Raw genomic sequence first — 71,449 nt, 5'->3', positions numbered from 1 at the left:
TCTATGCAATTGGTCCAGTCACTATCAGAGTATGCCCTAATTGTAACTCAAATTCTACAATTAGGAATAACCTTTGACCAAGAGCATCTTTTAAGTATTTAAGAACTCTGAATCCAGTATCTAAATGTTCCTAAGTAGGCCTATCAATAAATTAAGACAACACATGTATACTATAGGCAACATCTGGCCTAGTGAGAGTGATATATATTAGCTTTCCCACTAGTTGCCTATAAATAGTAGGATCAGAGAGAACATTTTCCTTATAGTGCTTTAATTTTTATTTTTATTAGTATTGAGCATGGCTTCGCACCCAACATCCCATATTCCTCCAAATTTCTAGAATGAATTTCCATTGTGACACAACAATGCCTTTAATAGATCTAACAATTTTCAAGCCCAAGAAATAGTGAAGAGGTCCTAAGTCCTTCATTTTGAAATGTGAGCTCAAGCAGGTTTTAAATTGCTTAATCAATCTTTTGTTACTACTGCTTACTATAATATCATCTACATACATCAAAACAACAATGAACTCTCCTTTTATGTGCTTAGTGAAGAGTGAATAATCATTTTTGAACTGTACAAAACCTTCCTACAAAAGACTTGTGGTAAACTTGATGTTCCATTACCTTGAGGCTTGCTTCAAGCCATATAAAAATTTATGCAACTTGTAGACTAGTTTAGACTTGTCCTTATACTCTCCTTGAATGTCATAGCCTAACAGAATCTCCATATAGACCTCTTCATTTAACTCTCCATCAAGAAAAGTATTGTTGATATCTAGTTGGGATAGATGCCAACCATGAATAGCTGCTAGTGCTAGAACAACTCTAACAGTGGTGTGTTTAGCTACTAGAATGAATGTTTCCTACAAATCAAACCTAGTCTCTGAGTGTAGCCTTTTGCAATCAGTCTAGCTTTATACTTTTCCACAATATCATCAGAGTGAAATTTGACTTTATACACCCACTTGTAACCCACAGGCTTGGCTCTAGTAGGAAGGGTGGTAATGGTCCAGGTTTTATTGGCTTCTAATACATCAATCTCTTATTGCATAACATATCTCCAATGATCAAATTTGACTACTTGAGTGTAAGTAGATGGCTCAAAGGCAGAAGAAACATTAAGGATAAAACTTCTATAAGAGGGAGATAGCCTATTATAGGACACAAATTGTTGAATAGGATATGCAGTATAGAGAATAGTGGGAGGACAAGGTTTTTTTAGAGTGACATGATAATCATGAAGATACATGGAAAATCTTGATATCCGAATCAGAATTCATTTCTTCCTGTGTATGAACATGATCTGTATGATAAGCAAAAGCTGCAGGCTGAGAGTCAGTTTGAAGAAAAGAATATCAAGATTAGGAATAGCAAGTAACACTAAATCAAGGATATTAGAGTTCCTGAGAGGCATAGCAACTTGTGAAGGCTCTTGAAAGGGAAAGATTTGCTTAAAGAACATGACATCTCTGGAAATAACAATGACTTTAGCATTCAAGTCATAAAGTTTATAGCCTTTGACACCTATAGGATAACCAATAAAGATGCATTTTCTAGATCTAGATGCAAACTTAGTTCTGTGAAAAATAAGGTTTGAAGCATAACAAAGACGACTAAAAGACTCGAGATGACTATAAGATGGAGACTTATGGAATAAACCTTCAAAAGGTGTTTTCTTTGCAAATTGAGGAACAAGAATTCTGTTAATTAGATAACTGGCAGTGAGAACTGCAAAACCTCAGAACTGAACAGACAGGTGAGCATGAAATAAAAGAGCCCAAGCAACATTAAGAAGATGGTGGTATTTTTTTTTTCAACCACACTATTATGCTAAGGTGTGTATGCAAAACTAATTTGGTGAATGATACCATTTATAGCAAAAAAAAAAAAGTAACAGAAATTTAGTGCCATTATCTGTCCTAATGTGTTTGATAGATGCCTGAAAATGAGTCTTAACATATTGATGGAATTGAGGGACAAGAAAAACAACTTCAGATTTTGTTTTCATAAGAAAAGTCCATATATATCTAGATGCATCATCTACTATTCTAAGAAAGTAGTGGTTTTTATTGATATGTGTATGAAAATATGGTCCCCACACATCCATGTGTACTAAATCAAAAAAATTTAGATTGTCATGAGTACGATTAAGAAAAGAAGATCTTCTTTGTTTTGTTCTAATACCATATCACAAAGTAAAGAAGAAAGAAAACTAAAAGAGAAAATAGAGAATTTCATATCTTAATTCCTCAATTACAAGACTTTATATACAAGAATTAGAGACTAGTTCAACTTAGTAACTTGTTTAACTAAGTGAGTTACAACTCAGTAACGAACTAACAGTCTAATTGATTCTTTCTCAACTTTGTTTATCTTGACAGTTATGATTATTGTTTATATCCATATAATTTTGATCGCTCTAATATTGTTTATATCCATATAATCTTTGAAAATGTATGAGAAAAAAATATAAATTAACACCTAAATTAATTGAAAAGGTAGATTAAACCCATAATCTTTTATTTAAAGTTTTTGTTTTCAACTAAACACATGCTGTAATTTTTCATTTTGTATCAATAGAAATAAATTATTAAGTGAAAAAAAAGTTTTTATTAGTTTTAAAAATATAAATTGAAGGGTTTAAAAAATAAAAGATAATTTTGGAATATGTAGTGTATAAGTCAAAATAAAAGATCAAGAATATATAATATAATTTTGTTTTAGATAATTCATTGGATAGTGCATGTATTAAGTTAAAAAGGAAAATAAAAACTATCATATGATTAAAATAAAAGTGTGATTTTCTAATATAATAACTCTAAAACATTACATTTTGATGTTAATTAAATATGGTTATTTATTATAAATTTAAACTATTAATAATATAAAAATATATATATTAATTATATTTTTATATTTTTTTAAAAAAATTACTATTAATTCTGTTATTTAGTAAAATTAATTATTTAATTCTTTTATTTTTAAAATATATTAAATATTCATTTTTTAAATCATTAACTATTTAATTTCCCTTATTATTCATAGAAATTAAATAGTTATTATTTTAAATTAAAATATTCGCCAAGCATATCCTATTTACGTTAATTAAATGTTTTACAGGCCAATTATAAATTAGTGGAAGCATCAATTAAGCAATCCCAACTTTGATTAGTTAAAAAAAAACCATGATTCTTCTCTTTTTTTTTTAATTAGTTTCTAAATGTTGTTTATATAAATTATTAGTGGTGATGGGATTTTGGTATCATTAATTAATTATATTTAATCATTCATTAGCAGCACAATTGGTTTATTTAATTAATTAATCATTCATTAGCAGCACAATTGGTTTATTTAATTAATCTTTTAATATCATGGAAATGTGGTCCTTAACTCTCTCAAACTTTGTTGAGGTATTTTCAATGATGATGGAGGAGGTAATACACTTTTAAAAAAAAACTGGTAAAATTTATTGTTGAATTTTATATCGATAGTTCTCTCTTATATGAATGATAGATATTTGTGAGTTAAATTTTATTTAAATTTAATATTTATCGATTAAAATATAAAAAAGTATTTTTTAAAATAAATTATTAATTATTTGCTGAACATATAAAACACAACGATGAAGCAGAGTAGAGACTAACATTTCCACATAGAAATGCTTTTCTTTACCACGCATACATCGGCTACATATTCTCTACATAAACAAACCTCTCAAACGACACCGTTGTAGCAAAAACCACACTATAACTATTTAAGAGTACGAGAAAAAAACCAACGAGGATTTCAACCCTAACTGCTAGGCGGTATCCCATGCACGTTTCTGAACTGAACAGAAGAGAAGTGATACTAATTAGCTTAGGCTGAAGCCAAATGGCTCGGAGGTGACCCTTCTTGCAGCGTCCGGTGAAGAGGATGGGATGGCGACGCCGGCATCGGAGGTGGTGGAGGTGATATTGATGTTCTTCCATAGTCTGTCACCATGGATATGTAATTATTGCACGGTTGATCACTTTGTCCTTGGGCGCATGGAAAAGCAATATTCTCGAGCTGGCCGATTGGTGTTGCAGGCTTTGGAGGTGGCGGAGGATGATGGTACGGTCGCACATAACCGTCGGTTAATTGGTGGCTTGATGGTGATAATATCGGAGTAGGTGGTGGAGTCAGGTGCCTCTCATAAGTAGCTAATATTGTTGCTTTGAGGAGAGAGCAATCTGTTGCTAATAATTTTCAGAGAATATTTAGATAAATAAAATCGAAAATTCATGAGGTTATGTAAATTAATTACCTTGTAGAATTCTTGCATGAGCAGCTGTTGTTAGAAGTGTAATAAAAGCAAGAGTAGAAGCCAGGAAGAGAGTAGGAGGAGGCATCATCATCATCATCATTGGAGGATTAATGAATTGTCATTTATGAAATTAAAGCACTGGAGGTATCTGCTATTTATAGACACCATTATGAAGTTGCTTTGCATTAGGTAAATGGGACATCACTCCCTTCTCTTTTTCGAATTGATTCCTTAAAACTTCTCTTTTTCATCCATTTTTAAATTGAGAACATTATTAGATACAACGATTCGATATGGAACTATGAAATATTATCCAACCAAATAAACCACATGATTTAGATCATAAAGACAATTGCCACCCTTGAATCTAAAAAATCGAAGATCAACGGGAGACTCTGATTCTACATAAGAATTTTTTAAAATAAATTGTGAGTTGTCACAATAAAATAAGGCACGTGGTAAGATTTGATAAGCTGATAAGCAATCCCACCCATAGAAAAAAAGACTCGGACGACTGACTCCTAATTAAAACTCGGACGACCATTATGTTTGGTATCAAAAGAAAATATCTAGTCTCATAATAGTTCAACTTCAGGTCAGACTCGCTTTCTCAAACGTTAGAGAGAATTTCCATAAGAAAATTACCGCCAAGCAGCTACAATCCAACAGATCTCTTTTACGCCTACAATCACGGAATTTCCGACCAATCAGCCGGTGAAGATCCCTTACTAATAGACCAGCCACATCATTATTGAATTATCAAAAAATACTATATTTACCTCCACTTTCTTACCGTATAAAAGGAAAACTATCACAGAAGCAAATATATACTATTCTCTCACACCAAACACTAAAACTCTAAGTAATTTCCTATTCCTACATTGTTTTTCAGTTTACTGACTTGAATGTCAGAGTGGCTGCCGTAGACGCTAACCATCTCACTTTCTTCTTTTTGTAGATCTACCCAATCACAGTACTACTTCGATCGGATCACATCATAATTTTACTTTCTGCAATAATTAAAATTAAAAATAATAAATTTATTTCCTTTATTAAATATACTCTTCACTTATATTTAGTATTAGAAATACTAAAATTAATAATAAAAATTTCACAGTGATATTAATTTCATTATCATAAAAATTAATATATAACAATTACTGATGATAAATAAAAAGATATAACAAAATAAAAATTATGAATATTAATAAAAAAATTATTTTTAACATCAATATTCATTATTCTTAACAAATATTTTTACCAATAACTATAATTTTTATTACAAATATTTGTATTTAATTTTATAGTAGCAATTTATAAAAGTAAATTTTAAATTTCTAGACTTCATTTATTTACCAAAAATAATTTATATTTCCATATGTAGAAAAATTTTTCAAATAAAAATATCTTCTTATAAATTATTTATTTTTTCGTTGTTTAGTTTTAATTTAAAAAATAAAATAGATCAATAAATTTATATATAATAAAAATTAAATAATAAAAAATAAGTTATTTTATTAAAAATATTTTTTATAGATAATATTTTTTTAAATATAAATTATTTTCTATAAATAGATGAATAATTAATAATAAAAATATATTTTTTTATTAATTTTAATATTTGTTGTAATATTATTGAAAATTAATTAAATAAGTTATTGCTATACTAATTAAATTTTTTAAATGGAGATTAAATAAGGGTATATATTAATAGGGTTATATATATTATTTGATAATAATAATAATAAACCTTATCTTTATGAAAGGTAGAGATATGTAAAAGAAGTGATGAGTGGGTTTAACAGTTGTGTAACAATAATTGTACCGACCTTCATTGCCATGATTAATATCTCCACTATCACTAAAGAAGAGGCTTTTCATTTTAAAACTACAATACAAAGTGGATTATTAACTCTGAAATATTTTTATTTTTTTTCGTAAACAGTAAAATCATTTAATTCACAAATTTCATGTGTTTTTTTATAATTCAGACGAAATATATATAAAAATTGAATTTAACTTGTAAATTAAATAATAATAAATAAAAAAATTTTCTATTTAATTTTTAGATATTACCGATATTAAATTAGCCATTCGATTTTAAAAAATTTATTAAAACGTCTTTTTTATTTTTCTTATTAATAAAATAGTCATCTATTCTATTTTTATTTATTTTTATTTTTTAAATGATGAGGATAAATTATTTTATTAAAAAAATAAAAATATTTTAATAAATTTTTTAAAATATAAAAATTAATTTATTAATAATAGTAATATTCATATACTAAATAAGAGATTTTATTAAATGTAAAATTAAATTTATTAAGTGTGTTATTTACTTATTTTTTCTCAATATTAATAAAATAATCCATTTAGTTTATTTTTGTTTTTCTCCTCTTTATTTTTTCTATTTTTTTTATTTAATTTATTTTTGTTCTTCTCCTTTTTATTTTTTTCTATTTTTTTCTATTTTCTTTTAAAGAAAAGAAATTATTTTATTAATAAAAAATATATTTTAATAAATTTTTAAAAATACAGAAATTAATTTATACTATTGTGTCAAATAAAATATAAATAAAAAGTAGCAAATAGGAAAACATATGTGAAAAGCTAAATGGAAAACCTAACAAGAAGTGGTGGAACAAAGAAACAAAGCGAAGAGCACTACAACTCTACATACTAATTACTCTTTATTAGTGGGCTGATATCACCTCCCACTACTTCTTGAATCATAAAATGCAATCATCAACTTTTTTTTTTTAAGTTTGAAAAGCAGCAGACGCAAGCAAATCCCACAATTTCAATGTGCTAAATGTGTTCGATGAAAGTCCTCTTCGTATATTCACATAATAGCCGTGGTCGGTTTTGAATGGGAATATGCAAATGTGGAATTCTTACACTAAAAATCGGCCGAATGACTGAAAAAATATGTAAGTGGAAGTGCATCATAAATTATTCATTGTCTTAAAATGGTGGATTGAATTTAATATCAAATCCATGAGTCCTATATTTCATTTTCTTCTCAGATCTATGAGTTCTATATTTCATTTTCTTCTCAGGTACTGGAGAGAAAACATGGATTCCATTATATTTAAAAATAAAAAACAAAAAAATAATGATAAACTCTAGCTCTTGAGTATCCTTATACTGGAGAATGGATGTCTCCTCCCCAACGTAGGATGGAGTTATAGATATTTTTTTGTTTTTTTTTTCTTTTGATCACACTCTACTTGAACAATGATTGCATGTGTTCCTATAGTTATTCTCGGGCTTTTTACAAAACAAGATTTAAAATAAAAAATATTTCTTAAATTCTTATTCGTGGAAAAAATTTTTTCGAATCAGTAGAGAGCCGTTGACTCAAAAATAAATTTTTTTTTAAATAAAAAAATTCTACTGCACTTTTAAAGTGCGGTAGAATTTTTAATATTTTTTTTATATCTCTACCGCACTTCAAAAGTGCGGTAGAGGAGGGTCTCTGCCAGGTGCAGGAATCCCTGGCAGAGATGGCAGAGATGAGTCTTATCTTTCTGACCCAAAAAAAATATTTTTTAAATAAAAAAATTCTACCGCACTTTTGAAGTGCGGTAGAATTTTTAATATATTTTTTTATTTCTCTACCGCACTTCAAAAGTGCGATAGAGAAAGGTCTCTGCCAGGTGCAAGAATCTTTGCACTCGGTAGAGAAGGCAGAGATGAGTCTTGCCTCTGCCCCATCAGCAGAGAGGACAAAGACAAGACCCGTCTCTGCCCCATCAGCAGAGAGGGCAGAGACAAGACCATCTCTGCCCTGTCAATAGGAGGTAGGCTTTACAAGTGCGGTAGAATCTCTAGTGCAAAGATTCCTGCATCTGGTAGAGAGACGCTCGTCTACTGCGTCCCATCCTTTTTTCTACACGCTTCCCTACCATTATTTGTTCTCTCCATACTTCCCCGCCCTTCTCAATTTTCTCTCAGATTTCTCTCAATATTTTTCTCAAATTTCTCTCAATATTTCTTCTCAACCCATTTCAACCAAATTCTCTCAATATTTCTCTTCCCAACCCATCTTAACAAAAAATTTCTCACTTTTCTCTCCACTATCAAACCCTTTCAAATTAATCTACATTTTCTATCTTCCTAACCCTATCAATTAAATTTTTTCACCTTTAAATATTTCTCTCAAACTCTCTAAAATTAATCTGCTATATTTATTTCATATTAGTGGTGGAGTTGAAATTTTAAACTAAAAATGTATGTTTTTATATTAATTTTTTAAATGAAATTTAGAAAAAAAAATTATTAATTAAAAAATTTGTACTTTGTAGTTTTCTCTATTCCCGATATAGTATTTGTAGACGCGTGAAATTTGTGGTCGACTTTTATACAAGTAAGTCCTTAGATATTATTTATAAAAGTATGGTATATTTTATTTTATTTTAATTAATTAGTAAGATATTTATGTTGTTGAAAAAATTGTAGTTTGTATATAATTAGTAGTAAAAAATGAATAGTTGTGTTTATTTAAAATTATAAAAAGTAATATAAGAAAATGGAAAAATAATTTCTGATTTATAATAATGTGATAAATAAAAAAGAAATGTATGAAAAAATAGGGTGTTGGGACAAAAAATTATTGGGATAAATAATTAATAAAAGTAGAAAAAATCTATAAATATAAATGTTGTGAATATTTTGTGCAGGGAAAGTATTAGGAAATTAGAAAAAATTATTTAGTTAAATTTATTTTATTAAAAAAATAAATGAAATAAAGAGTGATGAAATAAATTTATAATAAATCTGAAAATTTAGTTATTTAAAACATTTAATATATATAGGTTGTTGTGATCAAAATTATAGGGATTAAGGTAGTATTAAAGTAGGAAAAATTTATAAATGTAAATGTTGTTGTGAATGTTTTGAGGAGGGAAAATATTAGGAAAAAATTATTTAGTTAAATTTATTTTATTTAAAAATAAATGAAATAAAAAGTGGTGAAATAAATTTATAATTTAATCTGAAAATGTAGTTATTTAAGAAATTTAATAGTTATAGGGTGTTTGGAAAAAAAAAATGTAGGAATAAAATAGGAAAAATTTATAAATGTAAATTTTGTTGTGAATTTTGTGTGTAAGGAAAATATTTGAAAATGGAGAAAAAATTATTTAGTTAGATATATTATATTTAAAATTTTAAAGTAATGTTTTGTGGGAAAATAAATTTATATTATTTATAATAAATCTGAAAATTTAGTTATTTAAAAAATTTAATACATATAGATTGTTGTGATCAAAATTGTAGGGATTAATGTAGCATTAAAGTAGGAAAAATATATAAATGTAAATGTTGTTGTGAATTTTTTGAGGAGGCAAAATATTAGAAAATTAAGAAAAAATTATTTAGTTAAATTTATTTTATTTAAAAAATAAATGAAATAAAAAGTAGTGAAATAAATTTATAATATTCATAATTAATCTGAAAATGTAGTTATTTAAGAAATTTAATATTTATAGGGTGTTCGAACAAAAATATGTAGGGTAAAATAGGAAAAATTTATAAATATAAATTTTGTTGTGAATTTTTTGTGTAGGGAAAATATTTGGAAATGGAGAAAAAATTATTTAGTTAGATATATTATATTTAAAATTTTAAAGTAATGTTTTTTGGGGAAATAAATTTATATTATTTATAATAAATCTGAAAATTTAGTTGTTTAAAAATTTAATATACATAGATTGTTGTGACAACAAATTATAGGATTAAAATAGTATAATAATAGAAAAAAATTATAAATATAAAAGTTGTTGTGAATATTTTGGAGATGAAAAATATTAGGAAATGAGAAAAAAGTATTAAGTTAAATTTATTTTATTTAAAATTGTAAAGTAATGTTTTATGGAAAATAAATTTATATTATTCATAATAAATCTGAAATTTTAATTATTTAAAAAATTTAATATATATAGGTTGTTGTGATCAAAATTGTAGGGATTAAGGTAGTATTAAAGTTGAAAAAATTTATAAATGTAAATGTTGTGAATTTTTTGTGTAGGAAAAATATTAGGAAATTAGAAAAAAATTATTTAGCTAAATTTATTTTATTAAAATAATAAATGAAATAAAGAATGGTACAATAAATTTATAATAAATATCAAATTTTAGTTATTTAAAAAATTTAATACATATAGGTTGTTGTGACCAAAATTGTAGGGATTACGGTAGTATTAAAGTAGAAAAAATTTATAAATGTAAATATTGTTGTGAATTTTTTGAGGAGGAAAAATATTAGAAAATTAGGAAAATATTATTTAGTTAAATTTATTTTATTTAAAAAATAAATGAAATAAAAAGTGGTGAAATAAATTTATAATTTAATCTGAAAATGTAGTTATTTAAAAAATTTAATATTTATGGGGTGTTTAGACAAAAAAAATGTAGGAATAAAATAGGAAAAATTTATATATGTAAATTTTGTTGTGAATTTTTTGTGTAGGGAAAATTTTTGGAAATGGAGAAATTTAAATTTTTCGTAATAAATCTGAAAATTTAGTTATTTAAAAAATTTAATATATTGTGATTAAAATTGAAAATATTAGGAAATGAAAATTTTTTTATATAGCAAACATGGATGGTGTTACGATACATATGTATTTAGCTTCTAATTTTTTGTTATTTGAAATTTATTAAATTATTATTGTTTAATAGGTGAATTAGAAAAAAATATGACTACTCCGCGTCATGGTATAATGTACTGGGCCAGTCACATAGTTAATATTGATATTGGATATGATTATGTTGGTGGATAGTCTAGAATATTTCGTATCGAAAATAAATTAAATTATGAGGAATTAGTGATTAAAATAGTTTGTGTCATTAAATTATCAACGCATGAAGATATGATAACAAAGATTATTTTTAGACAATCGATGTTGGAAAATAGTATTATTAAATATGGATTAGCACAACTAAGTGATGACGAATATGTGGACATGATGTTTGACTATGTATCAACAATCAGGCCAGTAGATTCAATTGTATTATACGTAGATATTTTATCTCGTCATCATAGAACAGAAAATGGAGGAGTTGGCCCTTCAACTAGTTGTCCAATCGTTATGGAGGGTGAAGGTGAAGAAAATATTCAGGATGATAATTGTCCGGTTGTAAGCATAGAAACGTGTAATGAATAAGAGCACAATGCACAGGATATTGGCTAGGGTGAAAACGATGGGTGAAAACGATGATGATACTAATTTTCTTGATGATTTAGATACATATGGAGATAATCCTTAGATTGATGAGGAAGACGATATTCGAGGTGTTCAATTAAATTATGGAGATGATCATGATATAAATTCTTTAATGCATTTTAATAGCAGATATGAAAATCCTATTAGACCATTGATATTTCCACCTCCGTACTCTGAAATTGACTCTGATGTAATGAGAGTTGATCCTTATGCAAAAGATCCATTGAATTTGTTCTGGGATAAGTCGAAAGAATTCTCTATAGGAATGATATTCAGATCTCGAGAGGCTGTCATCGCTGCTGCGAAAGAGTATCATATGTTGCGACATCACCAATTTTGTTATGATGAAACTAAGAGTAGGACTTATTCGATCAAGTGTAAAGATAAATTATCTGGTTGTCAATGGCACCTTCGTGCATCTCGCAAAGAAAATGCTGATGTTTGGAAGATAACAAGATATCACGGTTCGCACACATGTAGAAACGCAGGTGTTAGTAAAGATCATGGTCACCTTGATTCTAGAATTATCTGTGCATTTATCTTACCCATGATCGAACAACAGCCAGATATAAAAATTGCCACTCTTCAGGTTGAGATTAAAGATAAGGTTGGATATGAACCGTCCTATAAGAAAACATGGATGGAAAACAATTTACAATTGAAAAGATTTTTGGTGGATGGGAGGAATCATATGGGAGATTGTGTAAGTTCATGCATGCTATTGTGAATTACAATCCCGATACAGTTGTCGCAATTGAAGATGATCTGCACCTGATTGAAGGTCGTTTGGATGGGAACGTTAGAGTGTTTGATAGAATGTTTTGGGCATTTTAACAATCAATTGAAGGATTCAGGTTTTGTAGGCCAGTCATCTTTGTTGACAGAACTTTTTTATATGGAAAGTATAGTGGCTGTATTCTTTGTGCAACCGGGATTGATGGAAATAATATGATTTTTTCATTAGCATTTGCATTAATTGATGAGGATAGTGACAATTGGGGATGGTTCTTCGATTATATGTTACCGACAGAGAAGAATTATGTGTCGTATCTGACAGACACATTGGGATTAAAAAGGCAATGCAAAAGGATTGATGGCAGCCCCCATCAACCAACCATCGATATTGCATTCGACATATATTAAACAATTACAATAAGAAATTTAAGAAAACTGATATGAAGGAAGCTTTGCGCAAGGCAGGTCAGTGATTCAATTTCAATTTATGACAAGTCATTCGTTTATGTGTCCTTAATTAGTGTTCAATATATAAACATTCAGTACTTATATTTTTACCTTTCAGCTAATCAGAACCAAAAGGCAAAATTTTATGATACCATGAATAAGATACGAATCCTATGTTCACACGCCATAGCAGTTTGTTTGTCGAAATCCATTCATTATGATCAATATGTTGATACATACTACACATTGGAACGCACTCTTAAATGTTATGGCAGTATGTTCAATCCATTGGGTCATTTTGATTACTGGCCAGAACCTGACGGTAAACCTCTAATTCCTGATATGCAAAGAATTAGAAAAAAAAGTCGACCAAGAAGTAGCAAAATTCAAAACGGGATGGACTGAAGGGCATCAAAAGTTTATTTAACTTCTAAAAATCATTGTACTACATGTGGAAAGTCTGGTCACAACAAACAAACATGTGTCGTCAGGCGTTGTTAAACTGATTTTTGTGACTGTAATTTGATAATTTCTCTATATTAGACGGATTAATTAAGCACTGCAAATTGAAATACATATTATGTTTAAGAGTGTTGATGATAATGATTTTGAAAATATTTGCAACCTTGATGACCTCCATGTTGTTAGTGATCAAAATAGATAACATAGGCATAGTACAATTTCTTATTATTTTAACTTATATTACCCAAAATTATATCATTGTAGGGACAATGTCCGCTTTGATATATATGCCAAGTGACATTTTTAGAATGACAGGACGTTGGGCACTAGACGATAATTTCATATATCCGTTAGATCATAATCAGCATAATTCTGATAAAGTTTACAATATTATGAAATCTGAATGGTCATATAAGGTGGCTCAGTCAACAGCTTTACGTGAGGAGGCTAGTTCACTAAATATTAAAGTACCAAGAAAAACAGCAATTCATATGTCAATCGATAATATTAATCAGCTCCGAAATGCATTATATCATATACGAGAGGAAAATAATCGTATTAAAATACGATTAAATAGGTGGTATTTTACATTCAGAGCTGAAGATTTTAAGGCAAATGGTGATATTAATCAATATCGAATTTTTTATAATTTAAGCAATGCGCCAGAGTACCAATCCAATGTGCCACTGTCGGATGATAATTGTAACAATTAAAAAGAATATTAGAATGGTTTATAAAATGTTAAAGTGGAAAAAGATATTAGGTACATTAATGCTTATGATCCTTATGCGTACATTTTCTTTTGTTAAGCAGGAAAACATTATTGATTATAATACATTCATAATACATTCACTTTAGATAACATAGTAATACAAGAAACATACATTCCGTATATTAGATTTATAACACATTCAATTGTAGATAATATAAGAATACAATTATTTGCCACCACAAATATTAAACTGTGATACTACATAACATAAGGTAATAGTTACTCTTCATCAGACATTTCTTCATCAGATGTATAATTTGGATTATTCATTATATTTCTTATCTCAGCTTCTGTGAGCTCACGATCCACCGCAGTTGCTTGTTTTTTTGCCAATTTATACATGTAAAACCTGTAATGACGAAGCAACAATCTATTGTTTTCTTTTCGAATGATACAAAGACTCTCTTCATATGCCCTTATATTATTCCTTGCCATGTTAAGAGAATGATGTTTTATAATAGGAGCACCCAATGACTGCAAATCACCAACAAGTTTGTTTGATTCATCAAACCTGAAACTCCACTCTTTTCTCAAACCAGCATAATATTCTCTACAATCACCATGCTTCTCTTTCTTATAGTAGTCATTGAAATTTGGAAGTAACGACACTCGACCCTCTCTATTGAATGATGAACTTCCAGCCATTCTTTTATGATCACACAATGATGCAAAATTTTCGTATTTATATACAATATGGATCACAAGCATTACATGTCACATGTACTGCACTATTATAATAATGACATTGTACTATTATTTTGCATGTGACTTCTCTAATTAATACTACAAAATTATGACATGTACTATTATCTTGTATGTGACTTTTCTGATACATATTATAAAATTATAACATGTACTATTACTTTGCATGTGACTTTTCTAATACATACTATAAAATTATGACATGTACTATTACGTTGCATGTGACTTCTCTGATACATACTACAAAATTATGAGATGTACTATTACATTGCATGTGACTTTTCTGATACATACTACATCTTGGAACATGTACTATTACCTTGCATGTGACTTTTCTTATACATACTACAAATTTACGACATGCAAAATGACATTGCAAGTGACTAGTTATGAAACATAATACCAAAAATATGATATGTACATCGGCATTGCTTGTGTATATTCTTACACATAATAATTCTCTGAATGTGACTCTAAATGTACAAATTACTTACATGATATTATGCAACTATCGTATATGGAAGTATCTGATAAAATTGCATGTTACTCGTACTTATGTTTTTAATAAAAATTATTATCAATTTATGACATTTTTGTTCATATTTTATTTCACAGATATGACGGACAAACAAAATTATCGTGATTACACGAGTCTGGGCCCTCTTGATCAGTCTTTATTGACACAACAGCAGTCTCATAGATCACAGTCGATTTGGAATGAGAAAATTGAAAATGAGCCACTACATTGTAGGCGATATGCAAGTGTTTTGAAGCAGGATTTCTACCCCCGTATTGAGGCCTATCTCAAAATTTCTGGATTTTATGGTTGTAATACCCGGCTGGAGTCCGGTATCGGAATTCTACTTTCCGGTGGAGTCCGGGATGTCGGAAGTCTCTAGAAGGGTTAGAGTTATGTTTTTCTAAAATGTTTTGATATGTTCATAGTTTTAACGCATAAGGAAATGAGTTTTTGAATGAAATGAACCAAGGCAGAAAAGCCAGGTTCGGCCGCCAAAGTTGAGGTTCGGCCGCCGAACATGCATGGCTTTCGGTTTCACGTGTGGCCGCCGAAGGTGGTCTGGCCAGCCACCTATAAATGGCCCTCAGTCGGTTGAACGGATAAACATCACCGTTTCTGTCACGTTCTGAGGTGAGACCCTGTCCTTTGTGAGTATTCTTTCATGTTTTCATTCAATCTTGCACAGATTTGATTAGTTTTGATGGTATTTTGAAGGTTTTAAGCTAAAAACTTAAAGTTGTGAAGTTTGGAGAGTTTGAAGGAGAGTTGCTCCAAAACTCCACGTTAGGATCGTTCATCTTCTTGGTTTCAAGAGGTAAGTGAAGATCCTGAGTTTGTTTTTATGTTTTCTGACGGTTTTATGTGGTTTTGGGGGAGAGTTGCATGAATAGGGTTATTTGTGAGGTTTTGATGATTTTGTGAGTAAAGCTTGTTTCTGTGTTGTATGTGTTGTGTGTTTGGGGTTTTTAGGTAGTTTTTGACCCCTGTGAGCATATACTTGAGTGTATGCAAGTTGAGGAAGTGAGGTAGGTGAGTTTGGAGGAGTTTTGAGCATTTGGCGAGAGGCAGGGCAAGTTTCTGCCCTGCTGATGAACTCAGGTTCGGCAGCCGAAAGAACATTCGGCCGCCGAACCTCTGAGGTGGTGTGAGGAGGTGGCTTCGGCTGCCCAAGCTTGCCCCCGAGCTTTTGGACTTTCGGCTCTGGAGGGAAGTTCGGCCGCCGAAGGTGCCGCCGAAGGTCAGAGACTTTCGTCTCTGGAGTGCCTTTTGGCCTCTGAAGCTTGCCCCCGAAAGGGTTCGGCTGCCGAAAGTAGAGATTCGGCCGCCGAAGGTGCTTGAGTTTCGTCTCTGAAAGGACTTTCGGCCGCCGAACCTGCCGCCGAAAGTGTCCTGTCCAGCTTTCCTTTGCATGCTTTGCATGGATAGTAGAGTGAGTTGAAAGGGATTCTTGGGGAGGTTATTAGAGTTGTTCTTGAGTTAGTTTGGTCCCTCATTTGAATCCATCTGTATAGGTACAGACCAGAGGAACCAGAGAGAGCAGCAGTGAGTCCTGCTCCAGAGTTTGTCAGAGCCTGCAGAGTTAGTCCAGTTAGCCAGAGGTGAGTGGAACTCAACTTAAAGCTTTTAATTGAGAAATAAACTGCTTTTAGCATACTTCATGCATCATGAGTATACAGTAGGTTGTTTGCATTAGCATTCACGAATATGTTGCATTGCATAGTTATTTGTTGATGTGGGTGAATGCTGAATGATCCAATAGTCTCTGAGAGAAGTCCAGGAGCCTTTGACTACGCCCTGGCAGGTATATAGTAAAGTCCAGGAGCCTTTGACTACGCCCTGGCAATGGTAAGTACAGAGGTGTTATATACACATATACATATATGACAGGAAGACCAGGTGCTCGATTCTACGCCCTGGCACGGCAGAGTTATCGGGACTATGTGGTGACAGGTTTACCCTTGATGTGGTTTATCTGTGATATGATGCATTCCATAAGATCATGTGTTAATGAATTGTTTACTGTTCTACTCACTGGGCTATAGAGCTCATCCCACTCCCTTAACCCCAGTTTTGCAGGTTCAGTGTTCAGTGTTCAGTGTACAGTGTACAGTGTGCAGGGACAGTCCAGCAGAGGTCAGAAAGAGAAAAGAGTTGTGTAATAGAATGTAGTGGACATGTAAATGTAAAGAGATGTAACAGTTGTGTATAAAGTTAGAGTTGTGCTTGACTTAGCTGTTATTGTATTGTATAGCTTTTGTATACATGGTTTGTTTATAGAACTGTTTACAGAGTATGTGAAAAATCAGGCTTAACAGGGATGAATGACCCATCTAGAGCAAGCTCTAGTCAGGGGTACAGAGTACGGAGTACAGAGTACAGAGATAGTGCATGCACAGGTTAAGCCTTGATTCAGAGTAAAGAATTTTTATTTTCACAGAAAATGTATGACCATGTATGAGAGTTTACAGGTACACAGAGAGTATAGCAGGCTTGCTACGGGTTCTGGCGGCCTTAAGCCGATCTGAATCTTAGCGCCGGTGACGGTCCATTTTGGGGTCGTTACAGATTGGTATCAGAGCCCTAGGTTCACATGGTCGGACCTATAGAGAGAGTGTCGGGCTCATAGAGGCTAGAGATGGTCAAGCACAATAGGAAATCATGTCTACTAGGATAGGGTCTTGAGTCCTATCTGGTTACTGGTATGATATGCCATGAGTTTTGCATGTGCCTTATTGATATGTGATGTGTATGTGCTAAAGTGCTATCTTTTGTGTTGTTTTCCAGAGAGGAAAGATGAGAGGAACTCGTCGATCAGCTCGATTGACTGGAGTCCCACCAGATAGTGAGAGACCAACTGCTCGTCCTCCTGCATTGCCAAGGGCAAGGTCTCAGAGATCTAGCAGAGAAGGTACGTCAATAGACCCGAGACGGTCTGTAGACGAGAGCAGAAGAGGTACAGCTAGGGGAGAAAGATCAGAGGAAAGGAGGGAGGCTATGGAGATTGACCAGTCTAGAGATGACAACATGGGTATAGGCAGATTTGAGGAAGGTATGGGAGAGTCGCAGGGAGGCGCTCAGGCCTCAGGTTTTGGTTATCCAGCCTTTCTGCAGGACCCAGAGTATCCGATGGGAGGTATGTCGGAGTACTCTAGTTTTGTCCCATATCCTCCTTACATGCCATATATGCCTTATCCTCCTTATTACCCACCATATCCGATGTATCCCCCTTCCCCTACCCATCCAAGTGCAGCACACCCAGAGCCAAATGACCCAGTACCACCACCAGAACCAGTAGCCCCTGTTGTTGCCAGACAGCAACCTAGCTCATCTGGAGGTAAAGTGCAAATGACGGAGTACTTGAAATTGGATGCTCCTAAATATAACACGGGAGATGATCCATTTGAATACCTCAGATCAGTTAGGATGATAACCAGTGAGTTGGGAGCTGATGATAGTAGGGCCATTGAGATGGCGGGGTTTACACTTAAATGTAAGAAGGCCAGAGAATGGTTCAAGAATTATGTGGAACCCAGGGTGGACAGTATGTCGTGGGGAGAGTTCGCCAATGAGTTTGCAGGGTGGGCTTTTCCTGACAGTTCTAGGGAGATGAAAGTAATAGAGTTCGAACAGTTGCGACAAACAGATGAGATGAGTGTTGATGAATTCACAGATTAGTTCCTGGATTTGCTTCAGTATGTAGGTCAAGCCTATGATACTGATCAGAAGAAGGCAAGGAGATATACTATGAGACTGCATCCCAGGTATTCCTCCTTGATTCTTCCAGCAGAAAAGGAGAGTTTCCACACGATAGTAGACGCAGCCAGGAAAATGGAAGCTAGTGCCAATATCCAGAAACAATCAAAGGCACAGGCTTTGGGTTCTAAGGCCCCCAGTTCAGGCAGCAAGAGATGGGATAGAGCAAAAGGAACAAAGAGTAAGTTCTGGAGTAAAGTCAAGTCAGGTCTGGGAATAGGTAGTGGCTCAAGCTCTGGCACAGCTCCAGTATGCAGAAGATGTGGAAGACCACATGGAGGAGCTTTTCGGTTGGGATCTACAGCTTGTTTTAGATGTGGACAGGAAGGGCATATTGCTCGGGATTGTCCTCAGGTGACTTTTACACCATCCCAACAGATGAGTTCAGGCAGTGTGGTACAGCCAGTTGTACAGCTAGCAACACCAGTCATGCCTCAGAGTAGTGGCAGAGGTAGAGGGAGAGGGGCAGCATCTACTTCAGCAGCAGGTTCCCGAGGTGGAAATCCAGTAGCCCCAGCACGGATTTTCACTGTGACACAGGAGGAGGCGAACACGTCGAACACAGTGGTGTCAGGTAATCTCATCATTGGGTGTTCAGATGTGTATGCTTTGATGGACCCCGGTGCTTCTCATTCCTTTATTGCTTCGAGAGCCATAGAGAGATTGGGTTTGATCAGTTATGAGTTAGAGTATCCTCTCTGGGTCAGTGGACCTAAATGTGACCCATCAGTGGCAGTGTCAGTCTGTCGTTTCAGTCCAGTGTTCATAGAGGGTAGATGCCTTCCAGCTGACCTTGTGGTTCTAGACTTGACAGATTTTGATGTCATTCTAGGGATGGATTGGCTATCTGCATATAGTGCTACTTTGGACTGTAGAGAGAAGATAGTTAGTCTTAGAGACCAGGATGGGTCAGAGTGTGTCTTCAGAGGAGAGGTACACCCAGAGGTTTGATTTCAGCCCTTCAGGCTCGTCGTTTGCTTCGGAGGGGTTGTCAGGGGTTTCTAGCTCATGTGAGAGAGCTAGACAGTCAGGTTAGGGAACCAGTTTCGATACCAGTAGTTCAAGAGTTTCCAGACGTGTTCCCAGACGAACTTCCAGGACTACCACCTGGTAGGGAGATAGAGTTTGAGATCGAATTGCTGCCTGATACCAGACCTATCTCTATTCCTCCCTATAGGATGGCGCCAGCAGAGTTAAAAGAATTGAAAGAACAGTTGCAGGATTTGGTAGATAAGGGTTTCATCCGCCCTAGTACCTCACCTTGGGGTGCTCCAGTGCTCTTTGTCAGAAAGAAGGATGGCTCCCTCAGACTTTGTATCGACTACAAACAGTTGAACAAGGTCACTACCAAGAATAGGTATCCTTTACCTAGGATTGATGATCTATTTGACCAGCTAGCTGGAGCAGGTTGTTTCTCGAAAATAGATCTGAGATCCGGGTATCATCAGGTGAGAGTCAGAGAGGCAGATGTACCAAAGACAGCTTTCAGGACCAGATATGGGCATTATGAGTTCTTAGTGATGCCGTTCGGATTGACGAACGCCCCTGCAGCATTCATGGATCTCATGAACAGAGTTTTCAGTGAGTTCTTAGAAGAGGGGTTACAGCTAGAGTTGTCTGGTACAGGTGCATTGATAGCACAGATGAGAGTGACACCTGTGTTTCTGGAGCAGATAGCTCAGAGACAGCACGAGGACCCAGAGTTGATGAAAATTGCCAGGATTGTTCAGTCAGGCAACAGTGCAGAGTTCAGATTTGACAGCAAAGGGATCCTCCGTTATGGGAGTCGACTTTGTGTACCAGATAGGAGCAGTGTGAAGGAAGACATTATGAGGGAAGCTCATAATGCGAGGTATAGTGTTCACCCAGGAGCCACCAAGATGTACCAGGATCTGAAAAGAGTCTATTGGTGGCCAGCCATGAAGAAGGAAGTGGCACAGTTTGTGACAGCCTGTGAGGTTTGCCAGAGGGTAAAACTAGAGCATCAGAAACCAGCCGAAATGCTTAACCCATTACCCATTCCAGAATGGAAATGGGAGAACATAGCTATGGATTTTGTCGTGGGCTTACCGGCAGCGTCCAACAGGATAGACTCTATATGGGTGATTGTGGACAGACTCACGAAATCTGCTCATTTTCTTCCAGTTCGGAGTAACTATTCTGTGGATAAGTTGGCACAGGTCTATCTGGATGAGATAGTGAGATTACATGGAGTTCCAGTGTCTATAGTCTCAGACAGAGGACCTCAGTTTACCTCCAGATTTTGGCGAAGTCTGCAGAGTGCGATGGGCACGAGATTGGATTTTAGCACTGCTTTCCACCCACAGACTGATGGACAGTCAGAGAGGACCATCTAGACCATAGAGGATATGCTTCGACTGTGTGTGTTAGACTTTGGCGGTTCTTGGAGGCAGCATCTACCTTTGGTGGAGTTTGCCTACAATAACAGCCATCATGCTAGCATAGGGATGGCTCCTTATGAAGCTTTGTATGGGAGGAAGTGCAGATCCCCTGTTTGCTGGGAAGAGATAGGAGAGAAGGCTCTTGCAGGGCCCGAGTTAGTAGAGATTACCAGTAGGGTGGTGCCCATGATCAGAGAGAGAATCAGAACAGATCAGAGTAGACAGAAAAGTTATGCAGACGTTCGCAGGAAGCAGTTAGAGTTCCAGGAGGGTAATTGGGTATTGCTAAAAGTGTCTCCAATGAAAGGAGTGGTTCGTTTTGGAAAGAAGGGTAAGTTAGCCCCACGATACATTGGACCCTTTGAGATTTTGCAGAGGATCGAAAATGTGTCGTATAAGCTGGATTTACCTGCTTCGATGGCGAGAATTCACCCGGTATTTCATGTTTCTATGCTACGACAGTTTGTGTCAGATCCGAATCAGGTTCTGAGTGCACCTGATGTGGAGGTCCTTGGAGATCTCACATATATAGAGCAGCCAGTGCGGATTCTTGACACACAGATCAGACAGCTAAGGAACAAGGAAATTCCGATGGTGAAAGTTCTGTGGAACCACCATAATCTCGAAGAATGTACTTGGGAGACGCGCGAGTCGATGCTTTAGCAGTATCCATCTTTGTTTTGAGGTTAGTTTCCTCCTTTTTCTATGTTACTTGTTTGTTTTAGGAACATTCGAGGACGAATGTTCTTAAGGGGGAGAGAATGTAATACCCGGCTAGAGTCCGGTATCGGAATTCTACTTTCCGGTGGAGTCCGGGATGTCGGAAGTCTCTAGAAGGGTTAGAGTTATGTTTTTCTAAAATGTTTTGATATGTTCATAGTTTTAACGCATAAGGAAATGAGTTTTTGAGTGAAATGAACCAAGGCAGAAAAGCCAGGTTCGGCCGCCGAAGTTGAGGTTCGGCCGCCGAACATGCATGGCTTTCGGTTTCACGTGTGGCCGCCGAAGGTGGTCTGGCCAGCCACCTATAAATGGCCCTCAGTCGGTTGAACGGATAAACATCACCGTTTCTGTCACGTTCTGAGGTGAGACCCTGTCCTTTGTGAGTATTCTTTCATGTTTTCATTCAATCTTGCACAGATTTGATTAGTTTTGATGGTATTTTGAAGGTTTTAAGCTAAAAACTTAAAGTTGTGAAGTTTGGAGAGTTTGAAGGAGAGTTGCTCCAAAACTCCACGTTAGGATCGTTCATCTTCTTGGTTTCAAGAGGTAAGTGAAGATCCTGAGTTTGTTTTTATGTTTTCTGACAGTTTTATGTGGTTTTGGGGGAGAGTTGCATGAATAGGGTTATTTGTGAGGTTTTGATGATTTTATGAGTAAAGCTTGTTTCTGTGTTGTATGTGTTGTGTGTTTGGGGTTTTTAGGTAGTTTTTGACCCCTGTGAGCATATACTTGAGTGTATGCAAGTTGAGGAAGTGAGGTAGGTGAGTTTGGAGGAGTTTTGAGCATTTGGCGAGAGGCAGGGCAAGTTTCTACCCTGCTGATGAACTCAGGTTCGGCAGCCGAAAGAACATTCGGCCGCCGAACCTCTGAGGTGGTGTAAGGAGGTGGCTTCGGCTGCCCAAGCTTGCCCCCGAGCTTTTGGACTTTCGGCTCTGGAGGGAAGTTCGGCCGCCAAAGGTCAGAGACTTTTGTCTCTGGAGTGCCTTTTGGCCTCCGAAGCTTGCCCCCGAAAGGGTTCGGCTGCCGAAAGTAGAGATTCGGCCGCCGAAGGTGCTTGAGTTTCATCTCTGGAAGGACTTTCGGCCGTCGAACCTGCCGCCGAAAGTGTCCTGTCCAGCTTTCCTTTGCATGCTTTGCATGGATAGTAGAGTGAGTTGAAAGGGATTCTTGGGGAGGTTATTAGAGTTTTTCTTGAGTTAGTTTGGTCCCTCATTTGAATCCATCTGTATAGGTACAGACCAGAGGAACCAGAGAGAGCAGCAGTGAGTCCTGCTCCAGAGTTTGTCAGAGCCTGCAGAGTCAGTCCAGTTAGCCAGAGGTGAGTGGAACTCAACTTAAAGCTTTTAATTGAGAAATAAACTGCTTTTAGCATACTTCATGCATCATGAGTATACAGTAGGTTGTTTGCATTAGCATTCACGAATATGTTGCATTGCATAGTTATTTGTTGATGTGGGTGAATGCTGAATGATCCAATAGTCTCTGAGAGAAGTCCAGGAGCCTTTGACTACGCCCTGGCAGGTATATAGTAAAGTCCAGGAGCCTTTGACTACGCCCTGGCAATGGTAAGTACAGAGGTGTTATATACACATATACATATATGACAGGAAGACCAGGTGCTCGATTCTACGCCCTGGCACGGCAGAGTTATCGGGACTATGTGGTGACAGGTTTACCCTTGATGTGGTTTATCTGTGATATGATGCATTCCATAAGATCATGTGTTAATGAATTGTTTACTGTTCTACTCACTGGGCTATAGAGCTCATCCCACTCCCTTAACCCCAGTTTTGCAGGTTCAGTGTTCAGTGTTCAGTGTTCAGTGTACAGTGTACAGTGTGCAGGGACAGTCCAGCAGAGGTCAGAAAGAGAAAAGAGTTGTGTAATAGAATGTAGTGGACATGTAAATGTAAAGAGATGTAACAGTTGTGTATAAAGTTAGAGTTGTGCTTGACTTAGCTGTTATTGTATTGTATAGCTTTTGTATACATGGTTTGTTTATAGAACTGTTTACAGAGTATGTGAAAAATCAGGCTTAACAGGGATGAATGACCCATCTAGAGCAAGCTCTAGTCAGGGGTACAGAGTACAGAGTACAGAGTACAGAGATAGTGCATGCACAGGTTAAGCCTTGATTCAGAGTAAAGAATTTTTATTTTCATAGAAAATGTATGACCATGTATGAGAGTTTACAGGTACACAGAGAGTATAGCAGGCTTGCTACGGGTTCTGGCGGCCTTAAGCCGATCTGAATCCTAGCGCCGGTGACGGTCCATTTTGGGGTCGTTACAGTGGTGCTGTCAGATTAGGCTTCTTTTCGCTGGATCATCATTTAATTACATCACTGGTTGAGAGATGGCGTCCAGAAACACACACATTTATGATGCCAGTGAGAGAGTGTACAATTACTCTCCAGGACATCGATGTTATTTTCGGCCTACCTATTGATAGAGATGCTGTTGTAGGTAATTCTATTATCAATTGGATGATGCACTGTCAAGATTATTTAGGACTCGTACCTCCCGCTAATATAATGCGGGGTAGCTCGTTGCCATTAAGTTGGTTAGTTGAAAATTTTAATGAGCTACCAGATGATGCTGATGAAGAAGTGGTCTAGAGATATGCCCGTGCTTACATTCTGTGGATCATTGGGGGTTCCTTATTTACTGATAGGAATCCTAGTAGGGTGAACCTAATGTTTCTGCCTCTAATTGCTAATTTACATAGAGCAGGCATGTATAGTTGGGGTTCAGCTTGTCTTGCCTGGTTCTATCGGGAACTTTGTCGGGCCATTGATCCGAGAGTGTCTCAATTAGGTGGAGCCTTACATATCCTGCAAATATGGGCATGGGATCGATTTATTTCAATATCACCATCTATAAATATACGAGACCCACATAATGATGCTCCACTGGGAAGTCGATTAATATTTTATGCTTATTATGACATTATTATGATTTACATGTTACACATTTATATTAAATTTTTTTTATAATAATTTCAGGTGGAGTAATGCACGACGTATCACTCAAGTCGTGACACATGACTTGATAGAAATACGCTATAAATTTGATAGAATGGGTGACCCAGAGATATTATACGAATTACGGAATGTACTTCAATTACTATAATATTTCTAATAAATATATATTTTTTCATTTCAGATGGTATGGGAGCCATATTCCGATAAACTCCTTGCATCATTGCCATTATATTGTACGCAAGAACGTATCACTCAAGTCGTGACACATGTCTTGATAGAAATACGTTATAAATTTGACAGAATGGGTGACCCAGAGATATTATACGAATTACGAAATGTACTTCAATTACTATGATATTTCTAATAAATTTCTAATAAATATATATTTTTTTCATTTCAGATGGTATGGAAGCCATATTCTGATGAACTCCTTGCATCATTGCCATTATATTGCGGGAAAATTACTTTTTAGTCCTGAGGTTTAACATAATTAATACTTCTTTCCCTCTATTTTGGCGACCCAACACTTAAGTCCCTCACTTTCTCTTCTGTCCAAATTCGTAGTCCTTCCGTCCATTTAAACCGTTTGGTCAAAGAGTCAAAGGTGAGAGATGATAATTTTTTCCAAAAATACCCTTATCTCAATGTGAAATCCCTATTTTTTTTTTATTTCATGTTTTCTCCAGTTGCAGAAAGGGTAGGAAGAAGAAGAAGAAGAAGAAGTTGCAGAAAGGGTAGGAAGAAGAAGAAGAAAAAGAAGAAGAGGCATTTGGGTTTGGGTTTAGTGAGGGTTAATTTTGTCAATTCACGTGTCCCAAACGGCTATTTTGGACGGAAGGACTACGAATTTGGACAGAAAATAAAGTGAGGAACTTAAGTGTTAGGTCGCCAAAATAGAGGGATTAGGGCTGTAAATGAGCCAAGCTATTCGTGAGCTACTCGAGACTCGACTCGATAAAAGCTCGACCGAGTTCGGCTCGTTTTTTAAACGAGCCAAGCTCGAGCTTAATTTTGAGGCTCGTCACTTAAACGAGCTGAGCTTGAGCTCCATAGTATTCGGCTCGTTAAGGCTCGCAAGCTGGCTCGTTTTTAGGCTCGCGAGCTGGCTCGTTGAGAAGGCTCGCGAGCAGGCTCGTTGAGAAGGCTCACGAGCAGGCTCGTTAAATAGGCTCGTGAGTAATATTGTTTAAATAAATTAGTGAACCAATTCGTTAAATAAATTTATGAACAAGTTCATATATTATTAAAAAAATAAAAATAATTATAAAGTTATAAAATTTAAACTATTATAAATACTTGAAAATTATAGTATTGAAAATTACAAATAATTAAGATTAATTATTATAATTAATATTCTTTAAAATTAAATTATAAAAATCTTTTGTATATAATTATTATAATAAGATTCCATAAAATTAATGTATAATCACAAATAATTAATATTAATTATTATAATAAGTATTCTTTAAAATTATAGTACTACATGATAAATTGAGTTGTAAAAATTATATACATTTTAAAATTAAAGTATAATTATAAAAAAAATTTTGTATATAATTAAGCATACAATATAAAAGATGATAATAATTATCAAAGTATATTAATAATAATTAATTAAGGTTATATGGATGTTGAAGTTGAAATTCAAGTTAACTAATTGAACAAGCATGAAGATGATTATGAAGATAATTAAATTATATTAGCTTGTTTCAACTGTTGGAAGTTGGAATCAACTTTATTCGTTTGATATTAAACTTTGTGTGTAATTTAATTTTATTATGTTGTTGAATTTATATTTATTTGTGTTATTTTAGTTATAAATTGTATTACGTAATTTTTTTATGTACACTCTCTTTTTTTTATATTATTTAAATTAATGATGATTAAAAACTGATTAAAGTGTAATTATTAATTCGAGCTCGAGCCTGAACTTGAGCTCAAACCAAACTTTTTAATTTTGAGCTCGGTCTCGAGCTTTTTTAACGAGTTTCTTAATCGAGCTTTCCGAGTTCGAGTTCGAGTTTTATTAACGAGCTTCTTAATCGAGCTTTTCGAGCTCGAGCTCGAATTAGGCTCGTTATTAAATCGAACGAGCCTTTTACGAGTCGAGCTCGAATCGAGCTCGATTATAATATTTAATTCTCGAGCCGAGCTCGAATCAAATATTAGAGCTCGAGTCGAGCTTGAGCTTCCAAACTTTTTTAATAAATGAGCTTGACCTTTACAAAGTTCGGCTCGGCTCGGCTCGATTACACCCCTAAGAGGGATAGAAGTGTTAATTACATGAAATCTCAGGGACTAAAAAGTAATTTTCCCTTATATTCCACGCAAGGACGTAACATTTGGAGAGCAGTGGTTCCCTTGATCTGCTTCCACGTGGTAGAATGACATCAACCTGACAGAGTGTTGCGCCAATTCGGAATACAACAACCAATACCACATCCACCACGGCAGCCAACTGATCTTCATAACACATCTCTATTATCATCCGACAGTAATTGGATTACAATTCATGCACGTTGGATTACCATTTGGGAAGATAGATGGCAAAGGTTGGTTGAAGTAGCACCATTAGATGGGCCACTACATTATCATTCAGAGTACCTAGAATGGTATAGATGAGTTTCTCATCGATGGATATCGCATCGTGGTGCAGCTATTGGCACTGTGGTAATACTTTATTATTCATTACATTTTCATATATTTATTTTTTTAAAACACATCAATATTTAATTATTGTTTTGCCAATAAGAGGATGGTATCGAGAATATATATTTAATTAATCGACAGTTTCCTAATCCGGGCACAGATCTTATTGAAAGACTAACAACATCAATGTTCTATGCCATGGAGGAAGAGAAACGAATAACAGAGATACCTCCACCACAGCCGGCACCTCGGGCGCAACCTATGCCAGATGACCCTGAAGAGCCTGTTGACCCTCCGAGGAGGCCTAGGCGTAGACGTAGCTCTCGCCAAGAAGCTGATGCTAATGTACATACCACTGTCCCGACAAATGTCATCATTCCGGTACCCGTTTCATTCCACACTCATCGATCATTTGGTGAGGTTGGACAGCCTTCAGCAGGACCTAGTGTTCCACAAGAAGGTGGATCACAATATACTATATGGACACATGGTAATTATATGCCACCACCTCATATAACCTCGACACAGTGGTTCTTCCAGCAGATTGGTAATCAAGATAATCCATTTCAAATGCAGACCCCGATAGATAGTACTTTTGATACTTTTGCACGACATGCTAGCTCTATTAATGCATTTTCGACTAGACATTCTGTGGATATTCCTTTGTCTAGCCTAGGAGCACAACCTTTCTCTGGTAATTTTATACAGTACACATTGGGGCAACAGTACTCCACTTTTGCATATGATGATATCTATTTATCATCGAATTACACTGCAACACAAGATCCAAGCTCGGTGGCTCCTGATCTTAATATTAATTCTGCTGCTGCTAAAGGTAAGTGTATAAGAGGCGACCGCCGGCCATATAGAACTCGACATCCACATGAAAGAAAGGGACATACATGTGGCACAGGAGGACATTTGGGACATCATTAGCATTATTTTTTTACTTTGCCATTTGTAATTATATTGCTTTATTTTTATTACATTCTATAACTTTTAATTATTTACTTATATGTAATTTTTTTTAATTTTTATGATTCATAAATATTTTATTTATTTATTTATAAATATGATTTTATAAAAATAATAAATTCTATGGATAAATATAAAATATATGTTATTATTTTCAAAATATAGATAATTATGATGTTATATTTAAATAAATATAATTATAATGTTATATTTACATATACTTTTAATTATTCAAAATAAATTCATATATGATTATGTTAAATTTTATTTATATTAAAATGATTAATATTAATATAATTTTTATAATTATATATATATTTAATATATAAATAAATAAAATTAATATAATATATATTAAACAACTCCTAATTTTACCGCATATGTAAAGTACAGTAATATGTAAAGTACGGTAATAAGAAAATTGATTGAAATATCAGAAATTGCTGAAGTTGATTGCAATCATCTCAAATTTTGAGAGATTATTCTATTTTTGAAGTATAGTAAAATTTTTTATTTTTTTAAAAATTTTTTTAAATTAAATTTATCGCAGTTTAAAAGTACGTTTAAATTCTTTTAAAATTTTTTTATTTAAAAAAATTTTTATTTTGAGATTAATAGTTTTCTAACGTGTGGTAAAGAATTAATTTACCCTAATTCGAGAAATTTTTTTCTACAAACCAAGATTTAAGAAATATTTTTTATTTTAAACTTTAATTTACAAAAAATTGATTATTTTCGGACTTTTTATAATTAGATTTACAGGATTTTTACTTGTAAAAAATTGATTTGGATTGAGATTTTAAAAACGTTCATAGCATCCGCGTTCACTTTTGATTCTCAGTCTCTTTAACCTATATAAGACGGATAAAAAGAAAAGTTTTATCCTTCCTCTCGACTAGGGGTGAGCATTCGGTCGGTTCGGTTCAAAACCGAACCGAACCGAATAAACCGAAAACCGAAATTTGAGTGTTTATGAAAACCGAACCGAACCGATTTTGGTCAGAAACCGAATCGAACCGAACCGGTCTGATTCGGTTCGGTTCGGTTCGGTTTGATCGGTTTCGATTTTTAATAATTTTTTTATTTTTTACACTTTATTTTTAATATTTTAAAATTTAATTAAAATATTTTAATTTTAATATGATTTAATTTCTATATATTATTGAAAAAACATATTATTATTACTAATCGGTTCGGTTCGATTTTTTCGGTTTTTTTCTGATCAAAACCGAACCGAACCGAAATAACCAAAATTTTTGAAATTAAAAACTGAACCGAACCGAAATATATAAAAAAACCGAACCAAATTTTCAAATCGATTCGGTTCGGTCGATTTTTTCGATTTGAACCGAATACGGCTCACCTCTACTCTCGACCGGATAAATCTTCGTATTCATTCATTTGGCATGACTCATTTTATAAAAAAAAATTAAAATAAACTTTTATAAAATTACGTATGATTTTATTTTTTTAAAATAAAATTTTATAAATTAAAATGAAATATATTCTTCTATTTTAAATAAAAAAATTGATAAAAAAATTAAATTAAATTAATTTTTTATAAAATATTTGATTCTAAATCAGAGATGATAGAAAAAAAAGCTTTTATTTTAAATACCTAAAGTACAAATGGCTTAATATTAGTATTTTTTTATTCTTAATTGCAATTAAGTTTTATTTACTTTAGGGATTAACAATTAAAATTTACTTCTCATTCATCCCCTTTCACCAAGTTGCCTTCAATTTCTTATAAGCTCCTTCCACAGTCATAATTATCCCTTATCCTCTTTCCTTTTGCATTTTTTTTTTATTTTGTAATATTTCATTTTGAACTTTTAAATAATATTCAAATCTGTATTTTTTTTAAAAAAAATGAATCAACCTCTTGGATTTTTTGCTTCATCTTTTATAAAAATCTATTATTTCCTCTTTTATAAAAGTTATTATTTCTTCACATTATAAAATTATTGGAGGTAATATTATAAAGAAATTATAAAAAAATATTATGTAATTTTATCATTTTTTATTTCAAAATTTATAATTTATTTTAAGATTTATTATTTAATTTTATATTAAAATAATGTTTTATAATATAGATTATATATTAATATAAAATTTTAAAATTATTATTATTTATTAATAATTCCGAATCATAAGATATTATTTTGATATAAAATAAAATTATAAATTTTGAAGGAAACTTGAAAAACAGAAAACTTTTTTTTTTTTTTAACTTTTCTGAATGTTTTATTATTTAGGTAAAAGTGCAATACGCAGTACAAATTTTCCTTTATCAGGAATTGGAAGTTGAATAATTATTAATTTGATCTCATCGGAAAAATATTAAAATAAATAATGATAAATTGACATACTTGTCGCTCATTGAATTCGATGAAGATCCTTTAAATCAAAATAATAAATATTTTTTCACATGAATAATTTATTTTATATTTACTGATATAATAGTATGAAAGTTTATACCGTATTTTGTCTTCAGCTCTCTTATTTTCTAAAAAATAAAATATATATCTTTTACATAATTGTGAATTTATCTACTTTTATAATTAGAAAATGTTATCATTCACACAATTAAGATGTTCTAAAGCATCTCCACCGCTGCGTCAATTTTCATTTTGGTGATGGAGATGGCCTTCCAACGCTGCGCCAAAATTCAATGGGATTTTGATGTTCGCTACAGTGTCACGCACTATTTTCTGTTTTTTTTTTAATTTATAATATAATTTAAAATTTATTTTTTTTTTATTTTTTTAAATTATAATATAATTTAAAATTTATATATATTTTCAATTAAGTTTATTTATATATATATATATATTTTCAATTAAGTTTATTTATAAAATAATTAAATATTTGAATATTGGATGGAAATATAAATATATAAATATTTAGGGTGAATATATAAAATTATATAAATTTTTTGAGTGAAATATATAAATAAAATTAAAGTAAAATAAATAATATAATATTAAAGAGAGAAGAATATAAATAAAATATTCTTTTTTGTGTTAAAATTGATGCAGAAGGTTGGAGATAATATTGCACCATTTTAGTGCAAAGCATCAAAATAATGTAAAAAATGGTGTATAGGGTTGGAGATGGTCTAAGTTTTTATAAACTTATTTGGCGTTGGAAAGCAAAAATATTTCGGATATTATTTCATCAGTATTAAATATATCGATAATCGAAATTTTAATATTTATAAAAATTAAATTAAATTAATTTTAATTAAAAATTAAATTAAATTAAATCAATTTGATTCGATTTTATCGATTTAAATTTTTAATAAAATTTTTATATTTTATAGTTTATTTTTAATATTTTAAAATTTAATTAAAATATTTTAACTTTAATCGTAATTTAATCTATTTATATTATTAAAAATAATATATTATTATCACCAATCGATTCAATTAAATGTTTTAATTTTTTTTCTGATACAAAACTGAATCAAATTAAAATAATTAAAATTTTTAAAATTAAAAATCAAATTAAAATAAAATTAATAAAAAATCCAACTGAATATTTTTCTAACTCTAAACTCTAAATCTTTCCCTTTTGTCCCTAATTAAGATAAAATATAAATTTAATAAATTTAAAATCAATATAATTATACTAAATTAAAATTAATTTTAGTAAAAATATAATTTTATTTATTAAAATTTTATTTAATTAGACTAATTGAAAAATTAACTTCTTAAATTTTCTTTAAAAAACAAGAGATGATAAACGTAATAATATATTAAAAAAAAATTTATATTTAATATACTTTCATTTAAAAATTAAAATTTTAGAGAGCAACAGTTCTATTTATTCTTAAATTCTTTAGGAGAGTGAGTAATTAACCACCAACGAGAGATGACCAACGAGAGATGAGACCAATTAACCACCATTACGTGTTGAGTTCTTAGATTGTGCAAGACCAACAGACGTGTTGAGTTCTTAGATTGTGCAAGACCAACAGACTTAGAGTTTTTAGATCGTGTCTCCACTCTTTGCAAGAATTTCTCCTGTCTGCAAATTGTGAAAGCTTCGTTACTATAATTATGTAATAATTATTTTTCCTCTGCTCATTCATTAAATCTTTCCCCCAGTACTTTTATTCACCTTCCAAACTGACATAAAATATTATGGTCTAATGCGAAAGATCTATTTCCATTTAGACAAAACAACAAGAAAAGAGAAAATTGGCACATCATAGCCCTTGATCCTTCTACAATCCCTGCACATCAATGGTAACATAGCAATCAATGAACAAAATCCAGATTAATTCTAATTTTTCAAGCTAGTGCTTCTTTTTTTCACCCAACTGAATTTATCTAATATACAATAATAAAAGAAGCAAATTGCACACTTTTTTTGTTATCCTCAATAATAATACTCATTTGGTGCCTTTGAATTCACTAAAAAGATTTACAAAATCATCAACTGGGGCTACTTTTCATGCCCTCTCTAAGTTCATTTCCGCGGACTAGAGACTATCCACCTATATCACTGCATCTAGAGATATTTTCTTGCAAGTGCCCGAACTTTAGTGTCAAAATGTGATGACGTTATGCGAGAACCAGGCAAGTTGAGGGGATTAAGAAGAATCTGCAGAATTTTGAATACAAGCTAGCATATGTAAGTCAAGAATCAACATCCTCATGAAGAAGGAATAGAAGATCATTCAATAGAAAAATTGTTAGTCGAGTACTAAAGGTGATTCAAGAAGTTAGAAAACAAAATCAATAAGAAGTGCATCTAGGAACAAAATGGCAGAGTAACTTCTCAGAATGTTTACAGATTAAGTACACAAGACACAAGCCCGCAGGCAGGGACAGTCATTATCAGGAAATAAAAGTTTAAGAGTGAAAAATATTTGATTTGAAGTTAATTTTTGGAAGTTGAGATGACTTAAATTTGAGCTGAATCCAGAAACACACAAATAAAAGATAATGGCATTTCCTGGTTGCGGATTATTTTCTTGATTTATCAGATACTATATAAGAAAACATCAAGCATTTGCAGAAACTGATGCTGGCTAAGCACATGTATGCATGCAAACGGATTGGAGTCAAATATGCCAATCACACTTCTTTATTTCACCACATAGAAGATATCATCAAAAGGAGGGGTGGGGGAGCGGCGGGGAAGTATCACACTAACAAGATGAAGGGACTGTCTTTGTGCCATTTAAATATTCCAGCTTATCACTTGTTAGATTGGCTATTATACCAGAGAGTCAATATATTTACTAATTACCCGAAAGAAAATAATAAATTACATGTAATTTATTTATTTAGGGGAAGGGGGTGGGAAGGGAAAGGAAGTAATTTACCTTTATGTATAGCTCATGAACCTCCTGAAAAAAGGTCTTGATCCCATCATCATTGTGAGGATTATGAAGTAGCATAAATCGTGTATGTATGAGAAGTCAAAGAAAATATCAAAATAGGCCTATTATGTCGACAGAAAATGCTATGCCAATCACAGCAATGCTTTAACAGATATGAACAAGGAAATTTTGACAATATGAGAAATCATATGATCCCATTGTCAAGCTATCTGATGAAAGCCTTATGTTGACAGTGGCACTACCACAACAACAACAACAACAACAAAAAAGACCTAATCCCAAAAAGTACCACTACCACAGCAAAGAGAAAATGCAATCATGCTTCAGTTAAAACTTCTATATTAAAAGTAAAAATAATAATAATGTGGAAGAACACATAATTTATGTCAATTTACAATTTCTCATGCTCCACACAGTTTCACCCCACCACAGCACGCATAAAGCAGAAAATTGCAGGACCATACAACTGACTATAATAGGATAAAGTAAAAACAATGTACCAGCCTCAATAATTCACAATATGCTAACTAGTGAACATGCCATTATGGAGAAAAGCTGCCTGTGCACAGTGTTGAGAGTAGATAACCAAATGACAGCCACCATATGAATAGCTAATTAATGGTCAATGATCCAGAACTCTCAGCTTAGTTCATCACCAACAATATGCAACAGTGCCCAATTCTCCTACTGAGAATTTTGGTTTAAGGTCACACTTACTTACCTTGAAACCAAGAAGCATTTTAAGCACCCAAAGATATGGAGACAATTTTATTTGCCGGCAAATCTCATTTCTTATGTCATGATAAATTACATGTTTTGTCAACAGAAAAGAAATAAGAACATCTAGGTTAATTTGAGTGTTCTACAACTCACTAAAAAACAAAGGATATGACCAGCTGTAACATAAACTGATACCACCAGATCATTGAACTTGTCAATTGCTTTCAAGAACCTGTGACAAAGATGCAATCAAGAAAATTAATGGGGGGCCTGTCACAATAATCAAGAAAAGGAAAAAAAACAAGGGAAAAAGCAGAGAAATGGAGTAATAATGTGAAGGATTAACATATATAAGCTTACATGGCACTAGTGGTCCATGCCAGGTCCTGAACAATATCCAGAGCTGCATGTAATATAAATTGATGCAGCTGAGCAGCATCTTCTCTCTGTCACCATACGATGCGAAGTAAGGGTTAATGCAACCAGCTTATTCATGAACCATCAAAGCATGAGTAGATGTAAAAAAGTAAAAGGAAGTGGAAGCCAACAACCAAAGTGGAAGGGGAATGCAAAAGCAGAAGCTGGCAAAGACAATCACCTCCACACATATAATCAACTTGACTACAACAATGCAAAAATAAAAATTTCTTTTTCATTTCCTTTTACTGGTATTCTGCTGTAAATGCTCTTTACATTATATAGGAAAAGAACAGCATACATTAATTTTAGCACCATGTTTGCAAGCTTAAGCTTATGCAGCCTCCAAGGATTAGATCAATAATGTATTAAAAATAAAATACTGGAGTGTTGGTGCAACAATTATTTCAAATCTGTATAATACTATATTCAAGTTTATTTCCAAACACAAACCAAACATACAAACTTCCTAACGTCCCTACTGAACCAGCCCAATATGCCTCATCCCCGGATTTCCAAGTTTCAGATTGGAAGTAGAACTGTACTTATATTACACTTAAGTGGGAACTATGTTAAGAAATTATATTGCTTGGGCTTCCTCCATTATCATCCTATTTAATCTACATTAGCAATCATAATGAAAAGCAAAGAGATCTCTAACATTTCCCCCCTAAAAAAAAAATCCATAAACCACCTAGAAAATTCGAATTTTCAATCAAACAAGCAATATGTAGCAGAAAGTAGAAGATATAAGAAAAGAGATAGTACTTTTGCAGCAGATCCAACTTCAGCTTCATATATAGGGATATCATTCCTGCTCACTATGATAAAACAGGCTGTGGTTGCCATCTCCGAACTGTCTCAAGAAAAACAATCTGAAATTCCAATAAACGAATCGCGAAAATAAAGATTAATGCATTTTAGGCAAAACCCACCTTGTAAATTGTTTTGAAAGATGCTTCGTTGCTCGCCTGGTCTGTGCCTTCGAACGATGATCAAGATCTTTCAGCTTCCTTACTCGATTGTTTTGCCGAATATTTATTTGCATTGGGCCTGGGCTGGAGGATTCTGAAGCCTGAATGTTAAAGGCCCAAATTGAGAACCCAGTAGCGTCCCAATTTCGACGCCGCCTTAACACGATGACCGGAGAAGAGGGAAATGAAACCTAGCTAGTAGGCAGAAACTGAGCAAGAAAGTGAAGGAAAGTAGTAGACTTGTTAGGGGGAAAAAATGGGAAGCGAGGCAAAGAGCAGTGGCATCAGTGGAGGAGGAGGCGGAAGCGGAAGCGGAGGATTCAGGTCGAAAATTGATAATTTCTTGTACAGTGGAGACAAGAAGCATGTCTTGGCTGGTATCGCCATCATCAGTGTGGTTTTTGGCGTCCCCTGGTACCTCATGAACCGAGGTTCATTTCTCTGCTTTGATACTATTCTTTTAAGTCTCTTGGATTATATATATATACAGCATGTTGGGAATTGATTATGAATTGTGCATAAGTGGCCAAAGGTTTGAACTTTAATTTGGCTTTTATTTTTTTCATTTTCCATGTTGAATCAATATGAAGATGTTCTTTGGTGAATTTACTGGTGATAGGGAATGGTAGAAGGAACTGGGATGCATCAAGAGAAATTAAGAGGGAGAAATGAATAGGAAAGAAAAGAAAAGAATAGTTTATTGTTTGGATAGGTTTACAATCTAAAAGAGATATTAAAGAATTGTCATACAAGTACTATTAACTTCTCCCTATTTCTCTCCATTTCCGAAATTGTTGGGGAGAAAAGTTTTTTGGGTTCACTTTATTGGATTGAGAAATGCAATTTCTCTTCCTTTCTCCTCTTTTCTCTCTTCTATTTGTTGTCCAGACATGAGAATTTAAAGACTTTTTTCTTCTCTCCAATTCTCTCAATCCAAACAAAGCATTAATGAAATTACTGATTTTTAGCTTCTCTTATCATGGAGTAGAGGATCCTATGTTTTGTTCTTTAAGATTTAATAGGGAGTAGATTGCTTCTGTGCATTGATTTCAGGGAGAAAGAACTTAAAAAGGGGAGATACTTTCCATTTGCATGGTCTGAAGCCAATCATTATCGAGAAAACACCAATTGGTCAAGCTCTTCATTATTTATAGACATTTTTGAAAGTGATTGGAAATCCTTTTTCTGCTTTGATAAGTTTCTGACAAATGGGATATTTTGTGTGAGAGTATTAAATGAGGCATCGATCCTTTTTTGCCCATAATATACTGAAAGTGAATATGGATTCACTAAAAGGATTGAAAGGACATGCTGTAGCAGTTTTAGATACTCAGGTGAAATCAAGCTTCAAAAAAGTGCTATATGGCATATTTCCTTGATAAATTACCAAATTTCCGTAGTTCAAATAGAAGACGCCATTGTTAAGCATAAATACTGTTTAGAGTGTGTCACCGAGTGAGTTATGTATTTTATTACTTCATAATATCATTAGCTTGGACTCAGGATTGCTGTTGTTGAAGGTTAACCTAGCCATTAATGTCTAAATTTGGTTCCATATTTCTGTCATTTCATGCAAGATATTGTTATGGTGAGGTTCTGTGCCATGTTTTTTAATGGCTGCATAACTAAGTTTTCAAGTAGCATTAGTGATAAAGTGATGCATCATTGATCAGCCAAATTCCCTGTAATAATGTTTTCATCAAAATATTCTGAGTTTTCACCATTTGATGACGTCGTCAATATGCTGTTTTGCCTAATTTTTTTTTCTTTCGTCCTTCCTCCAATTTTCTGTCAACTAATTTTCATTAGATAATTCAATTTGTTTGTTGAGAAAAGAAATGGTAATTTGCTAGCATGAGTATCATTTCTGCCATATCTTCTTGGATTATGAGGAAATTATTAGATTGTATATTGCAATAGTTGCATGTATGAAATACTTCAGAGTTTTTACTCTAGCATAAAAAGAATAGATAAACTACACCCAGGGTTAATGTTTTTCTCCTGCTGAATAGTGATGTTCGACTAGCAGCCACATAAATCTATCCATTGAATTGATGGAAGACAAATACTGAACTTGCAAATCTTTAACTCTCAGTTAATGGTTTTAGCATCTCGTGTGTAGGAAACATTGTTTGCTGGATTGCAGGTTGCATTTTCCTCTTTATATGCTAATCTTTGAGATTGTTGTTGCAATTGTACTGTTACTTTTTCTCCGCTTGGCATCTATACTGGTCTGAATATCAAACCTTTTGATCCTTGGGTTTAGCATATGATGTCAATTCACCATGTTTTATATCTGTGTGCACGTGCATAATCGAGCAAGCACATCTGACAATTTTCCCACTTTATAGGAACAAAACATCGGTCCCACCAAGATTACTTGGAAAAGGCTGATAAAGCACGGAGTGACAGACTTTCCTCAGGTTCTGCTTCTGCACGATGAGCTTTGTGCACTCTTGAAGGGATTGGTGTCCAGTGATAATTTGAGCTGAAGGTATAATGGCCCTTTGTTATTAAGCACGCTTTCATCCGCCTTTGATTTCCCAAAACTAGTTTGCAGCTCCTATCAGGATGATTTTCTTTCTTATGTTGTTGAGATGAGCATATGATTAACGGTTGAAAAATTGAAATTTTCGGTGCTATACATTTGCTAAATGGAAATAAGTATGGGTTATGCTTTGAGATAAGTTGACATGATTAGATCACAATGTTCTACAAAGTAGCATTCTTGCGTTTGTCTATATGCCAGCTTTGTGTTTAGGAAATTAACTAGTTTGTCTTTGATAATGCTGAGATCTGCCCCACTGTCCAAATGAGGACACACAGATGTTTGGTTTGCTGGGTTGATCATCGAGTCATTGGGTCCTGTAAGATACTCCTCGGTGGAGATCTTCTGTGCTCAAGTCAAATCTGGAAACTCAGTGGAGGTAAGGAAAGTAAAACAGAAGAGAGAAGAGAATAGTGTTTTCGAGTTCTCTATGTGACGGAGAGAGGCCCCTCTTTTTTTAGAGTTAGTTCGATATATAAATATATTTGAATAAAGTCAATGTCCCTATTGCCGTGTCCTTCTGATGGGGCATGATGCTTTTGTACAGGTGTGTCAGGCAATATATTAATAATAGGCTATAGGACAATAAATGTTGAGTTGGCCAGTTCATACCTTCTATATGCGTGTTTATGATTCCTGTGTTGTACCAAAGAGGCGACTAACTCATAGGAGATCGACATTTTTATCCTGATTTCATTAGGTCGTATTGGGCTTGTCCGATCTATATAGAAATGAGCTCATTTTGATTACTGAGATCGGCCACATCGGCGTTTAAAGTCTTGTTGTAGTACGAGTTTTTGAGGAGGTTGGTTTGTCCGTCCTCTCCGGTTTTTGAGGAAGTCGGTCTGTCCATTTCAGGTTTTGGTAAATTTAGGAGGGTTGTTGGTCTGATTCTTTGTACTCAATAGTTTGGATTTATTACTGTCGGGTTTGACTAGATGGAAAGCCTTTCGATTCATGTACATACATGTCACGATCTTAGAGGGTCTTATTTTTTAGACATTATTAGTCTTTCAAAATCACTCAATTAAAACATTCTTGTAGTTTGTAAACTTTAACTATTCTGTTCTTTAGTAAAAAAAAAAAAAAAAAAAAAAAACAGTTGTAAAGTCTAACTATTTTGTTCTTTATTAAAAAAACAGTTAGTCAATACAAAATTTGTATACATAAATTAAAGCGGTTTCTTTAACAAAATGATTAAAATTTTTTATTTTTACAAAATATAAAAATATTTTAATATAGTAATTTGAAATGGGGAGGGATTAGTGATTTTTTTTTTTTTTAGAAAAAAAATCTAAAATCCTGGTAGTAAGTTCTCCTTTGAATTAAATGAACTATGAATATAAAATCCTTTTTCTAGTGAATTTTAGAAAATTCTCCTGTTTAGAGTCATAATTTAAAGATATGGAGTCAGATTGAATTATAGGTTTCACATTTGAAACAGATCTAAAATTGAATTCAATTGCAATTATTTTTTGAAATATCTTCCATATAATTAGTTTACTTGGAAGGAAATATATATATTCCTTTTAAAAAATAAATTTGAGTGGAGATGAAGACAGAGAAAGATGCCGAGGAGAGAAAGAAAGATGAAGATGACTTGGATTTGCTTGTTACCTTGAAACTGAATTGAAGATGTGAAATATAAATTAAATTCAAGGAGAATATTTTTGTATATTTTCTGAAATGCAGAGCATTCAGAAATTTTTAATTAAAAAAAATTAAATTATTTTAAAGAAAACAATTTTTTTATTTAAAAGAGGGAGTTATTTTCTATATAAAAAAAGTTATTTTATGCTCTTTAAGAATTTTATTAGTATTTTTTATATATAAAATTATTAGTATATTTTATTTTTTAAATTAAAATTAAATAATAAAAAATAAATTATTTTATTATAAAAATATTTATTATAAAAAATATTTTATACGAACAAACAGATATTTTATTACAAAAAGAATTTTAGTATCTTTTTACAGGTTACACCTCTTTTGCATGGTGGAATTATTCTTTTATACATTTCACAAATTTTAAAAATTATAATGTAAAATTTTGTTAAAAATAGCATTCATAATCAAACTATATTTTTATAATTTGTTAAAAAAATTAATTTTTATTTAATTTTTATAATTTAATTTATATATTTATACTAAAATTATATTTTAAAACTGAAACATGGCGTCTTTAATTTAGGCCGCAAAATGAACTAAGCCGTAGTGAGTTTTGAAAATTTTAAATTTAATTCATCAAATTTTATTTAAACACCGGTCAAATGTTAATGATTTATTTAGCAAATGAGTTAAAACTAGTTGAACTTTTAATTAAATTTTTATTAAATTTAATTTTAAATAATTTATAAATAATTTAATTTATTTATAATTATAATAAATTTTAATTTAATAATTATATATATAAATAAACTTACAAATTTGAAAGGAAAAAAATTCTTAAATTTTAACAAGGTAAATATATATAGATTTTAAGAGTATAATCAAACTAAGTAGAACTGAATTTGAAAGATTTAAACTTGACTAGTGAAAATTTATATGAACTCAAAAGTTATTGTATAATAATGAGCTCATCTACTTCTAGTCTATTTAATAAATTTATTTACAAATCTACTTAACGCGTTTGCGAGAGTATTATAATAATTAAGTTTAATTTATTTATTAAATAAATTTAAAAATTAAATTTGAATTTAATTTATTTAAAAAATAATTGAGTGTGAATAAAAAAATTGAGTGTAATAAATACTTGAGTCCAATCAAACTATTGTCGAGTAAGCCACAATTTATTCGAATAGCTCCAAATAAATCAGTTCATTTACACCTCTATGCCTTCATTTCTTCAATTTGCTTTAATCCAATTTAATGAAAATTTTTTTATGTTCTTAAAAAAAGTAAAGAATCTAATTTTGATTCAAAAATTAGACCGAATGGTCAAAATTAATCTAATCTTGAACAAGTCAAAGTCCAACTAAAACGCCAAATCAACGAGTCTTGGCTTTCATTTTTTTTCTTGTACTGTAAATCTAAAATTTGCAATTTGTTCCATACCCATCTCGCCCCGAACTCGAGCAATTTTTCTCAACTCCGTCCGCTCCGATGGACACTAATCCAAATGGAGCCTTTGAAAACACGCCCTGACAAAGAGCCATGTTCCATTACTATATTTTTTTCATTTCATATGGAATACAGAAGTAATTAATAGAAGCAGCTTGTTAAGCATAATCTTGACATCTACTTGCATTTTCCTAATAAATCTACAGCGGCATAAGTCTTCTGTACTTGAAGAACCATACAAATGCACAAAAAATGGTGATTCCAGTTATTCCAGTAATAATGAGAACCCACTTAAATGCTCCTGGGTCATCAAACATTGGTATAGCAAAATTCATACCAAAAATGCCAGCTACCACCCCAAATATGGCAACAACAAAGGTTGCTGTTGTGAGTAGAAGCTCAAATTGGATGAGTTGGTTTCGGACATTATCCTGCAATCAAAATTTTTCATCCAAATCATACAAAATTGCTTGAATGGTTATTTTAAAGATACCCATAGGTGTGTATGATCTTCTGAAATTCTGTTACTGGTATGGTACTTCGTACATTTACTAGAATAAATTGAGATGGATTGTATTAAGGATACAGGAGGGAGTGGAAGAGGGATGTGTTACCAGCTGAATATTGATGAAATCCTCTGTGTCATCAATGTACTCCTTCAACTGAAAAAAGCAATATCAGATATATGAATTGCTCCCATCCTACATAATAAATGATAAATTGGAGCTAAATGTAATAACTGCTGTTTTTACCGATGTCAACTTGTTCAGGGTGCTATCAATGACAACAAAATATGCCTCCAGCAACATCTCTAACTGCTCTATACTCTCTGTAGCACTTTCTGAACTCCTCATGCTCTCGTGCCGGCTCCTTGCAATGCTCAAGCTTTTCTCAAGCCTCCGGGACTCGGGTGGCGAAGAAACAGGAGAAACTGGAGCAGAAGCATATAGCCCACCATCATTTGATCTAAATCCCAACAAAGACTGATCACAATAGAATGATGACTGCCTTTTCTTTTCAGTAAGGTACATTTCAGCCATATCTCCATCATCATCCATGAGCTGCTCTATCTCGTCCCTAACCTAGATAATACATATTCAAAGGAGTAAGAATGGGGGAAAAGGTATTACTGAAAGTCATTTGCAGATAAAATAAAGGAAAAAGAAAAAAGCAGAACATCATACCTTCTGAACTCTCCGGGTCAAGACAACAAGTCTACTTTTCAATCGGCGCGCACGTTCCAAGTTTAATGTACTGATCTTTGATGTCAGTTCATCTAGTAATGGGTATGCTTCAATTTCTAATTCTGCTGCCTTTGGAAGTAAAAGAAGTTCAGTCACTACTTGCTCAAGTAAAGAAATTTGACCACAACAAAAGAGACGGAACAAACAGTATGATAGGTTAATATAGCTCAGCGCTTGCCATAATTGATAATCCAGCAATTACAAATGAAACAAGAAAATTGTTCAAATACCCTACAGAAGTATATTTGTCTAGAGCAAACAACAATCCAATGGATCAGTACGAAAACAATATCTAAACGCATAAAGCTTTTCCCCTGACACTCTGTTCAGTGGAGCAATTTCAATAAACTAGTACAATATGAAAATTGCAGCACGATTGAAGACAAGCTTCATTCAATCAATTACTGCTGAAGACCTGAAATTGACAGACATAAACTGGAAACAAAACATGTGCAACTTACCTCCCGTACAGAAGGCAAGGGAATTTTAAGTTGGATAATATCAACATCACAAGGGAAACATAAGAGTATCTAAATATGTTGCTGGTTCATTTTCCCTCTAGCACAAAGATAATTGGAGCAACAAGTCAAAAAGTCATTGAGGAAGTACAATCAATCAATAATCCAAATCATGATATATTTAACTAGAGCGTTGGTTGCTTATACTAGAATGCTTCATTTGTATTTGTGCTGTTTATGGTACAAAGTCAAACTAATTAAGACACTGCCTTTCCGTAGATGAGTTAATATCAACCTTGGAAAAACTGGTTATAAGGACATCATTGATCTTTTTAATACTTTCACTAGGACAGTCAAAGTTGTATGCATTTCTTATATTAAGACCTTCTACATCTTCACTGACTAGGTTTGAGTTAGGTTCTAGTAAAACTCTTTCACTCCAACTATGCAAATTTATTAAATTCTATCTTATATAATTTCATGTGATTCGTATACTGTAATGAAAATCGTTTATGTTCTAGTAGTACAAATTTTTGTAAATACAGTAATTTATTAGAATATATCAAACAAAAGTTTAGTGTGGATATTACAATTAGTAGCAAAAAGATTTAAATAGATATTAAAATTATACATTAAAAAAATTATATTAGCAATCAAATAATCAGCAATAGCAGCAAACAAGTAAGGAGGGGCATACAGGGTGGTTGCTGGAATGCAATTTTCTGAAAAGGTTTGTCAACTATATGGAACTCGGACAAATGGCTAGGCTCCATAAATAACAAGCAAGGAAAAAAATTGTTTCTACAGAGTTGGAGTAGTAGAGAAGTGCTAAACTCGGAAAATATACCGTAATATACAAACATGCAGCCACACCTGAAATGTTCATATTGCCTGAGCATCAATGAGAATTTAAAACAACAGAAGGAATCAAGACAAACCTCCTAGCATTTTGAAATTATATGCAACATGCCTAAGCCCTAATTCAATTACAATATGGTTGGATGGACCTCAAGACTCGAGCAAACAAAACATAAACTTGTAGCAAAATGCATGTTTCACAAGGCAGCACCATTCAGATTAAGCATACTATATATTTAAATTGACTTTTATGCACCTGAGAATCAAGGAAAGTACAAGCAGCTTCCAAAGCAACTTCAAGAGCCCTAAATTCAAAGGGCAAATAATCAGGGGATGGGTTTGCAAATACATTGTCAAAATTCTTACTTCTCCTTCTATTCAATTCAGGACCTTCTGACTGCCAAACCTCACCTACTCCAGGTGCTTGCAACCGCCTTTGTAGCTCCACCACATATTGCAATACATAGCTGTCAAGGGAATTTAGTAGCAGAACCTCATCAGCTGTAATAATACATCGAATCTGTTCTAAATTTACAACTATGGCCCTCTCTCTACCAAGAATTGTTGAAGGGTAAACAAACAGAGGATCAAGCAAACGTAGATCACGAGCAGGTAGATCACAACGACGCATCATAGAGAACTTGTCAACCTCAATAACCTGTGAGTTCCCAAATGAATCAACACGAATCCAAGACCGCACCCCTTGGCCACGCTTCTTCAAACCCAAAACATCAACAGCTTGAAAAGGTTGGCGTCCAGAGGCAGATGCTCTATAAGAAGCATCTCTTAGATTCACAGCAGACGCAGGTTTTGGTGGGAGCAGGCGTTCTTTGAGATCCGCCATCAATAACAAGAATCTCTAATTGCTGATACACACAATGCAGATTATACTATGAGCATAAACATTAATATATAAATGATGCAAATGGATTCATCTACTGAGACGCTCTCATGAAAAATTTGCATGCCATTCAACTTATCTAACTCAGCATTATAACACTAGACTGGCAAAAAGCAGTGCTTAACTGAACAAGAAACATGATTTCCCAATTTCCCAGATTCAAATACGATAAATTGAGCCCCAAATTCGCAGATTAACGATTTAAAAGAGCGAGAGGAAGAAATTACCTCCAATTCCGATGAATAAATCAGGATGGATCCTTCCGATAAGCAACAGCAGCAGAGGGGAATCGAATAACAGCCGTCAACTTCTTTGGCTGATTTAGCAAAAAGTGAAGCAATCACAATCCAAAGATTGGGGAAAAGGAATTAAGAGGGAAAAAGAAAAAAGAAAATCCTAGATTTGAGAGCGGATCAGAGAGAGCACCTGTACGAGAAAGAGGAGCGGCGTTGAGAAAATTTCAAGTGATGCTGAATCAAATGCTCATGATTATTTTTGGAAAACAATATTGAAATTAATTTTTTAATATACATATATATGAAAAAAGAGAGGACGAGAAGAAGCATGTGATTGTGATGTTAGTGCCCTTGTCTGTTTTGATTTATTAATTTATTTTTAATTTTTAATAGTATAATTTAATATTTTATCTTTATATCTTTAAAATTACATTAAAAGAATTGTTAGTGATAAAATTATTAATCATATTATAATTTACGAAAAAATAAATTTAAAAATATTTATAATTTGATTTTTTTTACTTACATATATGATGGGATTTATTATTTAAATAATTTATAAATTTAATGTATTTTCAAATAATTTACAAAAATACAACAAAAAGAGTTTTGAATAATTAATTTTTATAAGATATAAAATTTTAGTTGTTGAAATTATAAAAAAGTTTAGATAAAATTAATGATTAAAAAAATTAACTTTCTTTTTAATTTATGCATAAAAATAAAATTATTTATAATTTTGTAAAAAAATTTTTTATAAATCATTCATGCCAAAGAATTAGAAATATTATTTAAAAATAAATAATAAATAATAAATTATTATTATTAATTATTATTTGCATCAAAAATTTATTTATATTTAAATGTTATAATTTTTATTTCTAATAATTAATTTTTAGAGAAAAACTTATTAGTTTCTAATTATTATATCATTTGTTGTTAATTAATTTTTAAGACAAAATGCTTATTAGTCTCTGAATATTATATTATTTATTTTTAATAATAAACTTTTTAAGGTAAAAATATATTAATTTATAAAATAATATATATAATATTTAATTATTTAGACAGATTTTTACTTAATAAATTATATTTTCTTAAAAATATAAATTTATTAAAATTTTATATATTTAATTAAAATTAAATATTTCATTTTAGACATTCTAGACTGAAAAAAAGCTAAAAATTTACATCTGTATGCATTTTAGACATTTTAATATAATTTTTAAAATTAAGTAATTAATTAATAAATTTATCTACACAATATAATTTAATTTATTTGAACTTTGTCGAGTTTTCAGACCAAAAAAAAAAAATCATGACGCGGTGATGAAAGGAAAAGGCTGCTGTGCAAGTTACTCTTGGACAAGGCCTACAGTAAAACAAACAAGCCCCAGAAACGTAGTACTTCCCAGTTCCCACATCGATAAAGAACAAGGGCAAAACACAGGAGAACCGATATACATTAGAGGCCGAAACCTATTGCTCAAGCCACGGAGCCGTGCGGTGAGCACAGAGCGAACTATTCTTTCGCCTTTTACTAAAGAATACCGTGTGCTTGCCGTCGAAAACGGCATACGCTAATTTTTTAAGGGCTAACGAATAATCGGTGGCCCATAACCGTAATTGAAAAAGTTGTGTTTCGTATTTTAAACTGAGGTTGCCCAATACATAATTAGAAGCTCTTTTTAACAATTTTTGGGAAAATCATTTTGTTCTGTAATGAATTATATTTTAATAATTTTATTATTTTTGAAAAAATTATTTTGTTCTTTAATGATATTAAATTCTCAAAATTATTAATTTTTTTTTTAAAAAAAGAGACAATTAAGTAAATATAAATGGCCAAATCCCGCATGATAGATTAATAGTAATTGGCCCTACTATACAAAGAGACAACCTTTTCTTTTAAATAAGGTTGCTCAAATTAATATGTGCAAGTTTGTGGGGCCGGATTTAACTAGTAATTAATTTACATGATAATATCTCATTTACAATTTCATGTTTCAAATGTAAGGGTTAATATGGGATGTGTAGTCCCTGATTCCAGCCCCTTCCCATCCCATCCACTCTTCCCACATGTCCCAATCTGGATCGTCCATTCCTCTCATTGGCTCATCTATTCCTTCATCATATGGCTCATGTGATGCGTACATTTGTGATCCATTCGCTTCCCCTCTTAAATTACTCAGCACAATCTGCATATTTAAATTTAAAAAAGATAATATTAATTTTTGCCTCAGTTTGCTAAAAAAGCATTTTCAGTAAAATATTTTAAAATTTAAAAAAAATAATCAACTAAAAATATTTTATTGATAAAAAATATTTTATTTATAATTCTCTATATAAATTTATTAATATATTTATTTTAAAATATATTTTTCACAATAAAATATTTTTCAATTGCAGGTAAAAGCTTTTGCAGAAACTGAGAGAGAGATGAATACATACATCATAGGCTTCATTAATCCTAGTGAACTGCACATTGCAATTGCTTTCTCTGCATACATCGGGATGATACTGAAAAACCCAAAATAAAAAAAAATTATTTAATTAATTAATTAAAAAATCCAATCAGTAAAGGGGAAAAAAAAAACCCTAAAGAGAAATTGAAGAATATTTATATGTACCTGCAAAGCAAGCTGCCTGAAAGCTTTCTTGACCTCAGATTCAGAGGCACCAGGCTGGATCCTGAGAGTCTTATAGGGATCCATCACAGAAGATGAAGATGAAGAAACACGGAAAGATCTGGTTCTTTCTCTCCCCATATGATTATTCTTTTTTCTTCTGTTCTTGATCTGAAACCAAGCAGATGAAGATCCAACACAACCATTGCCTCCAATCATTCCAACAGAAGCACTAGCCATATTTTCAAATCAATCAACGAAAAATACCCAGAAAATTTTTCTTGCAAAAGATTTTAACGAGAAACAAACACCCCAAAAAACGGAAACAGGGGGCGGAGAATGGATGGTTTTGGCCCTTGAGAAGCTGAAAAGTTTCAATAATTTAAGAGAAATTTTCAAAAAAGTAAAAAAGGAGAAGGATTGAGGTGACTGATAAAATGGGGAGATGGGTAATGGGGAATATTTATAGAGAAGAAATTCAATACAGCCATTGATGGGGTCCTTATCCACAAGGTCCGTATTCTTTGATGGTTGTGACGTGTAAATTGCAGAAATTTCAGCAGAATAATGGAAGAAAATTTCTGTGCTTATCCTGAAACCACTTGTGTTTTGCCTTTTTTTTTAACGGTGGTTTATTAAATTAGTGGGTTTATTTTGGGAATATTCCCCGTCACTGTAAATATTTTGTGGTTTTGCAAATTGCTCTATAGAATAAGTAAAATAATTCTTCTGTCTTATAATTTTTATTTATTTTATTTTTTATATATATTAAAAAATTATTTTTATTAATTTTTTAATTATATTATTTTAAAAATATTAAATTTTATTAAATATTAAAAATATTTTAAAAATATAATAAAATTAAAAAAAGATAAAAATTAATTTATATATTACGATAATGTAAAAATTAATTGAGCCGCTTAAAAATGAATGTTAAATCCAAATCGGACTAAAAAAATAATATATATACATAGTTAATAAAATAAGAAACCAGGAAGGATTGAACAAAGTCAGAAAAAAAAAGAAGGGGGCAAAGCTATAAGAGCTGAAATAGAAGGGGCAAATTGCAAAAACGATGAAATAGAAGGGCATAGAAAATATGGGTGACGTGTAATGTAGACAGGTGGGCAATTTTAGAGGGTACGATAAAGAAAAATAGCAGGAGGAAATAATGGATAAGAAACGTCAGCAAAAAGGCTCGCAAATTAAGGCAAAAGTGAAAAGAGACAGACAGAGAAGTAGATAACGCCACCGTTACTCCGTTAGATAGGGTCTCTGTTTTTCCGTTCTACAAGAAAAAAAAGAAGCGGGATAAGGAAATTTTCCTCAAGCTTACACGCGGAGAACATGCAAAATTCGAGGAGATGTGTCCTGGTATATAGGAGATAATTGGCTGCATGAAGAGTGAAGATATGTGGAGGGTCTCAAAATAAGATCGAAGAATTATTAGAAAATTATTATTATAAAATTAATTTTTAAAAAATACATAAAATTATTTTATTTTATTATTATTTTTTAACAATGCAAGTCTATTGCAGGACAAAAAAGAATTATACTTCTACCAAGAACCGAAAACAAAACATTCCAACAACTCATATTCACGAAAAATAATTTAATAACTCAAAACCCACAATGATAATTTAGAAAGCAGAACTCACAATCCACATTCAATCCAAGTTGATTGACCAGTACCATCATAAATCAACGGATTCACTAATACACCATCTAAATTGATAAAAAAAATAAAATAAAATAAATACAGTTGAAAAAAAAATGATAATTGATGTTCCGCTATTCAGAAAAATAGGATTTTGTAATAGTTGAATAAACTTGCGTGTCTCTTTCTTTATGCTCTTTTCCTTTATTCACTAGTCACGTGTAATGGCCTTTCTACTATAGGACTACCTTTCCTGTTGCACTGGTCCGTACGTACGGATACTACAGAGACTCTTTCCATGTCAGGCGGCCATTTAATTTCTCTCAGCACGCAAATGGGCGGGGCTGCGAAGTGATTGGGTCTGTTGTCTTTCCTCTTGTCAGATCACATAGCCGAATTTCAACTTTCCTGGTTTGGCCTTGTGACGGTTTGGTATCAGAGCCACCCTGGATCAGACAAATTGTGCGGAGCTAGTGGGCCTGCGAGGAAAGGGCTACCCGTGAAAAGACGAGGTGGAGCCGCCCGAGGTACTAGCGAACCACAATACCTAAGGGTCCAGTCCTGGTTAGCAATTGTAATCGATTCAGTTGCGACGAGGACGTCGCAAAAATTTAGTGGGTCCGAGTGTGACGGTCAGCTGCTTTCAGCTACCTGCTTGCGGATTTGCGGCGCAAATCCGTCCCACATCGGTATAATAGTTAGCACAGAACTACTAAACAATTTGGGTTAATCATTTTGGGCCAAGTGAAAAGTGGGTCTAAAAGTTATTTGGGCCAGTTCGGGCCCGGCTGTTTCAGGTCTTTTTGACACCCTGGCCTGTTGCTTGTACTGGAATCTGGGCAGTTAATCAGGCCTGTCGAAGGGCGCTTCGTACTTAAGACCTGTTTCGAGGTCTGTTCTTTTTCTATGAGTCTCGACCCAGTTTAGAGGAGTGCAAAACCCGACGGTTATCCATAATAATTCTAATATAACAATGGAACAAATGGCACAACCACAAGCGCATGCATGCAATTATATCAAGATCAGAAAAGTTTATGACCCAACAAGCTAAACTCTTGACTGGTCATCGGCTTAGGAATGTAACCCATTAGACATATTAGTGCAATTACACGGTGTAACGCCATATAGATACAAAGAACTTTCATAGAGCCAAAAAGATATAGCGACCTAATCTTTATCACCAACAAACATTATGGATCTTCAGAAGAAAAGTAAAGAAAGAAAACAAAATGAAAACCCATATCAACTACCCATCTGTGGTGAGGAATAACATTTAGCCGTGTGTAATGCTCTTAGTGATATACTATTGTGACTGCTATTTAACTGTGCATTAAATTTGAATAAACTGAATTTATCTTAAAGGTTAGTTCAATGGGAGGAGTGCATTATCCTATTTGAAATTGATGTGGGATTCAATACTTTCTTATTTAGGACTACATTGGGACGTGACACATGTATGAGAGACTTTGATACCATATAAATTTAACAGGTCTAACTCACTCAAAAATTAATTTAGTGGGAGAAGTGTCTAAAATTTTTATAAGAGACACATTACTTTTATCCTAAATCGAAGTATTAAACAGTGCACATTATCTCTATACTAAACCGATGTGAAATTCAACATCGTGTCTTTTCAATTTTAATATAATGTAGAAATTTCATCTTCGAGACTTATTATTTTACTATTAGTATTTATATAGAATACAAGAATCATTGACTTTGTTGTTAAAGTTAAGGGTAAGGGTAAAAATAAATTGTTTGTATTTTTTTTTTATGTATTTATTAAAAGGGTATCACATCAAACATTTTGATATTTTTTCTGGTATAATTTATTTTGTTTTAAAATTTTTTTTAAGAGAAGTGATTAGTTGACTATCAATATGGACCGGATCCGGTTGGCAAACTTATGTAATTTTTAAGTTATGTCTAGTCGATAATAATATATAATTATTATTTTACTGTGAAATAAAATAAATATTTTGTGTATGAATTTTCATTTTTAGCTAATTATTATAGAATGTATTATTGTGAAGAACATACGCCCAATAAATGTAAAAAGAAAAGAGAAAAAATTCCTTGTAAAATAAATATTGAAGAGTAACTTATTAAATTTAAACAAATAGTGAATCAGATATGACTTAATTAATTCGTATTCTCAGAGGGTATGAAGTTTTATATTTGAATAATTTATTTTTTTGACCTGAAATATATATATTATATATAATTGCATTACATATAATATATAGAGGTCAATGCTGAAAACTCTCAGAATTGGAAAAATGAAATATACGGTAATTTTTCTTTAATTTTTTTTTTTTGTCTAAGTGAAGGTATCTAATTTTATAGAGTTTTGTTTCTGCGATAAAATAATAATTGGTAAATATCTATATTTATATATTAAAATTGAAACAAGAAAAAAGTTCAAGATTTCTTTTATATTCAGAATTCTATTTTTCTATTTTTTAAAAAAATTGAATTTTTAAAACTTATTTTTTACTATTATTTTTTCTACTTTTTTTATTTATATAAGTCTTTTCTAAATTAATTTTATAATTTTCTATATACACTATTTTTTATTACTTTTATAATTTATTAGTTAGAATTTTTATCCATGACTTCAAATTGAAAAAGGAAAAAATTTTAAATCTATTTATTCTCTTCTTATTTATTTATATAAATTATTTTATTTTTAAAATAAAAATTTGAGAATTAAAAGTTTAATTTGAGGAGTAGAATATGAGATTTCATAAATTTATTCAGATCTATTTATCATTAAGTTAAATTTATGAATACGTAATTTTAATTTTTTATATAGGTCATTTTTTTATTAAATTAAAAATTTTAATTATTTATTAAAATTTTTAAAATATTAATTTAATATAATTTTACAAGTAATCGCGTATAGTGCAGGAATTCGACTAATTTTATATCCGTGACTAATTAAATGGATAGAAAGAAAAAGTAGATAAAGATGAAAAGAAAGGAAAGCATGAAATAGAACAAAATTGTCTTCTTCACGGACAGGGATTTGTGGCAGAGACAGGTTCAATCAACAATGCGATGACTCATTATTTTCTAATATTTATTATTTATTTATAAAGAATATAATGACTCATTAAGTACACTGGCTTATCCAATTTAGGTATAGATTCTTTTTTTTGGAATATCTATAGATATTTAAACATGATAAATATCATGTTGTAATAATGCCCAGGACGTATATCTATATTTGGTTTATTTTTTAGTTGTAAAAACCGTTATTAAGTGATCTTTGAAAATAGAGAAATTTAATTAAATTAATAGGTTATACAACCGAATGTAATATTTTGTTTTTTTTTAATTATGAAGTTTAAACTCACATTCCGCAAAATTTTTACACTTTAATAGAAAATTTATACTTAAATATTTTTTCAGAAAAAAACCTCCACTTCAAATACTGCTGAAAACTATTTTGTAATTTTAGTGTATTTACTAATAGAGCTTATTAAATTAAATTTACTTTTGTTTAGGAATTTCAACTATATGCACTGAAGATTTGTCGAGTTGTACACGAGAATCACCCTTACAAGTGAAAAGGGAGACAATTCAAAGGCAAAAATTGGATAAGCGTAAAGTTTCGCAACTGTAAATTACAATATTCTAGGAAAATATGATCCAGTCACATAGTATGATTTGAAAACTGTATATACTAATGCATCATAGCGTGAAAAGGCTGTGAATTAACACGTCTATTTATAACTACGAAATATTCCAATGTTCCAAACACAAATCAAAATCCGAACAACGGGTTGTATTACGGCCACTTAACGTGTTGAATCCCATATAAGCTTCATCACCATGTTACTTCAACGGTTATATCAGCATGGTTATTTCAGTTTTTCCACGATAAAAACATGGGTAGTTAGCATATAACACTTCCGTCTATCCAAATCTCAAAGTCGTGGAATTGCTGAATAAGGACTCTGTCAATAAGCTTAAAATTCTAAAGAAACCAACAAATATACATGTATAGAAACTCGAATTGCGTGGATAGCTGGGGCCAAAAAAATAAAACTCATCATTTACAATCATAAGAACTGGCTTCCTAATTGTTCAAGTCTTGCGTGAACTTGAAGAAAAAAAAAAATACCACTAAGTAGGTATATTTGGACTCCTGTTACTCATTCTTTGATTTCCTTTGAACCTTCACCGATCTTCACTGCAGTTGTGTTAGACTCAGATCGTTGAGCTGAAGCGAGTGACTGCTGCCCTAGAGATGGATTGATCGGTTTCTTGAACTGCACTATGATCATGGTCATGTTGTCACATCCCTCGCCACCAACAGCAGGTGCCAAACATCTGTCAAAAACTTTCTCACAGATTGCTGAAAGCTTACTTTCCTGCACGAAGTATGATAGGAAAACCGTTAATTATAGTAATTCATGTATACAAGATTCTAGCGAGTCTTTACACAACCTTACATTGTTTAACTGCTCCCTCACATAATCCACTAGCTGTTGGCTTGACATGCAATCCCTAGTGCACAAGAGAATTTATTTTAGTGATAAGAACACCAAAATAATAAAATAACTTATCACCAAACTGCTTTTCTCAAAAATTTTAAAATCATGCTTTTCCCAAGATGCCTTGTTCGGCCCTCAACCATAATGCCAAACAAGTTCTATATTGAGATTATGCTCACATTCAATGAAGGTACTACACGCTAAAGGCTCCGGCAAAGGAGGTCTTTTCACAAAAAGAGTTCCAACTTCTTAACATGTAAACAATTGTCCACGGATTTGCCATTGGCTATTTCCTCCTGCTTTTCCTTCCCCTCTTGTTATTTCCTTTTAGTTTACAAAGCAGAATTCCCAATCTTATTTTTCCTTTCTTCTGTTCCTCTCCCTCGCCCTCCTAGTCTCTCTACTAACTTCCCTTCCTTTCTATCATCGACAGGAATTCATTTGCTTTTTCTTAACTCTAGTTTTTCACATGTTCATATCAATATATTTTGATTCCAGTGATTCACCAGGTACGACACATAAATTACACCCACTTACAATATTTTGGTCATTGTTTAAGACTATTTGGCAATCCAATTGCAAAAAATGTACAGAAATCACCTTCAAAAACCAGACTGTCAGCAAGATGATTTACAACAATTTGAACAAAAAGAACTTTGAAAATTTTCTCTCTCCAATCCTTGGTTTCATCCAAAAATAGCTTTAGAAGCCAACTCATCACCATGTTCGTCATGAACATAGGGCCTAGACCTCAATCACAATTGGTGGTGTTGCATCAAACTCACAAAGCTTCAGCAATTTAAAGAACTCGTTTTGCATGGGAACCAGAATTTTGGAGGTCTAGTTTCCATCTTAACTTCGTAATTTTTTCAGCAAATTTAATAAATTTTATATGGGTTAAACTTGTTATGTGAGTAAATACCCAAATGCTCGCTTTAGCTGAGCCTTTCAAAGTATATGAACCCTGTCCAGTTCTATCATTCTTAGCATGATCTTGAAGGTGGCTGAAGGTGACTGGGACACAAGTGACAAAAGAAAGATGACAAGGGACAGACAGAGAGAGACGAGAGGAAAGAGAAAGGTAAAAGATTTTTTTTTTTTTTTGGGGGGGGTGGGGGGGGGAAGGGGGGGAAGGAAGATTGCATTCTAGATATAGGTCCCATTTGGTTTACGCTTTAAACAGAACCCACAAAATGATCTAGATGTGTAATGACAAGAAGAGAAAAAGTACATCATGTGCAAGCAATTCTCTTCATGGTAATGAAAATTCATACTTCTCAGGTAGAAACCAACTTACCAAATGCCATCACAAGCAAGAACAAGAAACTCATCATCATCACAAAGCTCAACCTACACAAGTGGTATTAAAAAAAAAAGAGTGAATGGCAAAATGAAAATATGTATTAAATGACAAATGTGTAAACCATGTGATGCCAGCTAAACCACGTAGTTTGTTTAAAGCTCAAATGTATATCATTTCTCATATATATATATTCTTTGATTTAGTAACATGCCAAACTTACAGAATACTGATAATAGCTCTAATTGACAAAAATCTTTTTCTAGACATGAAATTGCCTCTGTAAAACTTAATAAATCCTAACTGAAAAATAGCAACAAACAATTTAAAAGGAAGGAAAAGTTACTATTTGGTCCTTGTGGTTTGGTGAAACTAACTATTTAGTCCCTCTATTTTCAAAAACTATGTTGTCCCGATCATTTTAAACAATAAACTACCTAATCCCTCTCTTTTGAAATAGCTAACATTTAGCCCCTCCATTTTATTTAAGCCATTAATAATGTATGAAATTATTAAAATGCCAATGTCTCTAATTAGTCTATACAATTTCAAACACAACTGTCCAATCCTAGCAATTTCAAAATCACAACTACTTAATCCTTGTAATCTCAAAATTACAACTATTTACTCATTGCAATTCATTGGAGAGATTAAATAGTTAACAGTTTAAAAAGATCGGAACTAACTAATGTATTTTTGAAAATAGAGTAGCTAAGTAGTTAATTTCATTAAATTACATGGACCAAATAGTAATTTCCCCTAAAAGAAAAAAAAAAGAACAACGGTGAAAACCGAAGGTAATAACGTGTAAGAAGTATGTCAATGACATTACATACAGTATTTATGTCTGGATTGGCAGTTACGATTTGCTTCTCAGCCGGGAGTGATTTGTTCTGCTTGAACTCTGCATCACCTGCAGAAAACAAAGTCACCGTGACAAGCATTTAGGTTAGAACAGGAATTTCCCCTCCCCTTTCTTAGCTTGGAACAAAACTGGAACAACTTCATATACCAATTGCCCTAGCCAAGTTCAAACTTCCATTAACACGTCCAACTTGTATGAAACCACCAGCTTTCAGAATCCTATCTTTCTCAACCTCAAGGTCAGGCTTGTGATCTTTTGATAAATTATATGCCTGCATAAAAGACTTGCATAAGTGAATGAAAGTTTTCTGAAACATCTAATGGAGGCATCATGCAGAAAGGACCAATAAACTGAATATATCAGGTTATGTTCCATTAATACAACAATAGAAGGCAAATGCAAATCTGGGTTTCCAGAGTCTTTAAGGTTGGAAATAAAACCATCGCAATATCTGCACTCTGAATTTTCTTCTTCAATTACCAAAAGGGATCTAATTTCCATATCGTTGGAGGACATTAGCAACATCCCACCTACCTTAATAATTAAAGTCATTTCTTACGACAGAATCATCCAATTGCTTTTATTTCTAAAGCCTTTGGTCCTAGAAGTCAGGGGCTGTCAGTGTATGAGAAGTGTATGAGAAAGAGCTCTTAGCCATCACTTTTGTTGTTTCAAAGTGGAGGCATTATTTAGAGCAGGAGTTGTTTTTCATTAAAACTGACCATGAGAGTATCAAGTTTCTCTTAGAGCAGAGGTTGCATACAAATTTGCAGCATAAGGGCATATCCAAATTGTTGGGGCTGAATTATAAGATTTTGTATAGGAAGGGGATAGAAAACATAGTGGCTGATGCTTTGTCTAGGAGGCCAAGGACAGAAGATTTAGCAGTCTATGGTATTCAAACATCTTACAGCTCAGTTTCTCCTACTTAGATGACTAACTTGATTGCTGGTTATGACAAAGATGTTAAAGCAGAAGAACTAATTTCCAAGCTCTCTATAGATGAGCATGTTGTTCGGCTGTTCCTGGGTACACATTAAAGGAAGGAATGTTGTTGTGCAAAGGAAAGCTATATGTGGGAGCTGCTACTGTATTGGCGCAGAAATTTTTGGAACTTTACCATGCTACAGGCTTAGGGGACATTCTAGTATTAATGCTACTCATGCCAGACTCGAAAGGTATTTCTTCTGGCTTAGAATGTTGACTGATGTTCTGCAGTTTATCAAGACTTGTGACACTTGTGCTAGGGGGAACACTGCTCTTCCCCTGGATTATTATTGCAGCCACTGCCCATTCCACAGCAAGTCCGGTAGCATATTTCAATGGATTTTATCGAGCATCTCCCCAAGTCTGGTGCTAAAGATACAATTTTGGTGGTGGTTTTCAGATTCAAAGTATGCTCATTTCATTGGGTTGTCTCACCCTTTTTCTGCCTCTGTGGTTACAAGAAAGATTTTGGATACAGTGTTCAGATTGCATGGAGCCCCTCAGTTCATTGTATTTGATAGGGATAAACTTTTGACAAGTTTGTTTTGGAAGGACCTGTTCAAATGTTTGAGGATTCAATTGGCCTATTCCTCTGCTTATCACTCTCAATCAAATGGACAGACTGAAAGGGTCAATCAGTCTGTAGAAAATTACCTCAGATGCATGTCTCATCTACAACCTAAGGAACCAGTGGGTGATTGGGTGTATCTCAATCAAATGGACAGACTGAAAGGGTCAATCAGTCTGTAGAAAATTACCTCAGATGCATGTCTCATCTACAACCTAAGGAACCAGTGGGTGATTGGGTGTATCTCAATCAAATGGACAGACTGAAAGGGTCAATCAGTCTGTAGAAAATTACCTCAGATGCATGTCTCATCTACAACCTAAGGAACCAGTGGGTGATTGGGTGTATCTCAAACTCCAATCCTTTAGACAAACTTCCTTAGCCTTGAACAGAACTTGAAGTTGAGTGCCAAGTATTACGGGCCATTCCAAATACTGGAAAGAATTGGAACAGTAGCATACAGGCTGCTGTTACCAGAATCTTCTTCTATACACCCAATTTTTCATGTCTCTCTGCTAAAAAAAAAAATAGGGGATGGTATTACCCCTATTCTGGTCCTTCCTACTATTCAAGAGGAAGAAGTAATAGTGGCTCTAGAAAAAGTCCTCACTACAATATGGATCACTAGAGGTGGCAGTAAGGTACTACAAGGCTTGATCAAATGGGTGAATTTGTCTGCTGAAGATTCTACAAGACCTTTATTGAAGCTCAATTTCCATCCTTTTCACATTCTCGGAGACAAGAATGTGCTAATGAAGGGGGTATTATTATATATAGGAGAAAGATATATAAGAATAGAGAGAATTAAGAGTTGGAGGAAAAAATGGTTATTCTGTTAATGCCAGCGGTTACTGCCAGCTTACCGAGTGTATATAGTGTGAGCTGAGTAGTCTTGTAAGGCATTCAAGATTAATGATGAAATAATACTCTCTTTCTCTCTTCCCTTAGATCTCAATCACTCCTTTCTTCCTTCTCCCTAATTCTTCTTCTTCTTCTCACTCTCTCTATTCTCTATTTCTCTTCTTCTCTGTTAGGGTTTCCCTAACAGATTCTGATGCCAAGGTTTTTTTTTCTTTTTCCAATTAATTTTATGCTCATAAATAGCACTTTGTTGCACCCAAGTTCCATAGTGCTAGTAAATGGAACTATCTCAATCACAGTAAACAAATTCAAAATTGCATTAAATTTATAATGAAAATTCCAAGGAGTATCATAAAAACTAAAAAGGTTTAGGTCTAAGATATGCAGTATGGAATTCCGAGAAGGGGGGAGTGCAATGATTTCGACAATCTTACAACAGTTGATACTGGCATTCTTCAAACACTTTTTACATCGCATTAACAGCTCTAGACTCGTGATGGAGGGGGAGGAAAAAAGAAGAAAAACAATAAGGGTGTTTTGAATTTGATTCAGCTTCTGTATAAGCCCTGTTGAATATAATTCTTCTCTTCAATCTTCCAATTTCTATATTTTTTGGCCTCTTCAGTATAAGTGTGTTCCTTGTAATTTTCCCTAAAATCAACTGTATGACAGAAAGCAATATGATTAAATGATCATTGGTCTAATTAAACATAGAAAATCAGCCGCAAAGTTATATGTAGATATTATTATATTAATATGCTTCCATGTATTCAAGTGTTTGTAATGAATGGTCGAAATTCTTGGTCAGAGGAAAAAGTAAGGAACAGCTACAATTAATCCCTTGCACCCATCTGAAAGGAAAATAAGCTGAAAGGTAACCAGAGGACAGGATAAAAAAATACCTGACCCTTCCTGGATATAACACAACGTGAATCACCAGCATTGGCAACAACAAGTTGAGTGTTTCGAATCATTGCAATGCATGCTGTGCTTCCAGAATTTGGTCCATGAAAATCAGAATGAGGTCCCTGGTTTTTCAACAACAAAAAAAATTCTTGTATTATAGCTGGATTACTCATATGTTGGCATACATCAATTATTGGATACTGCACACATCAAACAAAATATTCTAATTCATAAAATAATTGTTGAGCTCACGGGCTAAAAAATTCCCAGTGCAACCTTTCCAGCTAGCATCTTAAATTAAATTTATTAACTTAATATCTATTTACCAATTGTCCATCAAATTTTAATTGAATGTGTTATTTCTCATTTCTAGAAACCCAAGATGGATGATGTGTATATTCAACACTTCTCCTTTTTATGGATATATAATTTTCCTTCACTAAAATAAAACATAAAAAGAATAAATGAAGTCAGCCAGCGGCTTAATGTTTAGCATTACTCCAAGACACATGAATTAAGATAAGAAACACTAGTCTCACAGATTCAAAGCCCACACTATCACTTATTATATTCCATGTCATATAAAAATGGCAGAGTGAACTCAAAATCTATAACTTCATTTTGCCCTATTGAACACTCTCATGCAAGATGCAACTGTCAGCTTCTCAACATGCATGGCCCATGAAACGACAAACAATCCAAAATTTTCATATACTACAAAGGAAATAACATCATAGTAAATATGGTTCATTTACCATAATTTTTCCTGATTCGTATATTACATGAATTTGCATATCTGTATATGAGTTTATGGTAATTTATTTATTCAAATTTAACATTAAGCCAGGCACTTGAGAAGCAAATGCAATAATATTCAGTTCTTACACAAGTTGTCAAAGTCTAAACACATTACTTCAGAATATCAATATTCTGTTCACAATGACATGCACTAAAAGGTATTGGGTTGAAAAACACAATTGATACCGTTTCTATTGACTAGGAGCCCCATTAGGCCCGAGGCTGCACAATTGGAGCAGCCCTCACTTACAAGTCCCAATCCCTCCCTCCCTCCTCCCCCCCCCCCCACCCCAACATATTTTCCACACCACTGGAACCCGAAATCTCCAAATTGGAAATTCAAGATTTAACCAATGGACTGCCTGCTCAAATATGCCAATAACCATGGATGGAAAAAGCGATATTAAGCTGGTGGCAAATAATAATTAATTATAACACTGATAACCACCTTTAGAGATCTCAACAATACCATCATCTCAGTAAACATAAGCACCAAGAAACTAGCGAATTTCCATGAAGTTGTTCATTTCGATTCACTATCAGGATTTACCATTTACATTTGATATTTAGCATATTGGCACGAACAATAAAACAAACTTGCAGAAATGCAAAGGGTTTAATTACTGACATGAAAATCTGAACAGTTTATGTGTTCTTCATGTGTATGTTTGCTCTCTCATGCATATTTGATGATAGAAATTTTAGCCAGCAATATAACATCCCATAGCAAACTGAAAAAAAATATATTTTCTTAGTGTGTATCTGTGAGTAGAGAGTACCTCCTCTGAAGACCAATCATCAATATGGCCATTCGCTTCACCAGACCTAGGTGACCATATCAGTCCCTCTATCATACCAGAAACCTTATCTATCTTATCACCCAATATGGCTAACTCCCTCCACCCCCTCTGTCCACGCATCATCTCATCCATTCTGCATCAATGTATAAGCAGAAATAAATCAAACAAATGAATATTTGATGTAGAAACTAGAAAAGCATTTAACTGTATCCCTCCACAAAATTTTACTTTATTTTAAATTGGTAGCCATTCCGAAAGTACCTGAAGAATTAGAAACTTGACCAAGAATGAAAGAAAGTAACAATTTGCTTATGTATTAGGACACATAAAATAACCTGAGAAAGGCTTTCTGTGCAGAAGTACCCAAATCTCCAGCTGAACAAGCTACATTCTTCAGCACTTGCTGGTGAAGATACTTAGCACAGAACTTTGCCACTGCTTTGCCTGCAAATGTGTGGAACTTGTTGATAATAACACATAAATACACATCACTAAGCTAATAAAAGATTGAAAAGAACATTTTTCACATTGAAGAACTACTGCTACTATAATGAATTCCAACACACCAACTAAGACAATGTACCTTCTCTCATTGAGAGAGGGGCAATTTGATGTGGGCTCAAGGATCTACCAGCACAAGGGTAATTACAGCTATACTGACGGCAAGCCACTTCCATGACAATCCTTCTAATTTAGTTTCCTAAATTTTAAGCTTTGCATCCTTTTATGATTCTTTATGAAATAAATAGATCTTTACTCCAGATTGTCACTGCAGTCTCCAATTATAGTGAACTATCCGTTAACTTCTTTTCAAGTTTTTTGCTTTGAAATATAATGAAGCATTCTAAGTTCAGTCTTCAAACAAAATAAAACTACAGTACTCAAATAAATTCTGACCTCCATGTCCATCATAAACGCCAAAGAAAGATGTGGAACTGTCCAAATCTGGATAAGCTGCATGCTGTTAAACACCTCAACAAAATCAGTATGCAAAAGTACAAAACTTGAGGAAAATAAAGAACCTCTTAAGTTCCCTAACTGGGACTGCAAATCTGTGCCCTATGCAGCATATATATTCTTACAGGGAATCAGTTTCAGTTTAAATCATTTATTTAAGCATGTTTATTAAACATTAATTTGTATGAGAAAAATGCTCAATCTTAATTTTGTTTCAATGAGGTCAACGTTGCTAGATTTTCATAGAATTAATCCAAAATTTTTATACGATAATCAAATAAAGAATATATCATTTCAAGTTCCCGTTTTTCTTCAAATTTTTGCTATTTTCAGCAAATCACAAGTCATAGGATGTTTTAACACCTTGCCTATGTGTTCAAACTTTTGCAACAAGTGCCATAAGAAAAAGGGAAAGCATAATTGTAACAGTGGTGATGATTATATCCACTTAAGGCAGGTCAATCTCATAACTTGAGCAGGTAATCATTCAATAAAGATCACAACTAAACCAGCATTAAGAAAAATAGCACAATTATAAAGAGAACTGACAGCATCTTCCATGGTTGCACGCCACCCTTGCATGGAGGACAACCCATATCGAAGTCTATGATTCTCACCATCTTCTGAGACCTTCTCAGTTTTAGGGGAGCTGAGATATACCCCCATCTCTGTGCTGAAACTAAATAGAAAATATTTAGTAGAAGATTAACAGATCTAATACATGCACATATATAAATGACCAAACATAAGTCCATTTAAATAAATATAATAAGTATATGCACATAAAAATGGCAGGCAACACATCTCTCCAATTACATGCCAAATTACAAGCATGCACGATCATATATGTGCGCACACACCAGAACACATGCACACATGTGAACATGTTTGAACGTGCACAGCTTCGTCGGTCATTTTAAATTATTCATGACTCATAAATAGAAAACATTTTCAGGATGATGTTTCCATATAAAGAGAATCCAATGTTTACTAATAATAACCATTTCCAAGTAAAAAAGTGACAATGAACGCAGCAATCACAGTTCGGATCAATGAAAACCAAATTCCACTAATGAAAATTCAAAAAATTACAACTTCTATCAACGACAAAACCTCCGTCTAAATCTAGGAAACCATCACACGAACGAATTCAAATATAACGCCATATCAAAATGAACTGAAAGCAGAAATCAGAAATTAAGCCTCAAATGAAACAATGCCAAAAAAAGCAAAGTGATTTCATTTTCCATTTAATTTCTTCACGTTTTCATGCGAACCAAACAGATCGTAGAATACAGAGACAAGTACTCGATGAACACATAGAAAATTGATGAAATGATTCAGCATAAAGTAATTGACGATTGACGAGCATTAGCGATTGAATATAGAAGAAGATAGAGAGGCGGCTAGGGATTAGCGATGCCAGTGTACTAACTTGGCGGTTTCGGCGCCCGGCCGTGGGATCACAATTCACAGAAGCAGAGCGGAGAGGGAGGAGGAAAGACGATAGATAATACTTTGTACAGAACCAAGGAGTGGAATTGGAAAGCAAAGAGCCCAACAGACAAGTTGAGTAGACTTTTCCGTTAATTACAGAAAGGGCACGCGTCCCCCACCTGCACGCATTATTGGATTTTTTCTTTTTAAACAGAAATTATTTATTTATGGCCAGTTTTGGCCTTTCGGATTTTTTAAATCTCATCAAGGATAATGAGTAAACAATTGCGGGATAAGGGAAATTATAGTGATCAATGTTGAATATCACTTGCAATGGAAAATTTTAATTTAGATTATTTTAACTTCTTGGCTAAATTAGTTTGAAACCAGTAAGGCACCTGTGTGTAAGTATAAAACTTTCGATAGTTTTATTAATTAAAAAGTTTATTGCAAAATTTTAAAAAATAAAATTTATATAACATGATTATAAAGAGATTTTAAAAATTAAAATATAATATTAATATAAGATTAATTTATAAAATAAATAATTCGAGCCAGTTTAAAAAATAATAATAATAAATAATTTGAGATAAAATGTTTGAAAAATCTATATTCTTATTGATAATTATATGATGCAATCAAATATAAGGATTTCGACCCACGCTTTAGAATTAATAAATATAAACTTAAAGTTTATGACATTAAAAAAATCTATCGTTATTATTTCCACCTCACATATTTCGCCAATCTCATCAAAAATTTTCGTGCTGAGATAAATTCGAAAAAATTACTCAATGGGCGTGACATTGCGGATCAATACTGTAAATCACAAGTTGTTGAGATTTTTTTTTTAATTTTATAAATGTTTTTAATAGTTTTTTATTGATAAGTACTGTAATACCCGGCTAGACTCCGGTATCGGAATTCCTACCGTCCAGTGGAATCTCGGATGTCGGAAGTCTCTAGTAGGGTAGAACCATGTTTTCATAAAATGTTTTAAGGTATTTCATGGTTTTAAGTATAATGGAAATGAGTTTTTGCATAAAAACAACCTTGAAGGAAAACTCAGGTTCGGCCGCTGAACATGCATGCCTTCGGAAGCGCCTTTAGGCCGCCGAACCTCAAGTTCGGCCGCCGAACATGGCATGCATGCGGAGGCACGTTCGGCCTCCGAACGTGGCCTGGCCAGCCACTATAAAAGGGTCCCTTAGCCGAAAACGGGCGAGTTTTTTCCCCATTTCCGGCCAAGGTGAGTTCTCCGCCACCCCTCACCGATCTTGAGTCTTTTCCTTCAGATCTTTCGAATTTTTCACAAGTTTTTACTTTGTTTTGAAGATTTTTGAGTTTTAAGCAAGTTTTGGAGCTTTGAGGTTCAAGAACCCAAAAATCTCCCACCTCCGAGTTTAGGACGTCTCTCTCTCGATCTTCAAGAGGTAAGAGCCGATCTTAAGCTCATTTCATGTTTAAAGTAAGTTTTATGCAAGATCTATGGGGTAGAATGCATGTTTAGCTCATAGTTAGGTTTATGGGTTTTAATTGTGTTTTTGGACAATGTGAGTTGCTTGTGTGTTGTAGTTGGGGTTTTTGATGGTTTGATGCCCCTAGGAACTTGTATGTTTGCTTGTGCATGATTGAGGAATGTTGTAGAATAGGTTTATGCATGTTTGGATGAGATAGGAGGCATAAATGCATAGGGGAGCTGAGTTTCTGCCATTCTGGGAGAAACCAGGTTCGGCAGCCGAAGGAACTTTCGGCCGCCGAATATGCTTGTGGAGGCAGCCTTCGGCTGCTGAAGCTTGCCCCCGAAAGGAGACTTTCATCTCTGTCTGGGAGTTTCGGTCGCCGAACCTGCCTGACTTTCGGCTCTGGAGGGACTTTCGGCCGCCGAACCTGCCGCCGAACCTGCCGCCGAAAGTGCCCTGTTCAGCCATTTCTTGCATATTTTTCTATGATTGTTTCATGATGTTTTAGGGGGTTTTTGGGGAGTAGTTTAGAGTTATGTTCATGTATGTATGGTCCCTCATTTGAGTCCACCTGTGTAGGTTCGGACCCAAGGAACCGAGGACCCCAGCAGTGAGTCTGTTGCCCCAGTGTCTGGTCAGAGCTATCCAGAAGTGAGTGGAATAAACCTTTACGTTTAAAGTAAATAAATTTCAAAGTTTTGAGCATTGTTCATGCATCATGAATGCCATGTGATGAATTAGGTTGCTTGCATTAGAATTCACGAATATGTTGCATTGCACATTTTGATGTTGATGTGGATGAATGTTGAATGATCCATAGCCCTCGATCTATGATATGACGATATGATATGTACGGTACAGAAAGTAAGACCAGTGGGACCCATTCTACGTTCGCTGGCACTATGTAAGGGAAAGACCAGGACCCATTCTACGTTCTGGCACAGTTGGACACTGTTATGTTATGATATGTAAGGGAAAGACCAGGACCCATTCTACGTTCTAGCACAGTTGGACCATGTAGAGGGCTATTGGTGACAAGTTCATCCTTGATGTGATTAGCTGTGATGTGATGCATTTCATGTTATCATATGTTTTAAGTGTTTTATTATTCTGCTCACTGGGCTCTAGTAGCTCACCCCTCTGCCAATTTTCCCAGGTTTGCAGGTACAGGGTAGACCAGGAGGTTTACAAGAGTAACGAAGTCACGTGTATGTAATAGTTAGTGTGGACATGATAGATGTATTAATGTTATGTAAAAGTACAGTTTCAGTCATGTAATGATATTGAGGATTAGATATTGTGCTTGACGTTGTGTATGAGGTATCCCTTTTATTACATGATCAAAAATGTTTTATTATGTTTATGAAAGCCAACTCATCTTATGATGTATCGCCCATTGGGGCATTGATGAGATCCCACAGAGGGATCATGTTTATGATTATGACTATGTGCAGTGCATGTTCAGGTTGAGTTGGATGTATGAAAGAAAAGTTTTAAATTTTTATGTATTTTCTTGATCATGTATGGAATTAAACAGGTTTCCAGGATATATGTTTGGCTTGCTACGGGTCCCGGCGGCCTTAAGTCGACCCGGATCCTAGCGCCGGTAGCGGTCCGATTTTCGGGTCGTTACAGAATGGTATCAGAGCCCTAGGTTCATAGGATCGGACCTAGAGTGTCGGGCTCATAGATGTTCTAGAAAGTCAAGCACAATAGGAAGATCATGTCCACTAGGATAGGATGTGGAGTCCTGTCTTGTATGATGATGTGTAATGCCATGATTATATACATGTGCATTGATGCTATGATATGAATGATGTATATGTGATGAGGGTTCATGTGTGCCCACATGAACCATATGATGCTAATGTTTTTGTGATGTGTACTGTTTTTCAGAAAACAGGATGAGAGGAACTCGTCGATCTGCACGATTGACTGGAGTACCACCTGAGGATGAGGGCACGAGCGCCCGTCCTCCTATATTGCCTAGGGCGATGTCTTGTAGAGCCAACAGAGAAAGAGTGTCAAGGGACCCCAGAAGGTCTTTTGATGCTAGCAGAAGGGGGACAGATAGAGGATGAAGTTCTTCAGATGTGAGGGAGGTTATGGAAGAGGATCAGAGGAGGGATGGGAACCTGGATGTGAGCATGGAGGAAGAGGGGACAGGGGAGTCTCAGGGAGGCGCTCAGGCCTCGGGGTATGGTTTTCCACCCCATTATCCACCTTTCCCACAGGGTTCAGGGTATCCGATGGGAGGCACATCGGATTACTCCAGCTTTAACCCCTACCCTACCTACATGCCTTATCCACCTTTCTATCCACCTTACACACAGTACCCAGCTTATCCACCCTCACCCTTCTATCCAAACCCGGCAAACCCCACCTCGGGGAATGCTGCACCCCCACCTCCACCACCCACAGAACCAGCAGCCCCAGTTACTCAACCTCCTAGACCTAGCTCAGCCGATGGGAGCAAAGTAAAGATGACAAATTACCTTAAGCTGGATGCTCCCAAATACAAGTCAGGGGACGATCCCTTTGAGTATCTGAGAGTAGTAAAGACAATAACTGATGAGCTAGGGGCGAATGATAGCAGGGCCATTCAGATGGCAGGGTTCACTTTAAAGTGCAAGAAGGCACGGGAATGGTTCAAGTGTTATGTGGACCCGAGACTAGACGGTATGACATGGGAGGAATTTGCGAATGAGTTCGCTGGATGGGCTTTTCCAGACAGTTCCAGAGAACTGAAGATGATTGAGTTTGAGCAACTGAGGCAGACAGAACACATGAGCGTAGAGGAGTTCACGGATAAATTCTTAGAGCTATTGCCTTTTTCAGGGCAAGCTCTAGATACAGATACGAAGAAAGCCAAGAGATATGTTATGAAGCTGCATTCTAGGTACTCCTCGTTGATTCAGTCAGTTGAGAGGGAGGGTTTCCACACTGTGGTGGATATGGCTCGAAGGATGGAAGCGAGTGCTATAGTTGAGGGGTCAGTGAAGCAGTCAGTGACCCAGTCTTCAGGGGTTAAGACCCCAGGCAGAGGAGGGCCAGGTCTCTCTTCTCAGAGCTCAAGTAAGAAGAGGTGGGATAACACCACCAAGAAGCCGAAGAAGAATAAGTTTTGGAATAAGTTGAAATCCGGTCTGGGTTTTGGCGGTGGCTCGAGTTCAGGCTCAGATGGTACAGAATGCCAGAGGTGTGGAAGGCCGCACAGGGGAGTGTGTCGAGCTGGGACCAATACATGTTTCAGATGCGGACAGGAGGGACACATAGCTCGGGAGTGTCCTAGAGCACCTTTTATGGGCCAGCCCCAGCAGACAGCTTCTGGTAGTGTGGCACAGCCAGCAGCTCCAGCCACAACTCAGGGCAGTGGCAGAGGTAGAGGGAGAGGGGCAGCCTCTTCTTCTGGTTCCCGAGGTGAAGGTCCATCAGCTCCAGCCAGGATCTTCACCATGACTCAGCAGGAGGCTAACACATCCAACACCGTGGTGTCAGGTAATCTCGTCATTGGGTGTTCTGATGTGTATGCTTTAATGGACCCGGGTGCATCTCATTCATTTATTGCTCTGAGAGCCGTTGAGAGGTTGGGTCTGATAGTCTCTGGGTTAGAGTGTCCCCTATGGGTCAGTGGACCCAAGTGTGACCCGTCAGTGGCAGTGTCAGTCTGCCGGTTCAGTCCAGTTTTTATTGAGGGAAGATGCCTCTCCGTCGACCTTGTGGTTCTAGATTTGACAGACTTTGACGTCATTCTAGGGATGGATTGGCTATCTACCCATGATGCTACCTTGGACTGCAGGGACAAGGTAGTCAGGTTCAGAGATCAGAACGGGTCAGAGGTCGTCTTCAGAGGAGACAAAAGGGGTACACCTAGAGGTCTGATATCAGCTCTTCAGGCTCGTAGGTTGCTTAGGAAGGGATGTCAGGGGTACTTAGCTCATGTGAGAGAGCTAGACAGTCAGGTCAGGGAGCCAGCCTCGGTGCCAGTTGTCGGAGAGTTTCAGGATGTCTTTCCAGATGAGCTTCCAGGTTTACCACCTGCTAGGGAGATAGAGTTCGAGATAGAGTTGATGCCTGGAACTAGACCGATCTCTATCCCTCCCTACAGGATGGCCCCAGCCGAGTTGAAGGAATTGAAGGAGCAATTGCAAGAGCTGGTAGAAAAGGGCTTCATCCGACAGAGTACCTCACCTTGGGGTGCTCCGGTCTTGTTTGTGAGAAAGAAGGATGGATCCCTCAAACTTTGTATCGACTACAGGCAGTTGAACAAAGTCACTACCAAAAATAGGTACCCTCTGCCAAGGATCGATGATCTATTCGACCAGCTAGCAGGAGCGGGTTGTTTCTCCAAAATAGATCTAAGATCGGGGTACCATCAGCTAAGGATAAGGGATGAAGATGTGCCAAAGACAGCTTTCAGGACCAGATATGGGCATTTTGAGTTCCTTGTGATGCCGTTTGGGTTAACCAACGCCCCTGCAGCATTCATGGATCTCATGAACAGAGTATTTAGTCAATACCTGGATCACTTCGTTATTGTCTTCATAGATGATATCTTAGTGTATTCCAAGAACGCAGAGGAGCATGCCCATCATCTGAGGTTGGTTCTGCAGACTTTAAGGGAACATGGCTTGTATGCCAAGTTCTCTAAGTGTGAGTTCTGGCTGAGGAGCATTTCGTTCTTGGGGCATGTGGTGTCAGAAAATGGTATAGAGGTAGACCCCAAGAAGACAGAAACTGTGGCTAACTAGCCTAGACCCACTTCAGTGACGGAGATCAGGAGTTTCTTGGGTTTGGCAGGTTACTACAGGAGGTTCGTTCAGGACTTCTCAAAGATAGCAGCTCCTCTGACCAGACTAACCAGGAAGAATCAGAAGTTTCTGTGGACCGACCAGTGCGAAGAGAGTTTTGAAGAGCTTAAGAAGAGGTTGACTTCAGCACCAGTTTTAGCTCTGCCATCTAGTGATGAGGACTTTACAGTCTTTTGTGATGCGTCCCGTGTGGGACTGGGTTGTGTACTGATGCAGAACGAGAGGGTGATTGCTTATGCTTCTAGGCAGCTGAAGAAGCATGAGTTGAATTACCCCACGCATGACCTTGAGATGGCAGCAGTAATCTTTGCACTCAAGATGTGGAGGCACTACCTCTATGGGGTAAAATGTGAGATCTTCACAGATCATAAAAGCCTGCAGTACATCCTGAGTCAAAGAGATTTGAATTTGAGATAGAGAAGATGGGTGGAGCTGCTGAGTGACTATGATTGCAAGATTCAGTACCATCCGGGTAAGGCGAATGTTGTGGCAGACGCCTTAAGCCGGAAATCACTCGGCAGTTTATCCCACATATCGGCAGAGAGGAGGCCAGTGGTGAAGGAGTTCTACAAGCTCATTGAGGAAGGTCTACAGATGGAGTTGTCTGGTACAGGTGCCTTGGTGGCCCAGATGAGAGTGGCACCCGTGTTTCTGGAGCAGGTGGCTCAGAAACAGCATGAGGACCCGGAGTTGGTGAAGATTGCCAGGACTGTTCAGTCAGGCAATGATAGTGAGTTCAGATTCGACAGCAAGGGGATCCTCCGCTATGGGAGCAGACTATGTGTACCAGATGACATAGGGCTAAAAGGAGACATTATGAGAGAGGCTCATAATGCAAGATACAGCATTCACTCCGGAGCCACCAAGATGTATCAAGATCTAAAGAAGGTTTATTGGTGGCCAGCTATGAAGAAAGAAGTGGCACAGTTTGTGTCAGCCTGCGAAGTGTGTCAGAGGGTGAAGCTGGAACATCAGAAGCCGGCTGGAATGCTTAACCCGCTACCTATTCCAGAATGGAAATGGGAAAATATAGCTATGGACTTCGTAGTGGGGTTATCGGCGGCGTCCAACAGATTGGACTCTACATGGGTGATTGTGGACAGACTCACTAAATCTGCTCACTTCATTCCTGTCAGGAGTGGCTATTCTGTGGACAAGTTGGCGCAGGTGTATGTGGATGAGATCGTCAGACTGCATGGGGTTCCTGTTTCGATAGTGTCAGATAGAGGGCCCCAGTTCACCTCCAGGTTTTGGCGGAGTCTGCAGAACGCCATGGGTACCAGGTTGGATTTCAGTACTGCCTTCCACCCCCAGACGGACGGACAATCAGAAAGGACCATTCAGACCATAGAGGATATGCTCAGAATGTGTGTGCTGGACTTTGGCGGTTCTTGGAGGCAGCATCTACCTTTGGTGGAGTTTGCCTACAATAACAGCCATCATGCTAGCATCGGGATGGCTCCATATGAAGCTTTATATGGAAGGAAGTGCAGATC

General features: G+C 34.3%; 5 protein-coding genes, 1 long non-coding RNA gene and 1 other non-coding gene across 11 annotated transcripts; 2 read left to right on the top strand and 5 right to left on the bottom strand.

The window, feature by feature from the left end:
* Window positions 1-3,637: 3,637 nt before the first annotated feature.
* On the bottom strand, window positions 3,638-4,447 carry LOC110627095 (WASH complex subunit 3). Of its 2 annotated transcripts, none has more exons than XM_021773331.2 (2): window positions 4,291-4,447; window positions 3,638-4,198 (listed from the first exon to the last, which is right to left on the bottom strand). In XM_021773331.2, exons 1-2 carry the CDS (start codon window positions 4,388-4,390, stop codon window positions 3,861-3,863), a joined length of 438 nt encoding a protein of 145 aa, XP_021629023.1. In that variant the 5' UTR covers window positions 4,391-4,447; the 3' UTR covers window positions 3,638-3,860. The 2 variants fall into 2 exon arrangements, with proteins under 2 accessions (XP_021629023.1, XP_021629021.1); XM_021773329.2 differs by having other exon boundaries at window positions 3,638-4,216; window positions 4,291-4,438.
* Window positions 4,448-32,926: 28,479 nt separating this feature from the next.
* On the bottom strand, window positions 32,927-36,203 carry LOC110626974 (transport protein particle 20 kDa subunit). Its single transcript, XM_021773185.2, has 6 exons — window positions 36,071-36,203; window positions 35,904-35,991; window positions 35,079-35,164; window positions 34,889-34,950; window positions 33,981-34,066; window positions 32,927-33,253 (listed from the first exon to the last, which is right to left on the bottom strand). Exons 1-6 carry the CDS (start codon window positions 36,181-36,183, stop codon window positions 33,161-33,163), a joined length of 528 nt encoding a protein of 175 aa, XP_021628877.1. The 5' UTR covers window positions 36,184-36,203; the 3' UTR covers window positions 32,927-33,160.
* A 27-nt stretch (window positions 36,204-36,230) lies between these two features.
* LOC110626975 lies at window positions 36,231-38,796 on the top strand. The gene is made up of 2 exons (XR_002489814.2): window positions 36,231-36,540; window positions 38,461-38,796. It is a non-coding gene; the product is annotated as an uncharacterized LOC110626975 (long non-coding RNA).
* A 2,836-nt stretch (window positions 38,797-41,632) lies between these two features.
* On the bottom strand, window positions 41,633-45,820 carry LOC110626963 (magnesium transporter MRS2-1). The gene is made up of 7 exons (XM_021773164.2): window positions 45,605-45,820; window positions 45,406-45,494; window positions 44,534-45,143; window positions 42,902-43,030; window positions 42,470-42,799; window positions 42,332-42,379; window positions 41,633-42,148 (listed from the first exon to the last, which is right to left on the bottom strand). The coding sequence occupies exons 3-7, from the start codon at window positions 45,119-45,121 to the stop codon at window positions 41,918-41,920; spliced, it is 1,326 nt and encodes a 441-aa protein (XP_021628856.1). The 5' UTR covers window positions 45,122-45,143; window positions 45,406-45,494; window positions 45,605-45,820; the 3' UTR covers window positions 41,633-41,917.
* A 1,091-nt stretch (window positions 45,821-46,911) lies between these two features.
* Window positions 46,912-47,028, top strand: LOC122725201. The gene has a single exon (XR_006352674.1). It is a non-coding gene; the product is annotated as a U5 spliceosomal RNA (small nuclear RNA).
* Window positions 47,029-47,246: 218 nt separating this feature from the next.
* Window positions 47,247-48,493, bottom strand: LOC110626966 (chaperone protein dnaJ 8, chloroplastic). The gene is made up of 3 exons (XM_021773171.2): window positions 48,045-48,493; window positions 47,866-47,934; window positions 47,247-47,612 (listed from the first exon to the last, which is right to left on the bottom strand). Exons 1-3 carry the CDS (start codon window positions 48,279-48,281, stop codon window positions 47,421-47,423), a joined length of 498 nt encoding a protein of 165 aa, XP_021628863.1. The 5' UTR covers window positions 48,282-48,493; the 3' UTR covers window positions 47,247-47,420.
* Window positions 48,494-53,620: 5,127 nt separating this feature from the next.
* On the bottom strand, window positions 53,621-63,836 carry LOC110626964 (probable protein phosphatase 2C 60). 4 transcript variants are annotated; one of them, XM_043962149.1, is made up of 11 exons: window positions 63,678-63,836; window positions 62,792-62,915; window positions 62,183-62,246; window positions 61,621-61,729; window positions 61,265-61,418; window positions 59,684-59,809; window positions 56,513-56,636; window positions 56,337-56,413; window positions 55,498-55,550; window positions 54,159-54,213; window positions 53,621-54,077 (listed from the first exon to the last, which is right to left on the bottom strand). In XM_043962149.1, the coding sequence occupies exons 2-11, from the start codon at window positions 62,906-62,908 to the stop codon at window positions 53,859-53,861; spliced, it is 1,098 nt and encodes a 365-aa protein (XP_043818084.1). In that variant the 5' UTR covers window positions 62,909-62,915; window positions 63,678-63,836; the 3' UTR covers window positions 53,621-53,858. The 4 variants fall into 4 exon arrangements, with proteins under 4 accessions (XP_043818084.1, XP_043818086.1, XP_043818083.1 ...); XM_043962151.1 differs by having other exon boundaries at window positions 54,154-54,213; window positions 62,792-62,921; window positions 63,678-63,835; XM_043962148.1 differs by having other exon boundaries at window positions 62,792-62,921; window positions 63,678-63,835.
* Window positions 63,837-71,449: the final 7,613 nt, after the last annotated feature.

The sequence above is a fragment of the Manihot esculenta genome, chromosome 11 (assembly GCF_001659605.2).
Source record: "Manihot esculenta cultivar AM560-2 chromosome 11, M.esculenta_v8, whole genome shotgun sequence".
NCBI classification, from domain to species: Eukaryota; Viridiplantae; Streptophyta; class Magnoliopsida; order Malpighiales; family Euphorbiaceae; genus Manihot; species Manihot esculenta.
This window is presented reverse-complemented; position numbering and strand designations above follow the sequence as displayed.

Bases quoted from the DNA above. Each gene is read 5' to 3' on its own strand.
- LOC110627095 (XM_021773329.2), bottom strand. From the start codon at position 4,390: ATGATGATGATGATGATGCCTCCTCCTACTCTCTTCCTGGCTTCTACT. The intron at 4,217-4,290 runs GTAATTAATTTA...TATTAGCAACAG, and splicing joins TCATGCAAGAATTCTACAAG to ATTGCTCTCTCCTCAAAGCA.
- LOC110626974 (XM_021773185.2), bottom strand. From the start codon at position 36,183: ATGCAAATAAATATTCGGCAAAACAATCGAGTAAGGAAGCTGAAAGAT. The intron at 35,992-36,070 runs GTGGGTTTTGCC...TTCTTGAGACAG, and splicing joins CTTTCAAAACAATTTACAAG to TTCGGAGATGGCAACCACAG. The intron at 33,254-33,980 runs GTAAATTACTTC...AAAATTCTGCAG, and splicing joins TTCATGAGCTATACATAAAG to ATTCTTCTTAATCCCCTCAA.
- LOC110626963 (XM_021773164.2), bottom strand. From the start codon at position 45,121: ATGGCGGATCTCAAAGAACGCCTGCTCCCACCAAAACCTGCGTCTGCT. The intron at 43,031-44,533 runs GTGCATAAAAGT...TTACTTCCAAAG, and splicing joins GTACTTTCCTTGATTCTCAG to GCAGCAGAATTAGAAATTGA. The intron at 42,800-42,901 runs GTATGATGTTCT...TGTATTATCTAG, and splicing joins TGACCCGGAGAGTTCAGAAG to GTTAGGGACGAGATAGAGCA.
- LOC110626966 (XM_021773171.2), bottom strand. From the start codon at position 48,281: ATGGCTAGTGCTTCTGTTGGAATGATTGGAGGCAATGGTTGTGTTGGA. The intron at 47,935-48,044 runs GTACATATAAAT...TGGGTTTTTCAG, and splicing joins TCAGGCAGCTTGCTTTGCAG to TATCATCCCGATGTATGCAG. The intron at 47,613-47,865 runs GTATGTATTCAT...TTAAATATGCAG, and splicing joins GGATTAATGAAGCCTATGAT to ATTGTGCTGAGTAATTTAAG.
- LOC110626964 (XM_043962149.1), bottom strand. From the start codon at position 62,908: ATGGGGGTATATCTCAGCTCCCCTAAAACTGAGAAGGTCTCAGAAGAT. The intron at 56,637-59,683 runs GTATTTTTTTAT...TCTTTTATGCAG, and splicing joins TTATATCCAGGAAGGGTCAG to GCATATAATTTATCAAAAGA. The intron at 54,078-54,158 runs GTAAGGTTGTGT...TACTTCGTGCAG, and splicing joins TGAGGGAGCAGTTAAACAAT to GAAAGTAAGCTTTCAGCAAT.